At 37.8% G+C, this 72,089-nt stretch overlaps 1 long non-coding RNA gene across 1 annotated transcript; it reads right to left on the reverse strand.

Moving 5' to 3' along the window:
• Positions 1 to 22,069: 22,069 nt before the first annotated feature.
• Positions 22,070 to 43,381, reverse strand: LOC102156429. The gene is made up of 5 exons (XR_005383607.1): positions 43,303 to 43,381; positions 37,077 to 37,149; positions 23,984 to 24,094; positions 22,752 to 22,920; positions 22,070 to 22,568 (listed from the first exon to the last, which is right to left on the reverse strand). It is a non-coding gene; the product is annotated as an uncharacterized LOC102156429 (long non-coding RNA).
• Between the last annotated feature and the right edge of the window lie 28,708 nt (positions 43,382 to 72,089).

Here is a 72,089-nt window from a genome sequence, read left to right on the forward strand (position 1 = left end):
TAAGATCAGTTATTCATGAGGAAAATGGTTGAAAGCAAAAAGCTTCAATTGGCTACAAGTGGCATCTTTCAAACAAAGTAAGCCCGAGTCTTCAATAGCTCAAGGGACTTTTAGTCAATAAATTTAACAAGCTGCAACCAAGGCCAAGCTTCAGCGCAGTATGTAAATGAAAGTTCAGGAAGCCAACTTCTTCTCAACCCTAGGACAGAGTTAATAGAGGGGAAATGACAAAATGTGTAAGGAGGATTTGACAGAGTAAGCTTTTTTCTCTTTTCTTTTTTTCCCCTTTCCTATTTAACTTAAGGGCAAATAACCAGAGAATCTTTGTTTTGAGAAATAAGCCAAGCTGGAAGCATTGAAAAAAAAAAAAAAAAAAAGCTTCATATATGAAAATGATATTTCCAAAGCCAGGAGTTTAAATAGTTCACATTACAGATATAGATTTTTAGGAAAGTGCCATTGTAGATAGGGAAACACTAACTATCATGAAGTTATAACATATACTAACCATTTAGTTTATAAATTAATAGTTTGTGATGTGAAATGTGATGTCCCAAAACAGCACCAGAAATATCTATTGATCAAAGTTGTTGAACTTGTGGAAGAAAGAGAGACCATCACCTTTTACTAGTATCTCAAAACGTGGTGATGAGAAAGGATACGCATTGGGTCTGGGCCCTGGGGAATTTGAGGTGGATCATGAAAGACGGAGAATGATTGGAATGGGGCAAAGTTTACAATGAAAGAAGCTTTGGATTGGAGGGTACAGCAAAGTTGGGATCTTGAAACAGAGCTTGATGGTCAAACGATATAAGCTGGTTCACAGTTTTATCTTCCAGGAGAAAGTATTTCCTGGAACAAGTAACTAAGTTATTTTTTACTAGCCCCAGTATTATTTTGCACAGACAGTAGAAGGTATATTTGGTCCCAGAGTTTTTTTTTTAGCACACAGACACAAAACTAAGTTGGCTGCAGTTTTCACTCCCAAAAATGCATATATTTCATTTCTACAAAACTCCTCTAGTAAGACTAAGAATTATTTTGACCTTAGATGTGTCTGACTTTTCAGCTACATTGATGTTGTGCTTTAGATATTCCTAAAAAGCAGCCTGACTTCTCATTCATTGTTTTTCTTGCTAAAAACCTAATATATGAAGGCAATTATAGTCTTTAAGATGTAAAAATTGAAATAAATCATTGAAAATAAATCAGAACCCTTAATTCTCAGAATACTACTGCCTGTTGAATCATCCAAACAATTTTATACATAGTCCACCAAACAGAGTATTGAGTAATAAAGTTAGTTTGCTGAAACAGGGGAATTTTTATACTATAAATGATATGAAGATAGGATGCATGGTATAGTTCGCGGCTGGCCTGGCTTAGCCTATTAATTTGGGTTTTATTCTAGGATTAAAATTTGTAACTGAAAGGAAATTTGGAGAGTACCTAATTCAAACTCCTTAATTTTAAATACAAATAAATAAATAAATATGAGGAAATATTGCCATTTGCCTAAAGTCCTACAGCTACTTCTCTTCTTTTCAGCGTCATATTTTCAGAGGCTTCAATATCTGAGAATTCACTCCCCCTTCCACATGTTCACACTCTGCCTCAGTTTTTCTTTGTCTCCCAAGGACTCTGGTCTGAAGGAAAGAATATCTCTACTTTCTGGCATTATATCCCATCAGAGTCATTCTTTCCAGAAACTCTGGATCAGATCGTGAGTCATGGCTTTCCCCCTAGGTCAGTCTGCTGAAATGTCACAAATGAGCTTCTCCCCAGGTGCCCTTTCCAGGGAAGCATCATCCACTCTTAACTGAACAGTCAAGTCTCCGCCTCAGCTATTGGTTCATCATTGGGATTTTTCAGATATATTTCAGCATGGTTAGCCACAGGCAGGGCCCCCTGCCAGGTAGCTAGCCAATTGTGGGGTAGAAGATGATTCTAGAAAACAATATGGCCCAACAACAAGCCCGCAGTCGGTAAAGAAAATCATGGGCAGCCATGATCACCATAGACACATTTGAGACCCAGAGAGAATAAAAGCTAAAATAACTGTTTTTAACTAGCATATATGATGCTAAGTCCCATGAAGCTAAGAGGAACGTATGGGCAAGGTGATGAAAGACCTTTGCTTATTGGGTTACACAACCCCCCAAGTGACCCCCATAAGAAGAAGCCATGGTGCTGAGAGTGTGGAGTGTCCCCCTGGTGCCAGCACTCATGTTGAGTGTCAATAGTAAGGGCAGTAGAGCCTCATTAGGAGGCATCAGCAACAGGATGTATAAAAGCAGATGATTACACTGCCTAATAGCCAAGAGACCTTGGCCTACAGACAAACAAAAAGCTCACTGCATTAAGTGTTAGGAATCCTGGAGAGCTCACGAGAGCAAGTTAGACCGACGACACCTAGAACAGTGCTCTTGATTAGTGTCCCCGGGGCTCTGGACCTGAGGAAATATGCTACAGTCTGATTTCTTTCTCGTTGTTCTAGCTTGAACCCAAATCAATGCTTTTTAAGCTGTACAACTCATCTGTTCAGCACTTCCTTTGTCCTATTTTCTCTTTTCATTCCATTTACTTCTGATCAGCCACGCAATTAACATTTATTGTATTATGGAATGAGCACTTTTTAAACTATATTTAAGATACCCTTTGACTGATGCAAAGAAACTAAAGCGGACGTGCAGTTATAATACATATTATTTATAGCAAATGGTTAGTCACTAAATAGTCTACCATTTGTTAACACTCTCTGCTTCTCTTGAAATGACTGCTCAATTTCACAGATATTAGATATATGACTTAGGTTTATATTCGAGTGCCTGACCTGACAGATAAGTGAGGAAAATTATATTATTAGAAAAAAATAAATAGCTTTACTTTTTACTTCAAGAAATTCCTGAACCAATTTCCCTGAACAAGAAGTTTGCTCATCTGGGCAAAATCTCTCCTCTCAGGACAATAAATTGTTCACCCGGGCAAGTAGCTTACTCCAGAGATTATTTAACAAAACTTAACTCGGGACCTTCATCTCACTCAAACAATCCTAAACTATGTCACAATCCCAATCAATTCTTGTCCTGGAAAATCCCATCATCAATTCCTTGAGCATGGACCCTAAAGCCATATAAGCCTTATTATTTGATGGTCTGCAGTACATCTAATAAAATTAGCTTTGCTTGACTGACAGGATTTAACAGGCATTTGGGGGATGTGAGAAATGCCCCTGAGGTCCAGTTGAGACTACATCACCTCCACTGCTCTGCCCACTGCAGCTCAAGATCTTTGACTTGGAAACAGCATGCTCCCCTTCCAGCTGTGAAGGGGAAATAAGCAGAACTCTTCTTTTCTTTGAGTCTTCAACTTCTGAGTTGTTATCTCTTAGAAACGAGGAACCTTGTAGAGAAATCCTTTCATTGTCTTCTCAAATTGTAAAATACCTTTCTTAGGTAGAAAACTGCCTGGTTATTGATAACACTACTGTCTTTATCTGTCCTCAACACCTTTTATGGTAAGTCCATTTGGGGATGTTCATAAGGAAGAGAACAGATAAGGCCACCCCTCAAGCAGTCTTCAAAGATTCACCAGGTCAGAAGAACTCGTCACACTGGCATCTTTACAGGACCAACATTGCTTTGGGTCGCCTATCAATACCTTATAAAAACTTTTCCTATCTTGTCTCATTTTGTTCATTAGAGTGTTGTTCTGAAAAGGATCCCTTCAGTCCAACCTACAACAGTCCACCTACAAAGAAATGGCCGTTTGTCAATCCCTAATTGGAAACAGCCAACTATTGAGTTGGGCGTCCAAGACACAAAGTGCAAGAGCAACTTATCCTACCAGCCACTAGCAGACACTCGTGGGTTTATCTCAATGTAAGTTAATACCCACTCTGGGCCAGATTCCTGTTTCTTGGAAAGTTTTGCACTATAAATCTAATTCTAGCACTTCTGTTTATAAATGGCAAGAGATAATTAAGAACCATAGTAGATATTTGGGAGAATTTTAAATATTAACAAGCTCGTTCATACCAGAGGCACCTTAACAAAACAAGGAGTAAAATTGAAAATATCCATTGAGTGTATTCTTCTTGTTTGAGGAAACACCCCAAATAAATTCAGATTCCAAAACTGTTTCTCAAAAAGAGCTCTTAGCCAAGACACATGGAAAATATAAAACAAATGCATCTTTTAAACTTTCTATATCACAACTTGACCATAACAGCCTTTATACCACTTGTCCCTCTCCTGTGCTTTTTCCAGAACCATCCTTCTTTCCTCTCTTGATGATCCAATTCCTTTCCATTCCCAACAGCCATAAATCCCCAAAGCTCAACTGCCTCTTAAAATTAAATTCACTTTAAAACAGGGCAAATTCCTGTTCCAAAATTAGTACTCTTGTTAGACACCAACATGAACTGCTATACACATATCATTCTCACTCCTATTAAATTCTATAAATCAGGCAATACTTTTAAAGAACAATCTTTATGCATTTGTATGCTTAATTGCACTTTTTTCTACATTTTTGAACAAGGAGCCTCACATTTTCATTTTCTACTGGGCTCCACAAATTATGTAGTCAGACCTTATACTATATTTCAAAGTATAGCAGGATAAAATGTTAATAAATCCATAGGATTCCTCCCTTGTGATTTTCATAAAATTGTACCCAAAAAGTGGATCAAAATAGGCCACTTTAAAGAAAATGATAGTTTGTTGTTTTTAACTGGACATACGCACTACCATAGGAAAACAATAATGTACTTACCTCACTGTAGACCTCTCTGGTATAAAAAAACAAATAAGAAAGCAAACAAATAAGAAAATCAAATGAGATACTAGGTCATTTGGTTTATATCCCCACAGCGCTGTAAGCAATTTGAACTGGGGATGAGTTTTGTTCTTTCAATTTCATTGAACACTCTTAGCGTCTGGATTAGAAATAGACTATAAGCTCTCATCATAAATATCCTGTTAGTATTTGTCTTTATATAGTTCTCAAAGTCGACATCTTTAGAAGTTCACATGTCATTGTTTCACATTATGCTGTCCCATTAAATGATTCTGAAAATAATCATTGAATGGAAAAAAAAAAAAAAACCAACAACAGAAAACTTGATACTTACAGAGGCTGAAATAGTCACAGTCAGAAAGGTGGTACATGATAACCATACCTTAAACAGTGCTGTGGGTCTGTATTGATTACTTCTTCAACTCATGCTGATGCATGGTCCAGGGGAGTAGGAAGCAAAGGTTGAAAACTCACACCACCTACATCCACTTAAATTAACTATTAGGACCAAGAAACGAGGCCCACCTGTGTCAACATGACTTAACTATGTGTTCTAGGAAATTCTGGCCCAGGAACATTAGCCAGTAGGCCAGTAAATAATATAACTGTTTGCTTCAGAAAATCCTGCAACCAATTTGTCTGGGAAAGATAGTTTGCTCATCTGGGATAACAGCTCTCCTTTCAAGACAATATATTGCTCACCTGGCAAACAGCTTGCATAGCAAACAGTTCACTCATCTCACTTACCTTGGCACTCTCACCTCGCTACATCCACCAACCTTAAATTATTATGCCACAAAACTTGCTCAGTTCTGATCAGTTTCCTGCCCAGAAAAACCCTAAACCACTCAAGCCAGACCTTATAACTTTATAAATATCTTTTCCTTACATTCCTGTTTAAGACACTACTGAGACTCTATTAGGGAGGTGTTTGTTCTTACTTTCGTAGAACTAATAAACTGGGCTTCGCTCAACCAGTAGATTTTGGGGGATTCTTTTGAGGAGTTGTCAAACAATGGGCACATTCCTACCAATCAAAATAAGTAAAAACAGAGAGAAACAAGCAATAAACATCCAATATAGGTAGAAAATGACAAAACAAAAGATTTTCTCTATCACCCTAAAATTATTATTGGTCATACTACCCCCAAGATTTTATTTCTCCACAAATATTTTAATATTCAATATATTAAATGATTTTGGGTGGTAGAGCAGTAATCAAACAGAAAATGATACCTCACAAGTCCATATAATTAAAATTAAGATTTATATTCTGGACTTTTTGTCAGAAAAATCTGTGACCAAGATCTAGTTCTACAAATTATCTCTGTAATCTTGTAAAAGTCACTGACCCTTTATTTGTTTAGTTCTTCACTTCTAAAATAAGCCAAATGCATCTATCAGACAGTATAATTTTGACTTTCCACTCTGTATCAGGCAGTGTTCCAGGAAACGGAAATACATTTCAGTGGCCACACAAACATTAAATAATGTATGTAAGATAAATTTGTAGTAAAGTAGTAAATATGTAAAGTTTCCTTATTTTTGTTATCATCAACAATAATATCTAGATTCTCTAATATGCAGAGTCAATGGTTTTTAAAAAGTGAAATTATTAAAGTCTCTATGTGAGAATTTCTTTAAAGCCAGAGTCCATCAATATGAATGTTGTTTGGTTATTCTGAATTTATCAGGCTTATTTTCATTTGGCTACCATAAAATTTGAAATCATAAAAAATACTGATAAAAGTCCATCACTGACTCTTCCAAGACTCCTGCTTATACAAAGTAAATAGCAAAAAAGGTTGTTTTAGAAATATGCATTTTAGATGAAGTTGCATTTCTTTTTTTTTTTTTTTTGCGAACTCTAATAACTTAATATTTACCTGTTTTAATCATTTTTTTAAAAGAGTTTATTTATTTATTCATGAGAGACATGAAGAGAGAGGCAGAGACACAGGCAGAGGGAGAAGCAGGCTCCTTGTGGGGAGGACCCCAGGACCCAGGACCCCAGGATCATACCCAGAGCCAAAGGCAGATGCTCAAACGAGCCACCCAGGTGCCCCTATTTTAATCATTTTTAAGTCTATAGTTCTGTGGAATTCAGTACATCCACACTATTGTACAACCATCACCACTATTCTTCTCCAGAACTTTTTCATCTCCCCATGTGAAACTCTGGACCCATTAAAGACTAATTCCACCTTCTATTCCCTCTCTGGTCACTGGCAATCACCATTTTATTTTCTGTCTCTTTGAATTTGACCACTCTAGTTACTTTAAATAAGTGCAATCATTCAATATGCATCCTGGCATCTATCCCTCATCATAGTGTCCTCAAGGTTCATCTATTTCATAGCATACATCAGAATTCCCATCCTCTTTCAAAGCTTAATAATATTCCATCATATGTATATACCACATTTTGCTTATCCATTCATCTGTCAAAGGACACTTAGGTGGTTTCCATATTTCGGCTTTTACACATGCTGCTATGAACATGGGTGTTCAAATATGTCTATGAGACTCTGCTTTCAATTCTTTTGGGTGTGTGCCCAGAAGTGCAATTGGTGGATCATCTGGCAATTCTATTTTTATTTTTTTAAAGAATAACAATGCCACTTTCCACAGAGGCTGCACCATTTTACACATTCCTTCCAGGAAAGCACGAAGGTTCCAATTTCTCTACATTCTCTCCAATACTTGTTACTTTCTGTTTTTTTGATAATAGGAATCCTAATGCATAAGACATTGATTTTCAATGCGGTTTTTACTTGCATTTCCCTGATGTTGAACATCTTCACATGTGCCTATTGGTCATTTGTATATCTTTTTTTGGAAATGTTTATTCAAGAGCAGCCCGGGTGGCTCAGCGATTTAGCACTGCCTTCAGCCCAGGGCCTGATCCTGGAGACCTGGGATCGAGTCCCACGTCGGGCTCCCTGCATGGAGCCTGCTTCTCCCTCTGCCTCTCTCTCTCTCTCTGTCTCTCATTAATAAATAAATAAAATCTTTAAAAAATGTTTATTCAAGTCCTTTGCCTATTTTTTAATTGGGGTGTTTGTTTCATTTGTTGTTGAGTTGTAGGAGTTCTTTACATATTCTGGATATCAATCCCTTATCAGACTATGGTTTGCAGATAGTTTTCCCATTTTGTGGGCTTCCTTTCACTCTATTGATAGTGTCCTTTGATGCAAAGTAGCTTTTAATTTTCCTATTTTAATGATCTATTTTTGGATGTAATTGCATTTCATAACTCCTACCTGTGAAACACACAAGTGTGGCTTCATCTGCCCAAGAATTTGCACTGTAAAAATTGTATTGGAATTATACTTTTTATGAAACCCAGAATTCAATTGATCAAATGAGAATGTGTTCATTCACCACCGGGAAGAGAAAACAGATGGAGAACTCTGTTAAAATACAGGGAAGAATGATCCACTGAATTCTTCATTTAAAGAGAAGAAGAAGAAGAAGAAGAAGAAGAAGAAGAAGAAGAAGAAGAAGAAGAAGAAGAAGAAGAAGAAGAAGAAGAAGAAGAAGAAGAAGAAGAAAGAGGAGGAGGAGGAGAAAAAGAAATATACTGATGTACCTTATACTTAATGGGAAAAAAAGAGCTAAAAATAAAAAGCAGATAAATCTTTCCAGGTTGGAGCTGTGACATACTCACAGGTGGAAACCAAGATGTACCACAGAGCTGGGTCTTGTTTTGCCCAGCAGCATGATGGGCCTCCTGCTGTACTCTGCCAAGAGCCATTATTTTCTATGCAAAAAAAAAAAAAAAAAAAAAAGGATATTTCCATAGTAAGATAAGTAGCTTTACTTTTGTGAGTGAAGGAAGAAAAAAAATAAGGAATACAGGTTTGTTGTATACTATCAAGTACTGTCTAATACTTAGAAACTACAAAAAAAATCTATACTTAACAGCATGCAGAGCTCTTAAAAATAATATGGAGTAAAAATAACAAAGAAGGTTAAGTTTTTTTAAACAATGCCATTTATATAAATTTAAAACAAATATACATAAAAATTGATATTTTGCAAGATAAAAATTCAAAGATATTTATCAAACCCCAGAGAAGTAGTTGTTTTTAAGACAGAGAAAAATAAGAGTACCAGGGAAAAATCAAATGAATATACAATTAAATGAACATAGTAACAGTGTACCATGAAGTAAGGATTAGAATGAAGTCAACTCTCTGCACCTATAACCCTATGTTTTAAAAAGCAGGCATGATGTAGCCAAGGACATTCATGACCTTAAGTGGCCAGGAAGTCAAGCTAGGACCACTTAGAGATGTTAGTAATTTGAAGTTTATTCATAGAAAACAGGCAACTCTTCACTCTGCATCCTTTATGGAACGGCAAATGAAAATAAGGGCAGAAAGGCAGAGGGAAAGGGGAAATAAAGGCAGCCAAATGGGGTCTGAATTGTGAGCAAAAAGAGAGAACAAAGCCAAAAAGAATTCAGTAAGAAGCAGCAATAACAATAGCATAAGAAGCATTGGAAGAAGTAAGCTGAGAATATATCTGCATAAATAAAAGGCTGTTTGGAGTAAAAAGAATACAGGAGCAAGCTAATGTAGTTCTAAGAGAATTCCCAGTTAGGATGAGCAAACGATAATGCCCAGATGTTGATAAAGGCATTTAAGTACCCTCTGGTGGTCCCTCAAAAGATGCAATAGAATTTTAAAAATTTTGAAGGAAACCTGTATCTTGTTTCATTTTGTTTGATTGCTTGTTTTAATTCTGATCACAATTTACTTTTTTTAAAATATTTTATTTATTTATTTATTCATGAGAGACTCAGAGAGAGAGGCAGAGACACAGGCAGAGGGAGAAGCAGGCTCCATGCAGGGAGCCCGATGTGGGACTCGATCCTGGGTCTCCAGGATCAGGCCCTGGGCTGAAGGCTGCGCCACCCTGGCTGCCTCTGATCACAATTTAAAGAGGATGGGTGAGTCAGTGGTTTTCATATTTTCGTGTACATTCATCATCACCGGGAGCACTTGTTAAAGCACAGATTGCTGAGACCAGTCAGCAGGTCTGGCTATGCTCTGAAAATTTTTATTTGTAACAAGCCCCCAGAGATTAATGATATGTATGTTGCTGGCCAGGGACCACTCTTTGAGAACTACCGTCTCGGTGGGTATTTGTAAAATAATTAACTCACTGCATGGTGTTTTCCTGGGAAAGCTTTTCCAGAGAAAAAGCCTTTGTTTGGCAAATAACCAGAAGCCCAGTTTCTTCAAGATAAGGAATCTTCATGGCCAACTTATTTCTAGGAAACGGGTCAAGCCATCGTAAACAAAACAAAACAAAAAATTAAATTAAATAAAACAATAAAAGAAACGATAGGACTCGGGGAAGCCTTAGTTTTAAGGATAAGAAGGATTCTGAGAAGTGATCCAGAATTTGAAGCCAAAGCCTGAGATACAATGTCAGGAGCAATAAGGCTGCTGGGGGTATTGGTCATATCTACCCGGAAAGTCTTAGTACCGTGGAATGCGTGGTGGTTAGGACATATTCTCAAGGACCAGTGGACCAAAATTCAGGTCCTGGTTCCACCATTTTCTACTTGTTGTTCTGTGGGCAAGTGATCCTTCATTTTCCAGCTTGGTTTCCTTATTTTAAAAAGGGATGATAATACCCAACTGCATTAATCAGGCTGGGTAATCTGCTGTAACAAACAACCCCAAAATATCAGTGGCTTAGCACAGTAAGTGGATTTCTTGCTGACACAAATTTCAACCTAACTGTCCCTGACTGAGAAGATAAAGCAACTTGCTACCACTGACTCAAAGATAGGCTGGTTTAATCCTGGGATTCCACAGCTCTGTGGTTTGAGGTTGTCCTGATGCCATTCCTACAGCACATGAGGAGGAGGCAGGTGGAAGGAAGAGGAAATACAGAGCCTTGGGTATTTAACCCTCTAAGCCAAAGTGACACTCATCACTCTCATTGCAATTCCAGTGGTGAGAACTGGGCATTCTGGGCAAAAGGACCAGAAAAGGTAACTCTAAATCGGCAGCAACTTCCCAGCAAAAACTACCCTATGAAATGGAACCATGAATATTCCTGCCAACTAGCCACCTCTGCCGCACCAGCTCCCAGCATTTAAATATTAAACTACTAAATGGAAGTGCTTAGGACGTAGTGCTGGTGGCCATTATCCTGACTTGCTGGATTTTACCTCTCTTAATATTGCACCTCCCCCCCAAAAAAATTATATTAATTCCTTAGCGATGTCTAATACTCAGACTATGGACTTATGGACTCTTTACATTAAAAATATCCTTTTATATTTGGTTAATTTGCAATCAGTATTCAAACAAGTTCCCCACATTTCATTGGGTTGATATGATGACTCTTCAATCGCTTTTTACCCAGTTTTCATTTTAATGCCATTCATTTGTTGAAGAAAGTAGAATATCTGTCCCCAGAGAAGTCCCAATATTCTGGATTTGGGTGAATGTATCCATATTGTGTCATTTAACATGAAAGTTTATATCTTATATTTCATGTAAACCAGTCGATAGATTCTAGAGGTTTGATTAGATTTAAGTTTAATTCCTTTGGCAAGAATATCATTATGGGGCGGTTGCTCTGTGTCATTCCCAGCAGATCAGCTCGGAAGGTTTATACAGTGTCACCCCTTTGGTGATGTTAAGACTGATCAGTGGGTTCACTGATGTCAGCCCAATAATAAGACAGGTCTTATCAACCTGTCTTTCAATAATTAGTAGCCATTCACAATCAAAACCCAGAATCACTTGATAATGCTAATTTGATGATACTGTCTGTATTTAACAGTCGGAATTATTCTATAAAGAGCTTAAATTTTTATTTACTCTGAAGTACTATTCAAACAGATACCACTTTTTAGAATAATGAACCAGCACCTTAAATATCTTCAAAAGTCACAGTAAGTTTTTTTTTGCATTATTATGAATTCATGTATTTTATATAAGTGATCGGTTTTAAACCACTTTGAGTATTATTATTATTCCATGGCTAGAATTCTCTCAGTGTCAGTCAACATGAGCTCCAGCAAGATGGTTCCTATGTCCCTGGTATGGCTTTAGTTGTCTTTGATAGGTTCCTTGTTTTCTGGGATAACCTAATGCTTCTAGTCTGATCTTGAATATCTGACCCAGATCTGGAATCAATTACTTCTCCGATGTAACCTCATATAAAAAATTGTATTTAAGAGGTACCATATAGAGTTGAGAGTTTTGCATTGTTACTGGCTTGCCATTACATCTCGGAATTTTCTGTGGTGGGAGGTAGAAAAAAGTGTGTGTGTATGTGCACATATACACCCCAAACATTTATATATTCATGTATATATATACATTTTTTATTCATATATATATGAAAAAGTAAAATAAATCATGGTATTTCCTATTCAAATTTAAAAATACAGGGTTTTTACTTAAGTGTTTAAATTTTATCTTAGATTTCTTTTCCTTATGCTCATAACCTTGGTTCCTAATGGCATGAACTTAATTACTTATTTGCTTTATTCTGTTATATAATAGGATGGTTATATAACTCATAAAAATAACTTCATAGTAATCATATTAATACTACTACAAACAACAAATTTGCTGAATGCAGTCTAAGTTTTTGTTCGTATTTTTTCTTTAGAATATAATCCAGTAAGGATGTACAGTCAATACACTGTGCTGCAAAAAATGAATTCTTTTTCTCTTTGTGGCTATGCCACTTAGATTATTAATTTGTTTTTTAATTTGTTTGATTAATTTGCTTTTGTTTAATATTTTAAGAACGCTGTTTTTTGATACAAGTGTCTTAAAACATCTACATTTATACTGTTCAAATATCAAACAGACATGGTCCAGAATCAAAATTCCAAACGTTAGAAATTAGACATTCAGGGAGTCTGATTTTGAACTCTTTCCCTCCCTATAGTCTTTTGGGAGGGACTTTGGTTTATCCTTTTGGTTTATCATCATCTTTTGGTTTATCATCTTTTGGTTTATCCTTTATTGTATCTTTTTTAAAATATAAGCAAATGCCTATAAATACTATACTTTCCCCCCTTTTCATACGACAAATCTTGATGGTCCCTAATCATCAAGATGCTGGGTGATGTTTCCCATGATCCTTCTCCCAATGTGTTTCTTCTCAGAGAAGTAGCAGCCCTAACCAAGAACATTCAGAGTAATAGTAAACTCTGCAAACAGAATTTTTCCTTATACAGGTAAAATCAGGATCCCCCTGTTGATGTGCACCCTCATGGTCCAAAGGTACCATGCGGCCTCAGAATTGAAGCTGGCACTGGCCTTGTGGCATGTGCCAGGAATTTATCCTCAGGAGATCATATGATGAAGCAGACCCACAAAATTATAGCTACATTTTGAGAAATATATCTGATATTTTGGTTTGTCATACTGGAAGCATTCATATAACCAATCATAAAAAATGTCATCTCTTTCATTAATGTATTGTGGAAACATGAAAAAAGATGGTGCTTTTAGGAATTATTAAGTAAGTCTTGGAAAAGATACCTCTGAGTCCCAAATCATGCAAAAAAAAAAAAAAAATGATATCGAATGTTGTAAAGTGTGAAAATAGAAGTCAATTTTTTGGTCCGACCTCCTGCTTCTTTCCTAGCCCCATTCTTTAAGTGTTATCAACTCATAATTAATGCACTGGTAAGAAATATAACAAGTGGCTTATTCACTGGCCATATTATTCATATACAGCCGATCATTACCGGTCGTATGTATCCTACACAATTCACTATACCAGACACTGTAGACAGAAAGATGAATGATATTTGGTTCTACTCTTGTTCTTGGAAATAAAAATAACGAAGTAAATGATTTCAAATTAACATGGACAATGTATGATGAGAAGAATGGTGTGGGTCCAGCCTGCGTTGGCGGGGAGGGCGGCAATAGTGGACTGTAAGCAGTTCAGGTTAAAATGGTGACTCTCTGAGAGGAGCCTGGAGCGTCAGGGAGGTGATGGGAGAGGAAGACCCAGCATCCATGATTCTAAGAACACGGGGTGTCTACTACTCACCAGGAATTGCTATGGTTATAGAAAAAAAATTCACTGCCTTCACGGAGCATACCTTCCAGCGGAGCAAACACAAGACGAACACATAAAAAACAAATGCGCGCTGTGACCTCAACAGTGACAACTATTGAAGAAACATTAGCCAAAGGGAAAAAGGGTGAGAAGGGGGTGTGTTTATGTCTGGGGTCAGGAAGGCCCCTCTGAGGAAATGGCTTATGCCATTCTTGGATGCCATTCAATCCAGGGCCTGGATTGAAATGATGTGGAAGGTGATGGGAGTGTTGGGGAGAAAAGCTTTCCAAACCAAGGGAACGGAAACCTTGGATTATTGGCAGAACTGCGGGAGCTGGGGGAGCGGGACAAGGGCAGGCTGCTGCTGCTGCGGGGGGGATGCTGAGCTCAAGCTGCAGCCCAGGGCAGGAGTCAGCAAACCCGGCTCGAGGGCCTACTCTGGTCCACCACTTGTTTACGTAAATCAAGTGTTTTGGGAGCACAGCCAGACGTACTTGTTTGTTTGGAGACCGTCTGGCTGTGTGCTTGCCTCGGCCTGTTTGCAAAGCCTGAACGTGGCTGCCTCGCCCCTTACAGGAAAGGTCTGCTGACCCCGGCCCCCAGGCAGCCAGTTGCCTCAATGAGGAAAGCGCGGGGCAGGCCTGGATTAGAAAGGACACAGCCCAGAGCTGCCACCACAGTGCTTCGGGCCACAGCGGGGGCTTTTCTCATTACTAAGCTGAACCTACAAAATAGGTTTCCATTCATGACCTTGGAGTCATTTTTAATTTCTTTATTTTTCTCATCCCACATGCCCAGTGTGTCAGCGGTCCTGGCTTTCCCCGCTACGCCGGGGAGGTGGAACCGCACCTGTGTCCCACTCCTGGAAGTAGGGAGAGGCCCTCCCCTGCATCCAAGGACAGTCGCAGTCCTCCCAACCTCCCTTTCTGCTACCCTCCTTGGCCCTGTACATTCTATTTTCATCACGTAGCCGGGACAGTATATTAACTATTAAAAGCCAGATGATGTTATTCCTGTGTTCACACCCCATCCTCGCACGGTTCACCCAGTGAAGCAAATCCCTTACCACACCATCCAGCCCCTTTACCTCCCTGACCTCACCTTCTGCCGTCCTCCCCTTTGTTCACTCTTCTCCAGATACGATGGCCTTCCTGCTCTTTTACTGACCCTGGAAGCCCACCTCCACCCCAGCGGCGTTGCACTTACTGTTTTTTCTACCTGGAGTGCTCTTCTTCCAAAATTTACAAGGCTCATTCCTCCCATGGTTTGTCAAGTATCACCTTCTCAACAAAAACTCTCCTGACTCTAAATTTGCAACCCTACCTCACTCTCCCAGCATTACCTACCTTCATGCACTGTTTAATACTTCCCCATAATATTTAGTGATTTCTAAATATATTTTTTAAAGATTCATTTATTTTATTATTTTGTAAAGATTTTTATTTATTTGAGAAAGAGAGAGAGACAGATAGCAAGAGAGAGCATGAGCAAGGGAGACGGAGAGGGAGAACCAGACTCCCTACTGGCTGAGTGGGGAGTCTGATGCAGGGGCTCAATCCCAGGACCCCGTGATCATGACCCAAGCTGAAGGCAGACACTTAACCAACTGAGTCACTCAGGATTTATTTATTTTAGAGAGAGCATGGGGCTGGGGGAGAGGGAGAGAGAGAATCTCAAGCAGACTCCCTACCGAGAGTGGAACCCAAGTCTCAGCTCAATCTCATGACCCTGAGGTCACGAACTGACCCAAAGCCAAGAGTTGGATTCTTCACTGACTGAGCCACCCAGGCTCCCCTAGTGCTTTGTATCAATACATTAAATATAATTTTGTATTTGCTTTTACCCTCTTCCTTTATTAAGTGAAGGCAGGGATTTTTTCTGAAGTTTGTTCTTATTCATCACTGCATCCTCAACCACAAAAACAGTGCCTGGCACAGAGTAGGCCATCAGGATATATTTTATGACTGAATCAATTAGATCAATCCCTCTTTAATTCACAAACTGGATATTATAAGGGAGAATTAACAGTATCCTACATAAGTGGAAGTCTACATATTTTAGAGATACTCATCACCACGCAAAATAAGAGGGGGATGAACAAGGCGTAAAACCTAGTGAACTCTAAATTTGTACCCTTTGCAATGATGCTTAGGACTTGATTCCTTTCTAATTCAACCCCCCTGCATTCAGAGAACACAGCTGATATGATTTTATCCTTTTAACTTTATTGAAATTGGTTTTGTGACCTAACATAGTACCTGAGCTGAAGAATTCAACATGTGCACTTGAAAAGAATTCAACTGTTTATTGGCTGGAGCGTTTGGTAAATGTCAATAAGGTCAAGGTACTGAGTCGTGCTGTTCAAGTCCCTCTGTCTGTTTTCAGACTTTCTATCTAGCTTGTTTTATCAGTTTTTGAGAGTGAGATAATAGAAGTCTCTTATTGTTCAAATGTCTATTTCTGCTTTCATTTCTGTCATCTTTTGCTTTACATCTTTGTGGGGTCCTATCACCACATGTGACAACCTCTTCATCACTATGAAATAGTCTCCTTGTCTCTGGCAGTATATTTGTCTTAAATTCAATTTTGTCCGATATGAGTGTAGTTATTCCAGATCCTTAATGGTCACAATTTGCATATTATATCTTTTTTTCATCTCTTTACTTTCAATTTACTGAGTCTAAATCTACAGTGTGACTCTTGTGGAGATCATATAGTAAGATCTCATTTTTTTTATTGCAGTCTGATGATATCTGCATTTGATTTGGATGCTTAATTCACTCACATTTCATGTAATTAGTGGTATGGTTGGGTTCATGTTTGCCATTTTGCTATTTATTTTCAAAGGGATATAGCTACCTTGAATTAGCTACAATACCTTGAATTCCCATTTTCTTTGCCTGAGTATTAGTAGTTTTTCCACTTATCAAGGCTTCACAGTCTATTTTAAATCATTGTCAATTTCCAGGACTCTGAATGCTTGTTTTTGATAATATTCTCTAGTTTTATCATTGCCATTTGAGGAACAGAATACGGTGACCTCTTCATTGTACCATGTTGGGAATCCCCAATTATGAGAATTGTTGCAATAGTTCAGGAATAAAACAAAGATAGTAAGAACTAGGAATGAATAGTGACAAACATTGATAGAATGGATTTAATAAATATATATTTTTTAAAGTAGACAAAACTTGAAGAATGACTGCATTTGAGAAGGATAAATTCCAGGCCAATGGAACATGCTGGTTAAAATTGCGGGTTTAAATCTTAAGTCTGGCCCTTGAGGCTGGATGACCTTTCTAGGCCTCAGTTTCCCCACCTGAAAAATAGTGATAATATTCACTCTGGTGCAAGGACTTAATACAACAATGCATGTAAGATTGTTTACACAGTGCCTGGCATCCTGTGATTTCCTAAAAGTTGTAGCTATGACTTTTACCATTATTAGGCCATCCTTTGCTCCCATCAGCTCTTTGATAAAGACATTAATAGCACCATTGGAAACAGATTACAGCCATCTAGGGCCTATTCCATAAGAACTCAGGAAGAAATGAGGGTACTTCTACTTCTTGCTAATCACCAATAAGACAAATTTAAGCAACATTCTTAAGACAATTAAGAAACATGCCATTTCCTATACTAAAAGCTCTAAATATATTATGGCATAATTGTCATATGAGCAAGGAATATGTTGTTTTTAAGAGAAGCTGTCAATCGCCTTTAAAATAGCTGTCAAATTTTTCTCCCTATTTAATATATTCCAAAGGGGTTTTAAAAATAACGTTTATTTCCTCTCCAATTTTTCCTCATTCCTTCAGCAAACACTGATTATTTTCCCTAGTGTCTTGAATACAGATTGAAATCAATGTGGATTTGGGGTTTATTATTTGATTAGTGCACCTGAATCATTAATGACATGAGCTCAATTCTTAAAATAGTTTGAATAAAGAGCTGCTGTCACAGATTACGCAAAGGGAGACCAACAATGCAAGCCTTCATTTCTACACATTAATATTAACTACTAACTCATGCCCTCCACCTTCTTTCAGTAGAAAAATCAAATGAATTCTAATATACAGCATAAATGGTCATGTTTTTATTTATTTTTGGTTATTTATAATTTATATTTCCTACCCTTTCAAAATATATTTGAAGTTCCTCTCAATAAGCACGTAAGACCATAAAAGATACAGGCAAAGGAGATCAGAAAAGAGATGGTAAAAGGGGTAGAGATTATTCTGTCCACAATCTGGGGTCAGAAGGTCATTATGATTGAGCACTTCTTTTAGCTCTGACCTTCCTGGCAGCCAAGAGGAAGAGTGAAATAATGGATCACGTATCCTCACTAACTGATTAAAGGAAACGCAATAGTATTGCAGATGATAGAAAAATTTTTGCAATTAAATTCCTGGAGGAATTCAACTTGACAGAGTCTACACAAGGCATATTGTGTGACACATAAAACAAAAGTTTTCCTCCGCAATGTGCTGAGGAAATGTATTCCTCACACGGTCTTTGGAAACTCCATGATTGCTTAATCAAAACCAAGGAAACAATATTAAATATTAGCGCAGAGAATTGCTTTTAATGATGATGTCACCTGTCATCTGAATTTCCACACCTAATGGACTCTGCAGATCCCTCTCATGGATTACTCCATAGCAAAGTTTGCTCCTGTGACTCTTCTCTGTGGCTTCCTAAGGACCACTTCCTCCGGGTTACCTTCTTCTCCGATCCCTCCTGTCCTGGTGTAGCCCCAGAGCTCTGTCCCCGGCCTTGTCTTACTCCACACATCTATCCTGAACAATGTAATCCATACCCACGCCAAACACACCAGTGCCTCATGCATCCAAATGACTATCCCGGGGCTCTTGCTTAAAATCCAGGCCCTCACTTCCACTCCTGGGTGTTTGGAAGATATTTAAAACTTATTAGGTTCCTACCAAAACCTGTTCTCCTTCTATATCCTCTATCTTGGAAATTCACACCATTACCCAAACTTTACCAAAGCACACCTTATATATCTGATCTTTCTCATCCTCACTGTGACTGTTTTATTTCAAGCCCTTTGCATTTTAATTGGTGTGCACGTAAGCCTTGCTCGGCAGTGAGTTCTCTGCAGACAGGGTCCTGATTCATCTTTAAATTCAGTACCGAGGCCACATGGAAGCTAGAATGCTATTGGTTAAGTAAATACATATTTAATAAGTGAATGAAGAAATGATCACATGAGAAGGGAATGAAAAGTACTGAGCTACATTCTTCACACCATATTTCATCGAATCTATGAGGTGTAATTGTAAGATCTATCACTATTTTATGAGCCATTACAGAAGCAGAAAATAGTACTGATTGTTGTAAGATGCAACTGATTGTCAAGCACATTCTAGTTTCAGATATGAGAAAATCTGAATAAAAACAAATGTGTCTTAAAATTGGCAAAATGTGACATTTTTACCTAAGTTGCATGGTATCACTTCACACTGATCTCAAAAGAAAGTAAAGAGCTTTGAAGCATCAAAATAACTGGCTGATAGCAAGGACCCCCGAGAACCTCTCTTTTTGATTACTTTAGACACCCCTGTTTATCTTAGTTTGGATCCTAATGATGTCATACAATTTGTGTTGTTAATTAAAGCAAGATGTACCTTCTCCCAGGGCTTCCTTCTTTCACTTTCTCCCAGTTCAACCATACTGTTACCAAGCCCAGAGAGTCTTTTTTTTTTTTTTAATTGAACTGCAGTTAATATACAATATTATATCAGTTTCAGGAATATAACATAGTGACCCGACAATCACATACTTTGAGAAATGCTCGCCGCAATAAGCATGGTTTCCATCTGTCACCATAAAAAGTTATTAAAGTACTATCGACTATATTCCCTATGCTGCACTTTTTCATTCCTATAATTTGTTATTTTTTTATAACTGGAATTTTGAGCCTCTTGATCTCCTTCTCCTATTCCATCCATCCCCACACTCTCCTCCTCTCTGACAACTACCAGTCTGTTCTCCATATTTGTCAGTCTGTTTCCGGTTTTGCTTTGTTGTTTTGTTTTTTTGTTTGTTTGTTTTTTTAGATTCAGATACAAGTGAATTTATATGGTATTTGTCTTTCTCCATTAGCATAAATACCTCCAGGTTTGTCTACATTGTTGTGAATGGCAAGATTTCGGTCTTTTTGATGGCTGAATAATATTCCAGTGTGTGTGTGTGTGTGTGTGTGTGTGTGTGTGTGTGTGTGTCACAATTTCTTTATCCATTCATCCACTGATGGACACTTAGTATGTTTCTTGGCTTTTATACTCCAATAAACATAGGGGAACATATTTTTTGAATTAATGTTTTTGTTTTGTTTTGTTCAACTAAATACTCAGAAGTAGAATTACTAGATCATACGGTATTCTATTTTTAATTTTTCAAGAAAACTCCATACAAAGGCTGCACCAATTTACATTCTCACCAACAGTGCAGGAGGGTTCCATCCTAACCATCACTTGTTATTTCTTACCTTTTTTGATACTATCCATTCTGATTGGTAGGTAGTGATATCTCATTGTGGTTTTAATTTGCATTTCCCTGACGATCAGTGATGTTGAACACCTTTTCCATGTGTCTTTTGGCCATTTGTAAGTCCTCTGTGGAAAAATGTCTCTTCAGATGTTCTGCACATTTTTTAATCAGATTGCTTTTTTCAGTGTTGAGTTGTATGAGTTCTTTACATATTTTACATATTAACCCCTATTGGATATATCATTTTCAAATATCTTCCTCACTCAGTAGGTTGATTTTTTTTGTTGATGGTTTCCTTTCCCGTACAAGTTTTTTAGTTTGGCGTAGGCCCAATGGTTTAATTTTGCTTTTATTTCTCTTGCCAGAAAACACATATCTAGAAAAGTATTTCTACAGCCAATGTCAGAGATTATTGCCTATGTTTTCTTCTAAGAGTTTTACGGCTTCAAGTCTTACATTAGGTCTTTAATCCATTTTGAGTTTATTTTTGTGTATGATGTAAGAAAGTGGTCTGGTTCCATTCTTTTCCATGTACCTGTCCAGTTTCCCCAGCACCGCTTATTGAAGAGACTTCCCCCCATTGTATATCTTGCCTCCTTCGTCATAGACTAATTGACCATAGAAGTGTGAGTTTGTGAGCTCAAAGACAGCCTGTCTTAATCTGTCCATCTGCCATAACAAAACACCACAGAATGGGGGCAGGTGGCTTACACAACAGAAATCTATTTTCTCAGAGGTCTTGAGGCTGGCAGTCCAAGATCAGGGTGCCAGCAAGATCAGGTTCTGAGGGTAGTTCTCTCCCTGGCTTGCAGATGACTACCTTCTCCCTGAGCCCTCACATGCGGGCAAGAGGACTGGGAGCTAGCTCGGATTCCCCTTCCTACTCTTAAAGAGCTCTAATCTGTTTGTGGGGCCCCATTCTCATGACCTCATCGGAAACCTAATCACCTCTAAGAACCCATCTCCAAATACTATCACTCTGGTGGGAGGTGGGTAGGGCTTCAACATGAATTTTGAGGGAACAAAAATATTCAGTCCATAACAGAGTCCCAGTCACACAAAGTGCCTGGCTCAATTTCTGCTCCTTTCTGGGCTCCACTTTTATTCAAAAAGTTGCAACTACAGGAGTTAGAGGAAAATAATCTCCTTTCTTTGGTCAAGAGAAGAGAGCCATTAATCTTTTACCTGTCCTTTTAGGGATTGTATTTTGAGACTACAAATACATGGAGCGATTAAGTGGCCATTCACTGATGCTTCCAAAACTTGCTTCAGTTACCCTCAGACTCTCCAGAGAAGTGGTCAAACAGCAGTTGTTTCTAGAAACATACCGGGAAAAGCAATGTTATTGCGGGTAGGAGTGGAAAAGAGTCATTCATTTATCCAATATTGATAGCACACCTGTGATTTGCCAGGCATTGTGGTATATAGCCTTTGTCCATGTATCAACGTGGGTTTAAGTGGTGCATTACTCTACAAACTTTGCTTTAAATATTAGGAATTCTCTTCTGAGTATTTGAAATGTCTTAGAAATTTAATTCTATTTTAGAATTGCTTTGAGAACTCCAAACTGCCAGTCACTCTTGTGATTTGGGGAAGTAGCAAGATGAAGAGGCTTTTCTTGTATTTTCTGCTTTAAAATTGCAGATGATAATACTTTCACATGACCTTTAAAAAAAAAAAAGATTTTTTTAAACTATTCATGAGAGACACAGACCAAGAGAGAGGCAGAGACACAGACAGAGGGAGACACCGGATTCCTGGACCACGACCCGAGTCAAAGGCAGGCAACCCACCACTGAGCCACCCGGGCGTCCCTCACATGACCTTTTGACTTATCCACATAACATTAGGGTCAAGCAGGAACAAGGGCCTTTTTGGATCCAAATCCAGGCTAGAGCTGTCTGTTTAAGACTCGCTTTCCCTCTAAAGTAATAGCTAAGTAATAGCACTGTATATTCATTTTGTTTTTACTGTTGTTATTTCCCCCTGACTTTATCTACATAAAGATACTGAAGGAAAGAAGTAAGATGAAGAATAACATGATCCCAGACTTGTGTCAGTGATGGTTAGTCCTGTGCCAATTTTTGGTAAAAACTCATTCATTGCTTTTGGTAACTGGTACTTGCTTTTCTTCCACAGACTTCCTCAGATCATTAATTTACCCATTGCCACTGGTACAGTTGAAGATGATGCTGATGATGAAGAAGAAGATGATGAGAGGAGATAACTTTATATTGATTGCTATGTTACAAGTTCTAGGCTAAGAACTTCATTTTATTCCCAATAATAATCCCATGACGTATAATTACTATTAAGTTAATTTGAGAATTAGATTTAGTTTTCCAGAGGTAAATGATGTCCCTAGGGTTACCTACCTGGAAAATGGCAGAGCTGGGATGTGAAGGAAAGTCTGCTCATTCTGGAGCCCACATGCATAACTATGGTAGGTGTAGACAGCTTTGGAATTTCTCATCAGAAGGAACCTAGCTCCCACAGCTCATGGTGTGTTCTTAGGCAATTTGCAGAACTTTTAAGATTCAGTGCCTGTATTTATAGAAATTAGAATGATATGTTTTTCCTCTCAAGATTTGTTGTGATTATTTCTAAATACAATGAAAGAACATGGGTTTAAGGTAGTCATTGTAGGTTTCTTTCCTTTTAGAATGACCTATTGACAATTTCTGGTACACTTAACACTAAATTCGTGTTCTAATATTTAAAATTAAGATTTTTAAATTAATGAGCCCTTTTTTATAGAGCAGTTTCAGATTTACAGAAAAAATGAGCAGTGTAGAGAGTTTCCATATACCCTCCTCCCCCATACACAATCTCTCTTATTATTAATATTTTGCATTAGTATGGGACATGTGTTATAATTAATGAACCAATGTTGATGCATTATTATCAACTGAAGTCTATAGTGTAAGTTTTATTCTCTGTGTCATATAGTTCTATGGGTTTTGATAAATGCGTCATGTCATGTATCCAACATTGTAGCATACAGAATAGTTCCACTGCTCCAAAAAATCCCATGTGTGCCACCTTGTCATCCTTTTCTCTCATTTCTCTGGGTCCCTGCCAACCACACATTTTTTCTTTTTTTTTTTTTTTTCTACCGTGTTTATAGTTTTATCTTTGGTGGAATCTCATATAATTGGAATCAAGCAGTGTGTAGATTTTTAGTTTGGCTTCTTTCACTTAGCAATATGCATTTAAGTTTCCCTCATATCTTTCTATGGCTTGATAACCTATTTCTTTTTATTATTGAATAATACTCCATTGTATGCATGTTCCACAGCTTGTTTTCCCATTCACTTGTTGATGGACATCTTAGGTGATTCCAGTTTGAATAATTAGGAATAAAGCTATTAGAAGCATTTATGTGTATAGACCACATCTTCTTTAACCGTTCATCTGTCGATGGACACCGAGGCTCCTTCCACAGTTTGGCTATTGTGGACGTGGCTGCTACAAACATTGGGGTGCAGGTGTCCCAACGTCTCACTGCATCTGTATCTTTGCTTAGAAGGTATTCTTTCCACTTTTTTTTTTTTTTTCAAAAAAAAAAAAAAGCAATCTAGCTTTTTTCTCTTATTCCCTACATTACCTTTTGGCTCGTCTCCTGACAACAGTCTGCCGAGGTAGTAGAATTCACTCTTGTCTGGTGGATGTTTTAGCCACTTTTTTTCAGGCTGCTTCTTCAACTCTTTTCTTCTTCCTGTGAAACATAAATTCACAAAGTCAGCCAAAAGCTTTTCATACTTTCTTATGATACTACCAATAAAAAAAAAGATGCTGAAAGATTTCACCTCCTGAAAAACACAAATGTTTGCATTTTTTACAGAGTGGTACTCTTTCACCCAAAGAATATTCAGTTTCTTGGAGAATGTCAGAATGAGTTGACTAGATCAACCTGGGTGATAACGTATCACCAATCTGCCCCTGAATCCGTTTCTTTTGAAGTTGCCTTTTGGGGCAGGTGATACAATCATTACAAGAAGTCAGGATGCATTCAATAATATATAATAAAAACCATAACACAATGTTTTAACCAGGGAAGGGATTTATTTTCTCAAACAGTAAGAGGCCTCAGCTTGGAAATTCAGCACTGGTACAGCTGTTCACGCAAACGGTGTCTTTCAGGCTCCCTGCTTTACCATTCTTGGTGCGTCATTACAAAATGGCTTCTCCCTGCCTGGTCTTGGCAGCTGGATTTGAGACAGGAAAACAATGTGGTAGATTTATCAAGATAACAAAATCTTCCCAGAAATCCCAAGAGGCTCCCACTTATATCTCATTAGACAGATTTATGTCACATGGCCACCTGTAACTGCAAGAAATGCTGAGAAACTAAATGTTTTATTTTTAGCTGTGTGGATTGCAGCCTCATTATTTTTTTAATAATGAAGAAGGCAACAAAGGATGGAGGATCGGCTACTCATACTATCTGCAACACTGACTACATCTGTTCAACTACTCTGAAGCTTGACAGCACTAAGCTTTAGTTTAGTTAAGCAACCAAACTAAAAGGGGAAAAAAAAAAAGACTGAAACTATAATCAGGTTTTAGTTATAATTTACAAGTAATATGGTATGTAGGTCTGTAATTACTTTAAGAGTGAGGAGAATAGCTATATTTGATTTCCCCGTAGTTCAATGTTTTTAATCATACTATACCTTCTAAATATTTTTAAGATTCATTCCTTTATCTCCATCAATTTCATCACTCTCCTAAGGTAGGCCTGGATTATTAGCACAAAATTCAATAGGCTCCCACTCTTACAATTCCTACCCATTTCAAATTTATCTTCTAGATATCTTCTAGGATGCTTAAAAACACAAATATGACTATGTGCTAGTCAAAGTTATGCTACACATTTTTCTATATCTCCTCCTTCAGAAAACAAGCCCTGGCTCATTCACTAGATGAACCCAGGCTCTTCTTAACACTCCAGTCTGGATTCTTGCCTCCTCCTCCCTCATGTTTGACATTCATAAAATAACTTAATAGTAGTTCCACTTCATGGGATTTTTGCTCTGATTACATAAGGTGCACAGCCCAATATCCGGCACATATCATAACAATGAGCCATGTCTCTCATTTAATGTTCCTGTGACCAAATTTCCCTTTCATGTTCTCTTCCCTCCATCAGAGTAATTCCCTTTCATTAAACTATAACAAGCAAAATTAAGAGGGAAAAAAATTGCCTTTGTCTAGATACCACCCTTCAAAGATGCTTTTCCTGGGTTTCTTCTGTGCCCTCCTCAGTCTATCGTAGAGGCCGGCTCCTCCTCCTGAAATGATCTGTGCGGGTGTTTGTGTGTTAAGCTAGCCTGTTTCTTCGAACTGTATTGTCAGTTTTAGTAGATTAACTGGCACATGGTAGGTGCTTCATAAATGTTTGACAAAAGTAATGACATTTGGGTGGCTCAGCAGTTTAGTACCGCCTTCAGCCCAGGGCATGATCCTGGAGACCTGGGATCGAGTCCCACGTCAGGCTCCCTGCATGGAGCCTGCTTCTCCCTCTGCCTGTGTCTCTGCCTCTCTCACTCTCTCCCTCTCTCTCTCTCTCTCTCTGCCTCTGAATAAATAAAATCTTTTTAAAAAAAGTAATGACGTTATATATACAAGCTCTATAATTATGGAGAAGGCTATCTCATTTTGGTATTGTCAGAACTATTTCCTCTATGAATCATTTAAATTCAAATAGAAATTAACGGTACCAATGAAGCAAGTTTTATCTCTTATAACACACTAAGGAAATTGCAAAGCAAGAAAAACCAATTATTTAGAACTTCTCTAAAAATGCAACATATAACAATTTGTGGGAGAAATGACATTGAGAAGTAAATGTTAAAAAAAAAGCTCTAGATTGAAGTGAAATGGAATAGTGTTCTTGCTTCTTCTGCTGCTGCTTCTTCTTCTTTCTTCTTCTTTCTTCTTCTTCTTTCTTCTTCTTTCTTCTTTCTTCTTCTTCTTCTTCTTCTTCTTCTTCTTCTTCTTCTTCTTCTTCTTCTTTCTTCTTCTCTTTTCTTCTTCTTTATTCTTCTTCTTCTTCTTCTTCTTCTTCTTCTTCTTCTTCTTCTTCTTCTTCTTCTTCTTCTTCTCCAAGCTTATCCTCATGGTTACAAAATACAACATCTCCTTAGTTCTTATTTTGGTTCTGGCAGGGGCTAATGAATGTTTCCAGACTTATATCTAATTTTCATTGAACATCTATAATACAATAGGAGTATATAATTTTTATTAGGCTTCTATAAAATGTACCTTAATGTATTATATGCAAGGGTGAACCAAGGATGCCCACAATTCTCTACAAATCTTAAAATTGAGAGAACCTAGGTGCTACCCCTCCTGCCCCATTTAGCAGATACAGAAACCGAAGCTAAAAGTGTTAAGTCCCTTGCCCAAGATCACAAAGTACTAATGGCAGGGCAAGTAGTAGAACTACAACACAAGATGCAAAGTACGCTTTTTTGATAGGAATTCAGAAATGCATCCCAAATCCCACTGTGGGAGTTCTATTCCATTAATTTACCTAAACTGGAACTTCATTTCCCACAATTCCCTTCTTTGTTATTTTATAATATGAGTTGGCAAAAACAGAAGTGTGTAGAGATTTAGAAGGCAGAAGCAAAGCAGCTGTGCTTAGACTTTGAGCGTCGCCATGGTTTAATGTGTGAAGTGGAGATCCCCAGGGCCAGAGATTCTAAAGTGTCCTCACTTGCTATTACTCCATGTCTAATGAATTCCCTTTCCCATCTACTGATCTTGCTGACCAACACTGACCCCATACCACAAAAAAACAACCATAGACCTCTCTATCAACTCTTCCTTGTGGCTCCACTCTAATAACTGGGTGTCCTTGAGTTAAGAAGGCCTGATGGTGACTTTGATCCTCTAACCTTTCTTACAGACCTTCATTTCCCAGTGACTCTCCTACCACTGTGGGAACTAGTGTCCTACAATAAATTCCTCATTCCACAATGGTCACAGCACTTCTGCTTCCATGGCTAAACACTGACTGGCATACCCAGTTAATCCATGAACTCACATATCTTGCACATCATCTTTTAGAGAGAGAGAAAAAAAAAATTGCTAGGTCGACATCTAGAAGATAGCAATCACAAAGAAATTGTGACATAAATTATCATATAGATTTACATTTACAAATCAAGCTTTAGTCCTTAAAATATATTTATACAATGAACATACATTTCTTTGTTCCCAAGGAGTATTGATAAAGCACACAGAGATTACACCAGTTATTACATAAACACATTAATATATTAAAATATCTAAGAAGCTCTGCAACAAAGAAGTTTCTTTAATCTTGTATTTTCAAAACTTATTTGTGAAAGAAAAAAAAACCTTTCTTTTTCTCAAGTGTGGGGTATGGTATATACTTCTCAGTATTAAGCAACCCAGTTTCCTATAGCACACCTTACCAGTTTAGGGAAAATAGCATTTTTTAAAAATATTAAGATTTTAAATCACAATCTTAGGAGAATATTTATTCTATCCCTTGGCATGAATAATACAAAGGAATTCCACTGGATTTTAATTGCAAAATCACCAATAAGAAAGGCCTTGAAGGCATTACCCACCTCTTGCCCACATACACGTTTTTTAACTGACTCAATGAATAATGACCCATTGGTTGGCTGAATAATTAGAAGAGTGAAGAAAAAACATCTCTATCCTGCAATTATTAGTACAGTGCAAGATTATTGCTATTGAAAACGAGTCTGGTTCTCCTACTCCTTTCTATTATGTGCTGCCAATCCACACCCAGCCAAGCTGTTTCTGAAAAATGTTGGTATGAATACACCCTTCAATATTTCTTCCACACTGACTATAAATATAATCTAGGCATAAATCATCAAAAGTAAATACCAGTGAACACTTTAATCCTTTATAATAAATCAGAGAAATGGGGAGTCTATGCCTGATGATGAAGTTTTAGTGTAGGTCAAACCAGCGGTTTGCTGAGGAGGCAGCACTTGAGAAAACAGGGAGCATTTTGTTAAAGATTCAAAGTTCCACTATCAGGTAGGAATTCTTTTGCACGTATTTCTATCTCTCCTGGTTATTAAGCAGTTCTATTGTTTTATTTCAGCAAGCCCAATGAAATCAGAAAAAGTCTTTTTTTCTGAATGCCTACTACCTCAAGAAATGAAGTTAGATGCTGAATAAGATAGAAAATTGAATCATAAAAGTCTCTGGCCCTCAAATAATTTCTATTGAATAGGGTATAAAAGATACATATATCAACAATTTTAGTACAGGGTAGATTCTTGTTAATGTCACAGGTGAAGTACAGATTAAAGTTCTACAACGTTAAGGAAAGGAAGTGATTACTTCTAGATAAAGGGATCAAGGTCCAAGGCCGTAGCAACTCAGACACACTCATTCCACTCTTCTCAGGACCAGTTGTTTCTCCACGGAGCTTCAGGGGAGATTCCCAGAACTCAGGTTTCTCCTGATAGTGCCACACTGAGTGAGCCGAGGGTGAAGGACTATAGTCCCAAAACTCAAATGAAATGAGATAGATAAATCAAAGCTGAAGTTAAGCAATCTGATGGCCATCCCAGCAGAGCACAGTGCTCCCCAATGGAGAAAGGCTGCCACGGCTCCTGGTACAAACCATATAAGGTCAAAACCTCCCCCTTCCAACCTATGGGAGGAGTTCTCCAGGTGATTGGAAGCAGCCTCCATTGGAGACCACCTCACTGAACATCACATATATTCTCGGTCCAGAGACACAACAAATATCCAATCCCAAAACAACCTAGGGCTGGTTCCACCTCTGCGAACCTGCCTGCTCTGCTACCTTGAGCATACTTTCACTTCAATATACTGCTTTTTGCTTGCTAAAAAACATAAACAAACAAAACAAGCAATTGAAGTTGGTGGCATTTAAGCCAAATCTTGAAGAAAATATCAGACTGGAAGTTCTGAAAGATAGTTTAAAGAAACTAAGAGAGGCGAAGACATGGAGATAGTATTATCAGATAAAATCCAGTATCCCTAGATAAATTTAGATTTCAAATAAACAATAGCAGCAAAATGAATATAAGAATGGATCACAGGCTCTTTAGGACATACCTATACTGGAAATTATTTGTTGGTCATCTGAAATTCAAATTTAATTGAGCTTCCTGTATTTCCATATTAAATTTGGCAACTCTACCTGGAGGGAAAAATACATGGGATATACTAGAAAAAGAGTGTGGTTTAGTTGGTGGATTGAATTGTGCCCCCAAAGAGATATTGAAGTCCTAGCCCCCAGTATCTCAGAATGGAAATAGAGTCTTTACAGGATAATCAAATCAAAGTAAAGTCCTTAGAGTGGACCTCTAATCCAGTATGACTGATGTCCTTATTAAAAGCGAAAATTTAGACAAAGCAATGAACATATTTAGAGGAAAAATAATGTGAAGACTGAGGAAAAGGTTGAAATTATGCTGCCATGAGCTAAGGAATGTCTTGGACTACTAAAAGCTGGAAAGTCAAGTTAGAGCTTCTTGCACAGGTTTTTAAGTGATCATGGCCCTGCCAGCCCCTTGATTTTGGACTTCTAGCCTCCACAACTATAAGACAATAATTTCTGTTGTTCTAGGCTACCTAGTTTGTGATACTTTGTTATGGAAGTCCTAGAAAATTAATGCAGTTGGCTATAGCCAAAGGTAGTCTCCAAAGGATAAAGGCAGGAATTCTGTGAGCTAAGGAAGACTGTAGGGGTCCTGGAATCCTCAAGGAAAAAGTCCAAACTCCCTTTGCTTCCTGTGCATTCTAAAATGGAAAACAAACAAACAAAGACAAAACTTAATGCTGTTATCTGTAGCATGAGTCTAAAGAAAGTTAAGCAATGGCTCGAACATATTTTCCTAGGACATTCATTTTACTTTTGTCTGAAACAAAGCAACACAAAAGGATATATTATGAAGCAAAATGTGTAGAAATTTGTAGGACAAAATAAGACTATAAACTCTTGAAATAAATGTCAAGTTCTAGCCTCTGCTTCGATTTAGGCCCTCAAATCCTCAAAAATAATCTTTTTATTCCTTTTTAATCAGTAATACTTTGGTGAAAAGGTTTGCAAAATAATATTTAACTGGTGAAGAGCCACACAGATACTCGGAAAAAAAATAGGTATAAGGCAAAACAGTACAAAATGATATATCTCTGTACTCAAGGAGTTTGCAATCAAATTCTGTAAAATAATCACAAAAGGAAATGTAGAGTGAAGTAATTATCAATTTGAGAGAATAAAAGAAATGTTAAAGTAATGCACTATAAATTAACCAAATATTTTTTTTCTCTATAGTGTTCAAAAACACTATAATGATCAGAGGAAGAATCACAGGATACAGTTTTTAGCTAGGTCTAGAAAGGAAGAATAAATTCGGAAATGTGTAAAATTGTTTCATTATTATTTTGAATTAAGCTATATAAAATTTCACTCAATATTTTTTAAATCTGAAAGTATCTGTGAGTGCTTCAAAACAAGAAAACATATTTATAATGATTTATGTCATTTTGTTAATTCTAAGAATATGCTATTCTTTTCTTACTCCAAAGAGTTTATCGAATGTGCTCTCACCAAAGGATGATGTACAAAATTAGTTCAGTATACTTTTCAGCCTTGTATTCAAATACCACACTGTCTTGATGACCACAGCTTTGTAGTACAACCTGAAATCTGGCATTGCGATGCCCCCAGATATGGTTTTCTTTTTTAAAATTCCCCTGGCTATTCGGAGTCTTTTCTGATTCCACACAAATCTTAAAATAATTTGTTCTAACTCTCTGAAGAAAGTCCATGGTATTTTGATAGGGATTGCATTAAACGTGTATATTGCCCTGGGTAACATTGACATTTTCACAATATTAATTCTGCCAATCCATGAGCATGGAATATTTTTCCATCTCTTTGTGTCTTCCTCAATTTCTTTCAGAAGTGTTCTATAGTTTTGAGGGTATAGATCCTTTACATCTTTGGTGAGGTTTATTCCTAGGTATCTTATGCTTTTGGGTGCAATTGTAAATGGGATTGACTCCTTAATTTCTCTTTCTTCAGTCTCATTGTCAGTGTATAGAAATGCCACTGACTTCTGGGCATTGATTTTGTATCCTGCCACGCTACCAAATTGCTGTATGAGTTCTAGCAATCTTGGGGTGGAGACTTTTGGGTTTTCTATGTAGAGTATCATGTCATCGGCGAAGAGGGAGAGTTTGACTTCTTCTTTGCCAATTTGAATGCCTTTAATGTCTTTTTGTTGTCTGATTGCTGAGGCTAGGACTTCCAGTACTATGTTGAATAGCAGTGGTGAGAGTGGACATCCCTGTCTTGTTCCTGATCTTAGGGGAAAGGCTCCCAGTGCTTCCCCATTGAGAATGATATTTGCTGTGGGCTTTTCATAGATGGCTTTTAAGATGTCGAGGAATGTTCCCTCTATCCCTACACTCTGAAGAGTTTTGATCAGGAATGGATGCTGTATTTTGTCAAATGCTTTCTCTGCATCCAATGAGAGGATCATACGGTTCTTGGTTTTTCTCTTGCTGATATGATGAATCACATTGATTGTTTTACGGGTGTTGAACCAGCCTTGTGTCCCAGGGATAAATCCTACTTGGTCATGGTGAATAATTTTTTTAATGTACTGTTGGATCCTATTGGCCAGTATCTTGTTGAGAATTTTTGCATCCATGTTCATCAGGGATATTGGTCTGTAATTCTCCTTTTTGGTGGGGTCTTTGTCTGGTTTTGGAATTAAGGTGATGCTGGCCTCATAGAACGAATTTGGAAGTACTCCATCTCTTTCTATCTTTCCAAACAGCTTTAGGAGAATAGGTATGGTTTCTTCTTTAAACGTTTGATAAAATTCCCCTGGGAAGCCATCTGGCCCTGGACTCTTGTGTCTTGGGAGGTTTTTGATGACTGCTTCAATTTCCTCCCTGGTTATTGGCCTGTTCAGGTTTTCTATTTCTTCCTGTTCCAGTTTTGGTAGTTTGTGGCTTTCCAGGAATGCGTCCATTTCTTCTAGATTGCCTAATTTATTGGCGTATAGCTGTTCATAATATGTTTTTAAAATCGTTTGTATTTCCTTGGTGTTGGTAGTGATCTCTCCTTTCTCATTCATGATTTTATTAATTTGAGTCTTCTCTCTCTTCTTTTTAATAAGGCTGGCTAATGGTTTATCTATCTTATTAATTCTTTCAAAGAACCAACTCCTGGTTCTGTTGATCTGTTCCACAGTTCTTCTGGTCTCGATTTCGTTGAGTTCTGCTCGAATCTTTATTAACTCCCTTCTTCTCTTGGGTGTAGGATCTATTTGCTGTTTTTTCTCTAGCTCCTTTATGTGTAAGGTTAGCTTTTGTATTTGAGTTCTTTCCAGTTTTTGAATGGATGCTTGTATTGCGATGTATTTCCCCCTTAGGACTGCTTTTGCTGCATCCCAAAGATTTTGAACGGTTGTATCTTCATTCTCATTAGTTTCCATGAATCTTTTAAATTCTTCCTTAATTTCCTGGTTGACCCTTTTATCTTTTAGCAGGATGGTCCTTAACCTCCACGTGTTTGAGGTCCCTTGTATTCAAATAATTCTTAGTCATGGAGAAAACTATCCCTTGAGAAACAGTTTTCAAGGAATAATGATAACAGGTTGCTAAATGAGTATTTTTGCTATGAAGAGTAGAGGTTTTCTAACTTAGCTGTGTGTGAAATTACCCGTTTTGCAAGACCCTGTAAAGGTGACACTTAAATGAACCCCTCTACTCCCGTTCTCAAAATTGAAAAAGAAAAAGTAATAACTAGAGGAAAATTTGGTCATGGATCTACTGTGACTGAATAGATTTAATCATATACAAAAAAAAAAAAACTATTTCTCTGAAAAAGTTGTATTCTATTTTGTACCAAACTTAAATATGGAAGTGGCCCAACTGTCCATGGATTGATGAATGGATTAAAAAGATGTGAAAAAAAAAAAGATGTGAGATATATAAATATAAATATATACACACAATGGAATATTATCCAGTCACAAAAAAAGAATAAAATGTCTCCATTTGCAACAACATGGGTGGAGCTAGAGAGTATAATTCTAAGTAACATAAGTCAGAGAAAGACAAATACCATATGATTTCACTCATATGGGGAATTTAAGAAACAAAACAAACAAGTAAAGGCAAAAGAGAGAGAGAATGAGAGAGACAAATCAAGAAACAGAATCTGATTTATAAACGACAAACTGATGGTTACCAGAGGTGGGGGATGAGGAGATAAGCGAAATAAATGATGAGGATTAAGGAGTGCATTTGTGGTGATGAGCACCAGGTAAAAATATATATATATATAAAATTTCACTCAATATTTTTTAAATCTGCAAGTATCTTTGAGTGCTTCAAAACAAGAGAACATATTTATAATGATTTATGTCATTTTTTAATTTTAAGAATATGCTATACATATTTAAAAAATCTGTTTTATTCTGGGGCATCTTGGTGGCTAAGCTGGTTAAGCATCTGACTCTTGGTTTCAGCTCAGGTCATGATCTCAGGGTTGGAATTGAGCCCCTTGTCAGGCTCTATCCTCACATGGGATCTGCTTGAGGGTCTCTCTCTCTCTCTCTCTCTCTCTCTCATCTCTCTCAATTTCTCTCTCTCTCCTTTTGTCCCTTCCCCATTCCCGCTCTCTCTCTCTCTCTCTCTCTAATAAATATTTTTTAAACTCTATTTTATTTTATTTTCATTTTAAAAATCTGCATTTGTATACATTAATACAGACTGTCAGAATGAGAAATCAAGAAAATAATCCCACTTACAATTTCATCAAAAAGAATAAAATACCTAAGAATAAACTTAACCCAAGATGTGAAAGACCTGAACACTAAAAACTATAAGGTACTGATGAAAGAGATTGAAGACTGACACACATAAATGGAAAGATACACCATACTTATTGATTAAAATCATTAATATTGCTAAAATGCATAAACAATGCAAAGCAATCTACAGATTCAATCCAATCCCTCTCAAAATTCCAGTAGCATTTTCCATAAAAATATGTCTACAAACTAAAATTCGCATGGAACTACAAAATACCCTGAAGGGCCAAATAGTCCTGAGAGAGAAGAACAAGGCCATAAACATTACACTTCCTGATTTCAAACTATAATTGATACTTGAACAACACTGGTTTCAACTGTACAGGCCCACTTACGTAAGGATTTTTTTTTCAGTAAATACAGTACAGCAATGTAAATGTTATTTTATCTTTCTTATGATTTTTCTTAATAACATTTTATTTTCTCTAGCTTACTCTATTATAAGAATACCATATGGTGATCCCTGGGTGGCTCAGCAGTTTGGCACCTGCCTTCGGCCCAGGCATGATCCTGGAGTCCTGGGATCAAGTCCCACGTCGGGCTCCCTGCATGGAGCCTGCTTCTCCCTCTGCCTGTGTCTCTGCCTCTGTGTGTGTGTGTCTCTCATAAATAAATAAATAAAATCCTTAAATAAAATACTGTATATAATACAGGAAGCATACAAAATATATATTAATTAACTGTTTATGTTATAGGTAAGTCTTCTGGTCAATAGTTGGCTAATAGTAGAATTTTGGAGGAGTCAAAAGTTATACATGGATTTTCAACTGCCCAGGAGGTCAGCACCCTTAACCACCACATTGTTCAAGAGTCAACTGTATACTACAAAGCCACAGTAATCAAAACAGTATTCTATTATTAAAAAAAAAAAAAAAAAAGATATGTGTGGTGCCTGGGTAGCTCAGTTGGTTAAGCAATCTACTCTTGATTTTGGCTCAAGTCATGGTCTCAGGGTCCTGAGATTGAACCCTGCATCAGGTTCCACACTCAGTACATAGTGTGCTTCTCTCCCTCCCTCTGTCTCTCACCCTGCTCATACGCACACACTCTCATAAATAAATAAATAAATAAATAAATAAATAAATAAATAAATATTTTTTTTAAAGCGACTACATAGATCAATGGAACAGATTAGAAAGCTCAGAAATAAAGGCACACATGTATGGTCAACTAATCTATGACAAAGTAATTTATGGGACAAGGAAGATCTCTTTAACAAACGGTATTGGGAAAACTGGCTGGCTACATGCAAAAAAAGGAAACTGGACCACTAGCATACACCACATACAAAAATTAACTCAAAAGGGATTTGAGACTTGAGTGTTAAGACGGAAACTATAAATCCCCTAGAAGAAAACATAGGTGGTAAACTCCTTGACATGGGTCTGAATGATGTTTTCTTGGATCTGTCTCCAAAGGCAAGGAAAACAAAAGCAAAAATAAGTAAATGGGACTACATCAAACCAAAAAGCTTCTGCACAGTGAAAGAAACCGGCAATAAAACAAAAAGGCAACCTACTGAAAGGGAGAAGATATATGCAAATTACATACCCAATAAGCCAGTAAGAGTTTAACATCCAAAATACATAAACAATTCATACAACTAAATAACAACAACAACAACAACAAAAACCCAAACAGTCTGATGAAGAAATGGGCAGAGCATCTGAATAGACATTTTTCCAAAGAAGACATCCAGATGACCAACACGCACACGAAAAAATGCTCAACATCACTCATCATCAAGGAAATACAAAACAAAACCACAATGATATATTACCCTACACTCGTCAGAATGGCTATTATCAAAAAGACAAGTACCAACAAGGGGCGGTTACAGCGTGGAGATGTTTCTCTCCCTGTGTTCCACAAAGCCCTGGTCCCCTGTGATGCTTCCATGAGAGTAGGTTCTGATATCAAAAATATTTTTTGTTCAAAATTTCAAGTTTCTCTACAAGGAAGGGATTTCCCAATTGCTATGAAAAGAAATTCTCTAGCTTGCAGATAGAGGAGTATTTTATGAAGTAGCAGTCATTGACTGTTGGCCAAATGTAACCAGGCATCTCAGAACTGATCATCGGCATTTCAAAGCCAGGAAAAATTGGTGTGACTGATTCACAAGTTCCGAAGGGTATCTGTAAGGTTACATATCAAAAGTTACTAGCTGCCTTTGAAGAGAAGCTATTTAACTTCCAGCAATATGTAATTAAATTAAGGAGGAGAATGAAAGCAAAAGTGTACCGAAATTAAAAAAAAAAAAATGTAGCACAAAATCCAAGAATTCGTTGATGCAAGTCGGGACTCCATGGTTAGTCCTACAGAGGGCACAAATACGAGAAAAACAGCATGTCACCATGATATTATACATTAACTGGAAACCATACATGATTCAGAAGAAGGAACGTTAGATGCTGTGTGTGAGAAAAATCTTAGCCTCAAACCAACAAAAAAATGTGGCATGCAATGATCAATGTATGCTATAGTCGGTTTAAAAATATATATGCGTGTGTGTGTGTGTGTGTGTGTGTGCATTGAATGTAACAGACTTTTTTTTTTGGTTTTTCTTTTAAATCTCTTCTCCCAAAGCTATTTTAAAATTTATGATGTCTTAAAATGCACTGGCCTCCTGAACACTGGCATTCCCTTTGCCTCACCACTGCCTCCTGTCCCGGCCTTACTGTTTTTCATCGCACTTACCACCTCTGACTTTTACGTATTTGTTGTCTATCCCTTCCCACTAGAAATTAAGCAGAGATTTTTCTTTTCTGCTCGCTTTACTCCCGTATCTCGGATCCTTACGACAGTACTTACTATGTGCTTCTTGAGTTCGACAAATATTTGTTGAACAAATAAACAGATGAATGAATCTTGAGATCCATGATATCTGTGGGATGAGGCAATAAAACAGATTAGTCACCTAGAAATTCACAAGGTTCATCAGTAAATTAAGTTCTCCGAGGTACTGCTATTTTTAAAAAGCTATTTCATCTCGGTGAACGCTTTATTTCCCCAAATTCATCAATAGCGGTACCTTTTTCCCCACGTAACATTAAAATACAATAGAATTAATATTCCTAACATTCCGTGTAAAACATTTTAGGAAAGAGGAGCTTCTCCAAAAACCAATTAAATTCTGTAATTCGTTTTTTTTTCTTTTAATATCGTATCCTTTCAGTTCCTTATTGCTTTTGTTCCCCTCCTCCTCTCTCTTCTTATTTATTCTTTACATTATTTCTTCATGCTTCGTACAATACACTATTACTCGAAAACACAGGAGTCACAGAATCTGCTACTCAGGATACAAGTGTGAACAAATTTAAGCTGATTTTGAAAGTATGTAAAAAAAACTAAAAAGACTTACAATAACACTGATACAGAGAAAATTTCCATGCTAAGTGTATTTTATGCTAAATCTTATAATTTCGTCAAGCTCTACCAGGAAAATAGAAACCATTTCAGCGTTTTTGTAACAGAGAACATTTAAGGCAAGAAATTGGTTACACAGGTGATGGAAAGGCTGAGAAAGCAAACAAGAGGCAGTGAGGCGGCCTAGACTTGCGTGACAGCAAGAAGCCCTTGCAACACCCAGGCTGACGGGTGCAGGAGGAGAGAAAGCCCCAGAGCCCAGCAGCCAAGGACGCCCGGCAGGAGAGGGAAGCACCCAGAGGGGAGTCAGAGGCAGAGCCAGTGCCCAAAGAGATGACAGGTCAACAGTGCAGCTCCTTCCTCCTTCCCACACACGGAATTCCCACAGGTGCCCCCTACTAGTTGAACCTGTTGACCTGAGAGCCTGGGAAATGCCTCCTGTAAGAACCAGTCCCTCCGTGGTACAGAAACAGTGGCGAGGGGCAAACAGCCCAAGCACTGGTCCAGGTGACAAACATCATCTACTACACCAGCGTGCAGACGCTTGCCTTCATTTTCCATTACGACGCAAGTCTAGCCAAAGATTAAAAACACACAGAAAATCGTGCTGAATTCAACTCACGCCCAAAGTCATATTATCTGCCTTATTATCCAATCGTATGTCAGCACACCCTCGCAGTCAAGCAGATATGAATGATCAATTGCATTATGTGGAAACAATGATTAACAAAATTGTTTTCATCGCATATGACAACACAACTAATTTTTCACCACAACTATTTTTTAAAGATTTATTTATTTATTTGAGAGAGTGCAAGCACACGGGCACGAGAGCAGAGGGAAGAGCTGAGGGAGAGAGAATTTTCCAGCAGATTCCCTGCTGAGTGGGAAGACCGAAGCCCAACTGGGGCCTTGATCCCATGACCCTGAGATCATGACCTGAGTTGAAATCGAGTCAGACATTTAACCAACTAAGCCACCCAGGCGCCCCTTTACCACAAATATTAAATTTAATGTTCCATATACTTGTTTTCTTAAAGCTAGGATCCAACTGTCATAATAGACATCACTTTAATGAACTTGTTTCTTTCTGTAACAGATTATTACTTTCAATCTTTCTGGTGATATAACATATGAAATAATGTTTTTCTCTACTCCAGATTGGCTAAAAGTCCTTCTCATTGCACCCTCAAGAACCACATGTAACCCACTGCAACAGACCATGCAATACGCCATGAGCCTGCAACAGACTGCAGTGAAATTACTCAAATATAGTTAATTGAAAAAAATATGTTAAAGCAACAAACTGAAAAGCATTCTACTTAAAACTACTCTAGATATAGATAGTTTTATTAAAAAAAAAAAAAAGAAAAAGAAAAAGAAAAAGAAAAGACAACACCCTCTCTGAAAAATAGCAAGCAGTCCTCTTGCACATGGCAATAAAAGACTAAGGTGGCTTTCACGCTGTGGTTGTTGCCTTTACGGAAATTGTTGGGTAGCTTATGGGTAGTACCGCAAACCATCAAAGAATGATTATAATGATTATCTGGAGTGATCACCGTCTCATTGCATTCATGAAATTAAATCACATGTATTCCCAAAAGAGATTCAACGTGGAATACAATGCAGGTACCATATAGTAAAATTGAACCATCAGTCCAAAAGCAAAGATAGGTTAATAATAAAAGGATGAAAAAGAAAACTATTTCATAAAACTCTTGCTAAAGACAATAATATTTGAGCTTCCTAGGAGCTGAAATGAAGGAAAAATGTAGAGTTTTGTAGCTCTCGATGTCAAATAAAAGAAAATGTGTATGCCACAGGTGGAAAGGGCTGTGTGGTTGTGGTTTTAGCCTTTCTCAGGCTGAGCAGTGATAGTCACTTACAACCCTGATGGAGCAAAGTTGGCCTGATCCCATTCAAAGTGCTTAAGGGCCTATCAAGTAAATCCAAAGATATTGATCTGATCCCTTACTTAAAGATTCCGTGATTCTTGTCTAAGCATGCATCATCATGATCTTATCAAATTCCCATTTTAATTCATTCCCCGTGGCTTTTGTTAAATTTCTATTTGTATGTGTAGATTCTTTTTTTTTTTTTTTTCTTCTTTTCCAGAATTATGTTATTGCTTCTAGGAGAACAAAATGATTGTTTGGGGGTCTTCAGAAAGCTGTCATGACAACGCCTTTGGTAAAAAATCTGGCTGTACATGATTAGAAACAACTTAATAATTCAAGAATTCAAAATGGGTAATTTTGCATTGGAAAACAGGATTGGAAATCCCAATCATTTTGGTACTCAGTTTAATTTCGGTGGAATGAGAGCCTTTGTTAAGGTTAAACATGGAAACAGATCACTATTGCCATCTCCTGGCAAGTAAACCACATGACCACAAATTAAGTCTTTTTGAAGGGCCCTATATTGTGGGAAGGCAAAAAGATTACCCCATAAATAGGCAATAAAGTATCGAATATTCATTGTAAGACCATCATTGGATTTTTATTCTTTATTCCTATAAGACCTTTACAAAAATCCATTAGACTTGATAAATAGTAGCATTTGTTTTATGAGCTCTTTATGTCCAACAAAAATTCTGCTTGTTATGACTTTTTAAATTAAATGCATATGATGGATCTACCTGTGATTGAAACAAATATAAAAGCTGCTTTAAGAAGAAAACCTAGAAAACGTTTGTAATGCACTGGGGAAAAGGAGCCAGGATTGTACCACCGCATGCAGCCAAGAAAGTGACGGGGAGCTTTCCACCATATAATAAAGCTGATGGAATGGGTAACAGCTCCGACAGCATTAATCCATCTTTCTGCTGTGGGGGCTTTCAGAAGAGATGAATGACACTCCCCCCTCCAACTCGCCTTGTCATCTTGCTGTGTTTCTCTTTAATTTCTCTCTCTTGCTATTGTTCGCCTTTATAATCAGCTGTTGCTGATGCTTTGAACCCCCTTCCCTCCTCACATCTGGACATCAAATCATCAGCTGCATCTGAGCCTGGCTCATATACTCCCCGCCTGAGATGCCAGCTGAGCCAGTTATGAGCTCAATGTCACTGAAGTCTGCAAGCTGTGCTCCAGGGTGCCGTCCCATCCCGTAGATCCCAAAGTCTTGCCGTAGCTGAGTGAAAAAGGGGAATGAGATATGGCTCCAAGTCATTACCCTCCAGACCAGAATGCTACATTCCACATGGTCCTGAGGGCTTGACGTGTGGTCTTCTAAAACTAATCACCTCTTCGAAGATAAACATGATAACTAACTTCCCCAAGATGGGTGGAAAGCGCGGAGATAATTGACATTTTTATTTAAAAACAAAACAAAACTCCTCTGAAGTCAGTTCCTTGGAAGAAGAAAAGAAAATCCACTGTTGTTGTTTTATCACATTTTATTATAAATTTTATCCAATCTAAATTCCATTCCCTTCTGACCAGCTCAAAATCACTGAACGTTTACACCAAGGTAAAAGAGGAATGGATGTTTGAGAAATCAACTTGGATGTGAGTTTTGAAGCATGAAATCACTCCAGTTAAGTAGCTTGGTGGTCCTCTGTTAAAGTTTCACATTGCTAGCCTGTCACATCCCTCGCTAAGCCAATTTCCTGAAGAACAAAGCTGAGAGAACAAGAGGGGATGATCTTCTATTCCTATACTTGGATCATCTGATGAGGCCAGAGTATAAAGGGACGATGACCCCTGAGCGATGCTTCTGTTCCAGCTGACCACTAGCTCAGGGCACCCTCTCCTTTAAAGTGAATCTCAATAAATCTATACGAAGAAAATCCTCACAGATAAGAAAAGAATCTGGAAAGCAGTAAAAGGAAGTCAACGTAATGCTTGGAGTAAAAATAAGTCAAAATCATAAAATGAGAAAATCCAGACAGGCATTTAAATACATGTAGTCAAAGTAACAACAGCATTAAAAGTTCACATATACAGCACTTACCAAGTGCCAGAAACTGCTCTAGTCCTTTTATATAATATTAATCCATTCGGTCCTCACAATCATTTTATCATCTCCAAGTAAGAGAAAAGGAAATGGAGCACAACGATTTAGAAACAAACAAGTTCAGGAAACTTAGAGGAAGAGTGGGCCCAAGAGTCCCATCCAGGTGGTCTGGCTCTTAACGGCTCCTAAATTTATTTATATTCAGGTCTGCAAAACTCTCTCTCTCTCTCTCCATCCCCTCTCTTCCCTCCACCATCATATGTTTAACTGTTACAAGAAATGGAGTATGAACTAATTTCCCCATTTTACAGAATGGTCAACAAATGCTGTCTGAAGTCAGGGAACTGCAAATGGCGGCGCCGGGATGTAATTCCAAGTCCCACCTACTTCCCTCCACATCCCACTGTGTCCCAGGGCCAGAGGGCCATAAAAATGCACTGCTCAGACCTGCTGCTGCAGGGACATGGTTTCTGATGGCCGCGGCTCTCCTCTGGACCTACCCCCATGTGTGCACCAAGGTCAGGCTTCCTTTGGGCACAGGCCCATTCCTGCCCTGACAGGACTATTCTATGGGGAGAAATTGGTTGGGAGATGCCCCATCATCTTGGTTGCAATTTTCATAGAAAAGTCTCGGCACTTTTCCTACCCAGGCCTTCCCTCCTCGTCCTTTCCTTTTACAATGGTCAGATCCACATTATGGTCTGTTTCTCTCTTCCTACCCCTACTCCACTCCCCCCTGCCCTTTATCTTTCATAAGCCTTTTCCCTAATAAATCTCTTGTGGGTCTAATTCCATCTTGAGCTCTGCTTCTCTGAAAGTCCAAATTAACACACAGGCCAAAATAATATCTTCAGAAACTCATTTAGCTAGCTATACAAAGATAGATCTATATTTTCTATATGTTTATCTATGTGTTTTTAGACAGGATATGTCTATGTAACTACTTCGTGATTTTACTTATTTTGGATTCAATGAATCACACAGAGGAAGTAAAATGATAGAATGGAGCAAACACGATTAACAAAGCAACCGAAATAACTATGCCATGTCTATGAGAGATCAGTAGATCTGGAGCACACAGCTAGAGTTTCTCCATAATGGAAACAAACAGGAGGCCCTAATACAAGGGCTCACAACCGTAACAACCGGGCTATCTCAGAATGGAACTCCAGCTGAACTTTGCATATTCCTATCAACGTCTAAGTGATATCCTGAGACTTCAAAGGGTAGAAAATCCTTTCTCAGATGACAAAAAAAAAAAGAGTTCTCTACACTATACATCTCAGGATCCTGTAAACTGGCTTAAATTGCAACTAGTAACATTTTTTTCCTCATGTTTTCTCCTCTTTATTCTATGATTTATGATGATCTTGAGGTATTCAGTTGTTCCTATTTATGTCTCTCAAAGCCTGTTCTCTTTCCTGATGATCTATTCTCCTAAATCCCAAAGATCTCATCTTGAATTTTCTTTCAGGACTACATGATCTTGTGACCCTAGAGGCACAACACTCAGATACTTAGCACATGAGGATAAGGCCAATGCTATAAATATGTGCTTTGTGAGGTGGGACATTGGTTGAGGAGTCACACTGGGAGTCGTGGAAGAGGCTCTTGTGAGTTAAGCTTCAATAGCGCTCATCATGACCAATATACAAAGCACTTAAGATTGGTATGACATCTTTATTAATTGACACAATTGTACTTGAACAGGACTCACCTTTGACTAGATAGACACAATGATCTGGCTACATCCTTACAGCGGAACTATGCCTCCATGACAATGAAACGGAATGCTCTTAATACATTTGCATTCTGTTTCAGTGACCTAAACAGCGATAAATCATTGGCTAAGGAATTGCGAAACCAAATCACATGGTTCTAAAGAAAAATACATACACAAGGAAATAAAAAAATATATATTATTTTGTTGAAAAAAATTACTCTAATTCAGCCCACTAATGAATTCATCTCATACTTGTGTAATGATGTTACAAATAATGGGAATATGGTACAGAGAGATAAAGCACGGTAATGGTAGGGCGCGGCATGGGACAAGGTGGGACGCAAGGTACAGTACGGTGTAGGGCAGCATTTCTAGACTGTTGTTATACATCATAACAGTATGTCCAGAGGCCCTTAGAAAGTGCTTTGTATTTTTCAAGTTTTTAGCCAACAGGATTCAAATTTTTTGTCAGAATCAGCAAAGACAAAGAACTTTATCCAAGATAGAGATCAATAAGTGGTTTGCTATGTGGCCACTTTTTAAAGAAAGTCTTCTACAAAGTAGGTAGTAATATTGGCTTAATAGTTCAAGGAAAATTGAACTTATAATCCAATTTACTACTAGAAAATCTGAAATTTAATCAAATACAACTTTTTTTTTTAAATCAGCAATGTGAAGAATAAGTATAAAAGGTCTGTTTTCACAGTTATCATTTTATTTTATTTTATTTTTTATTTTATTTTAAGATTTTCTTTATTTATTCATGAGAGACACAGAGAGAGGCAGGGACACAGGCCGAGGGAGAAGGAGGCTCCATTCAGGGAGCCCGATGCAGGACTCAATCCCAGGACCCCGGGATCATGACCTGAGCCAAAGGCAGATGCTCAACCACTGAGCCACCCAGGTGTCCCTCACATAGTTTTTTTAAAATGAAGGGTTCCTCCACCAGTATGTACATATAGACATGTGTATAATTGATAAAGTAATTACCTTTCCAGTCACAAGACTTCAATTGATAAAGAGTTACATGCTCATTTGTACTTACTCCAAGTCAATTAAACCAAAAGGATAGAAATCCACTGCTGAAAACTAACAAAATATTTTCTGTAAACCTAAAACTGCCCTAAAAAATAGTCTATTCTTTAAATGATATATAGAAAAATAAACTGACAAAAATCATAAACATAATGGAACCTTTCTGCGTCTTTGATAATGTAATTACCAATGTGTACATAAACATTAAAAAATTGTCAAATTCATTGATTCAATCTGCATCTAAATTTTCTGAGAGACTGTAAAATACCAAAAAAAAAAAAAAAAAAAAAAAAAAAAAGGTTGTAAAATATCCATCACATTGTATATAGGTTTTTCCAAGGGAATTCCTGGATCTCATTTATCCTCAACAACCGCCCATGAGATAAGTGCTAGGGTACCCATTTCATGGACATGTGTAGTGGAGCATAAGAGAGCTTCCCCCAAGGGTACTCAGGTAGTACCTGGGAAGGCTGGTATCCACCTCCAGCTCTGATCTTGTCTCACCCCCGAACCACTGTGCTCTACCTCCCACTCTCCCAAACCACTGAATGCCTAAGGAAGCCTCAAAGGGGTTCCATCTACAGCTGCCTCATTCCTTCCGTGGACTTAATACCTCGGGGATGGTGTACCCTCCTAACAGTGAGCTTGGTGTTGCAGCGTGCAAGAAGGCTTCTAAAGAGGATGCAGAAATACTTCATGTATTGACCTTCGGTTGTTTAACGCTCGGAGACTTCCATCATTCAGGGTGACTCAGATAGATAATTGCAAATTATTTCTGGTGTCCTGCTGAAGACAATCTTAAGAACATATAATTATCATGGTCATCCTCCCCTCTACACATTTCCCACCCCTTTTCAAGAAAAGCATTCTATTTCCTCTTTACAGCAATCTGGGCCCTTCCCTTTTCCCTAATATTCTCAAAGATAATGGACACACTGATCTACTACACTTTTTAATTCCTTAAAAATTCCACAAGTATCAGTCCTCTGAGCTTGATCGAATCCACCCTGCTTTTCAAACTACACATAAACTATATTGTCAACTTTTCTTATTTGGCTCTTACCATCCCTTCATGGACTAACTACCTCCCCCTCCCCCCCCCCGTATGATTACAGTTGAACTTTTTTTCTTTTCTTTTCTTTTTTTTTTAAGACAGGAGTTTTATAAAAGCATAAAAAGTTTCAGCTGTTTCATATGTTTTTCCCCTTGGGTCCCTCCTACTGATGACCTATGCTCTGTGTTTGTGCGTGTGTGCATAATCTTTTAAATAAAATTCAACATCTTTATCATGCTGTATTTCCTTTGTAAGTGCTTTTTTAAGCACTGATATCCTAAAATTATCCCCTTCATAGCTATCCTTGAAATTCTTTCCTGTTTGTAGAAACCAGACATCTGCCTTAGTGATATTTCTTATTTTGCTTAAATCTCCTTCTTCTAACAACCTCTTAGGAGTGGTCCAGAAGTATTGCCAGTCACCAGGAGGAAGCTGGAGAGAGAGAGAAAAGGTTCAATAGAGGAAAGCCTTAGGAATGGGGTTTCAAGAGTTTACGGGCTAAATTTAAAAACATGTTAGACCCCTAGCTGTCCTTAACATTTCTTTCTGGCTTGTGGTTGTGTGTTTTTGTGATGACAATGCCAACACTGAAAAGAGAAAGAAGAAAGAAAAGAAAGAAAAGAAAGAAAAGAAAGAAAGAAATAAGAAGAAAGAAGAAGAAAAGAAAGAGAAGAAGAAAGAACGAAAAACAAGATAGAAAGCCTACAGAAAGAAAACAGGCTAAAGACACAAAAAAAAACAGACTCAATCCACGAATACAAACAAACGCACACTCCCTGACCTCCCCCCTACCCCTCCCCCCCCAAAAACCCGACCATAAAGAAATCAACATAACGAAAAAAGAAAGAAAGAAAGAAAGAAAGAGTATTTTCCCCCCTCCAGAATGTCATACTTCATTGTTCTTTTGTATACAAGTGATTCTCAAATAAAGGATATGGAGTGGGAAGCCCTGTGTGTATTATGTTTGTAATAATACCTTTATTGAATCATCACCCTGAAAATCTGCATCCATCTTTTTTGGATTCCACACCATGTACTGAGATTGTGGGTTGCCCTTTCTCAGCAAACCAGTTGTGTTACTTTTTCCACCCCCAGCACACTTGGATTGTTAAAGTCCTTTATTGACTCAAAATTCAAGGTTGCATCAAGACTAATATTGCTACACTTAGTTTTGGGGAAGGAATTTCAAGCTCAAAATGAATTTCAACACTTTTAATGGTTCCCTATTGACCAAAAAGAAAATCCAAACACTTTACTATGACATGCAAAGCCTCTGAGGCTCTTGATGGCTTTTAGCTTTATAGTGCCACTCAGTTGGTGGTTACAAGGAACCACACACAAACGATCCGGCCGCTCAAGAATACTTATTAGCTCCTTTCACTTCACATCTTTTGTTTATGCCCAAAATGCCTTTTTTGCTGTTTCTACTTGACTAATACCTAATCCACTTTTCCTTCCCAACTTGAATCATAAATTGCCTCCCTTCTGAGGGCTCCCTGACACTCTCCCAGAGTAATATTTGCTATCAATTTTGTAATGCTGTACATTTTGAAATTACCACCACATTCAGCTTTTATCACATTGCATTAGAACTGTTTGTACATTTCTCCTTCTCCCTCACAAGCTCATGCTCTTTTGCAAACACAAAAACTTGGCTGTAAGTGCCACCGTGGTAAATACCGTCTTGTACTCTGTTCTGCTGTCTCTTTGCTTTGCACAAAGCCTTAAAAATGGTAAAGTAAAATGAAGAAAGAAGAAGAAGAAGAAGAAGAAGAAGAAGAAGAAGAAGAAGAAGAAGAAGAAAGAGAGAGAGAGAAAAGAAAAGAAAAGAAAAAGAATAAAAAAGAAGGAAAAAAAGCTTTTAAATAAAATTATAGAGGAGTTATATTCAAGTTGGAAATTACTTTGCCCTCTACAACTATGTGCCAATGGGGACATAACTTTTTTAAATTTCACTTTTCTCACCTGTAAAAGGGAGAAAAGCACTTTATTTCATATGATTGCTGTGAATATTAAATATTTTGTATGGAACACATGGAGTCCTTTAAAATTTATTATGTGGACTATTATTAGTAGTAGTCTAATAAAAAAGATGCTGTAGTCTATGGCTTCTTTGAAATACTAGTGTGAATGAAAATAAAGGAGTCTTAATAATTAATCTATACAGAACAATCAAATTTGTTCCCAATAGACTTCTTATTTTGGAAACAGTAACAAAAAGAAAACTTTTAAAATATACTTAAAAATTCAACTTATAAAAAAAAAAAACTCAACTTATTTCAAGACACAATTGTATTTTTTCCAAAATAATGTAATGAGAAACATATTAGGTGTTGCAGTTATACTTCATCAGACGGTTTGTTTGTTCTCATCAAGTGTAGAATCTGACTACACCTACTTCATTAGCATCTTATATTTGCTTGGTTCACTTAATGTCATTCAAACACTCTATCTGAAACGAATCTCCTGAGATATACTTCTGCCCTTGAAGATGAACTTACTTTAATGTCTACACAGGGGCCCAAGTGTCGGCAGCGTAGATGGCTAATGGGCATGAAAACCTGCAAGAGGGCGTGAAGCAGAGAAGGAGCCTCTGCTTATGTAAATGCTTCCGTTGCACCCTCAGAAGCCGTGTGTAATGTGTTTCGTCAGGGACCCCCCCGCCATATCCATCGCCACACAGAACAGGCGTAACAATGGGGGAGGGCAGCCCCGTCAGGAAGCCAAACACCTCTGAGTCCACTTACTAATCAATTTACTGATTGTACCTAAGGAAAGAAGCTATAATTCAGAAATTCACGTTGCTTGCTGGAAACTCTACGTGTGAGCCTTTCATCTTGGAGTTGCATGGGCTGGGGAAGAACATGGCCATTTGCCCTGGACCTCCAACCACCAGGCAAGGGGGTGCCTGAGACTGACTAGCTAGATGGCTCCGGGTCAGCCCAACCCTATGCATCTAGTTGTGAGCATACTCGGTATCCTCTGAGGCAAAAAGATCTTGACCCATGCCCAATTTGGGGAAATAACTTCAAAGAAATTACGATTTCAAAGAAAACTTCATTCATTTCATTATTCAGGGGAATAGCTAGTATGTCAAAGGCCTTTCATTTCCCAGAAAGGAACAGTTTGGTATTGTCTTTGACTATGATAATTTACAGTCTGATGGGAGAGTGGGAGACTTCTCAGAAGAATCAGCTTCACCTTCTTCCAGGATTCCTACAGAGGGCGATGGTGCACGAGGTACACTGTATGGATCTGTGTGTGCTCCTCGGGGATTCTGTGGTTGTTTTAACACTGATCTTTGTTTCCTTCCATTACTGTACCATGCACTCATCAGATCAGCATTAGCCTTCCATAACCTAACCGTTGTCCTCCGAAATCAGGGTAACTCGGTGGTTTATAGAGTTGGCACTCCAAACTCTCACTACGTATAAAAATATCTATTTTCTACATCTTTCTCTATAAAAGTAGTCTTTCGGTTGCCTTTACTCAAAGTTGGATAAAACTAGTTCTTTTCTTCGTGAGTTTCATCCTCTTCTATACAGGAAAACATTGATTTTTCTCCCCCTCTCTATGGTTTTAATATAGTACAAGCCACCCTGGTTTTATTTATGTTGTGTTTTAGCTCAAATGCCATCAAATATGTCAACTGCCTATGGGAACATTGGTCGTTAGGGCTGCCTCCACTGTATAAGTAGTCAAAGAGTAGCAAACAATAAATAGTGTAAGTACAATGCAGACGTGAATCAAATCTCTTACATCAATTCCATTCTCCTCTGCCCAAATTACAAAGAGAAGTTAGATATATGGGACTTGATTTATTTAGGATTTTCTGCTTGGGTCAAAGCTTACCTATCTTGCTCCTCATAGACCAGACTGATTTCTTGGGACATGGGGGGTGCAGGTAGATGAGGGAACGTGATTTGCGCTAATGTCCTTTTTCAGTGGCTCAGAATTATGATTGACATACATTGAATAATTTCTCAATGAAGTACTCCATACTCTTGGAGAGGCTGGGTATTGGACAACATTTTTTAAAAAGGAAACTATTCAGATAGTTTGTTTATAAGACATTTTAAAAAAGAAAAATATTGATAAAGTTTATGTAGCTGAGTAGCAACAATAGTTTCAACACATACATTTACCATCACTAGCATTTTTAATGAAAGTGTCAGGTAGTGATAACTATTTGAAGGGATTTCACGATGAGAGAATCTTTATTGATAGAACAGTTTCCACTGTGCAGATCATGAGCATGAACAAAACAAGCCTTCACCAATTCGCAGCACTCAATTGTACTCAGATGCGTGTTGAATGATGTTTCTTTGGAAAGAAATGTAAATACTTTTTATTTCAAGTAGTAAAAAGATGGGAAATGAAATGATCTTCATTTGGAGCAAGTGAGTTTGTAGCATTACCATAATCAGCAATGTCTACCCTTCCACTATTCTTTGTGTTACATTGATGTTTCCATTATAAACTGATGTAGCTACTGAATTAAAATTCCTACACAGATGTTGTTGTGCATTGACTCTTAGCAAACAGGTTGCCTTTGATTTAAAAAAAAAAAAAAAAAAAAAAAAAAGAAGGCTTCCAAAATTCAGTAGGAGTGGTTCACTAAATTTCAAAGGAAAGAATAAATGTAAAGTAAATTAGGAAAAAATAAAAGTTGCCTTGAAGTTTTCAAAGTGTCTTTTTTAAAAAGCTACTCATAGAAAGTCTTTTCTGCTGTAAGTGCTAAATACAGAAAGTCAGATTGAAATAAATTTTTAAAAAGGCACCAATAATCTTTAAGAGAGGTATCATGGAAGGGTAAAAACAATGTATTTTATTTATTTATTTTTAAGATTTTATTTATTTATTCATGAGAGACACACACAGAGAGAGAGAGGCAGAGACACAGGCAGAGGGAGAAGCAGGCTCCATGCAGGGAGCCCAACGTGGGACTTGATCCTGGGCCTCCAGGATCATGCCCCGGGCGGAAGGCAGGCGCTAAACCGCTGATCCACCCAGGGATCCCAACAATGTATTTTAAAACAAATGTTTAGTTTTAATGTGATTTATTTCCAATACATTTATGCTTTTCATTTGACTTATATTAGAAAATTTATTTGTCATATCACCTTTCCTTTTTGCAATTGGTTTTCTTTTCTGGTTCTGTTTGCATGTTTCTTAATTTGCTGATCATTAGGTTTGTCCGTTTACAGGCTAAAACCAACAAAGAAAAAAAATACAACAAAGAATAACTTCACAACTCATTGAAATTGTACAAAACACCTCTTTGTTAGGTTTTATAAACTTTTAAAAGATATGTAAAATAGAGGATGGAAAAACAAATTCAAAGTCTTTGGAAAGCGGGTCATATTTTGTGGTTTTTAAATGTCATAGTTTTGGGTTTTTTTTTTACAAGAATAAAGTGAATGGTTATCTCCCAAATATGGAAAATAAAGTGAGATTATTACTTGAAGTGAATTGTTGACTACCTGTTATCTCTCTCTCTGTTCAAGGATAATTTGCAAAAGAGTTGACCAGCATTAGACAAATATAGTTTCATTAAGATAATTAAAGTTGTTTTCTTCTGCAAATAAGTTGCATGGATTTCAATATTGTATTATATGCCAGGTATAAATGCCAGTAAGTTCTTTTCTTACAAACGTGGGCTGTTAATAATTATGGTGCCATCGTATGAACAATCAGAGCTAACAATTATTCGGTATCATGATGTTTCTGGAACTGTTAGAAGTGTTTGGAATAGACGGACTCATTTCATCTCTACAACAATCCCACAGGGTAGGAACGGTTATCTCCAGTATCCAGATGAGGAAACTTAGACGAAGAGAATTTAAACAACTTGACGAAAAGTCACAATGTAACCGAGTAAGATGAGACCTGAGCAGGTCTAGCTCCAGAGACGTAGTTCTTAATTACTACTTTTACAAAACTGCCCCTTTCTACAGTGCATTTCTAGTGCATAATGTCGGGATTTCGCTTTCCACAATTCTCCCGATGGCAAATAAATGACAAGCGGAACTTAGAAATGTCTTAGTAATTAGCAAAAACACTAGCAGAGATTCTGTTAAAAGGGAAAATATCAGGTTCGTGAGCTAAGAAGCTGCTAAAACAGGAACTGTTTTGCCGATGGGCAACAGTCAAGTACCATCAAGCGCTGGCAAGATTCTAAAACAGTCTGGACACTTGAAGATAGTATGACAGCAGGTTAAAACGCCAGGCCGAAAGGAGTTAGGTCTAGTTATTATTTTCTACCTATTATTCTACTACAAACAGCAGGCAGTGACAAGCCAATTATCACCACGAGGAGCAAAAACGTACTGAGCACCAGAGAAAGAGAAGGCGAGCTTCCCTAAGTCATCCGCAGTCTTCCCCCTGCGGAGATAGAGTAGGTGCTCTCAGGACGGTACTAATTCTAGATACACCAGCAGGGAGCTAAAGGAAGGCAGCAACCTAAGGGACGGACGCCTTCCCTGAGAAGAAAAGCAATAATGTAATCAAAATGTCTTTCGTGAGCACCATCCAGGTGCCAGGCACTGTCCATGCCCTGGGGTTACAGTGAGGTCGAAATAAAACCCCTGGCCGGGGAGGGAGGGAGGCGGGCAGGATAGAGGGAGAGGGGGACAGCAAGATATGGCACAGCATCATAATGAAAGGATCGAGGATGACAAGGCGAGCTATTTTAGCGGAGGGGTCAGGTACGGCATCTCTGAAGCTGTGACCCTTGAAGTGGGACTTCAATAAAGGCAGGAACAAGCTGTTACAGTTTTTCAGTTCACAATGTCCAGACAGAAGGAAATAGGGAAAAATAAAGACTCAGAGGCAAGCAAGGTCCAGAATGAAGCCGAAGGGGTGGCCAGGTCAGATGACGCAAGGCCCTAGACTGCAGGGAGAGGCCTTTGATTTTCATCTAAGGGGACAGAAGGCTGGTGGGGACCCGGGAGCAGAGGGCTGTCAGGTACGCTGTCGGAGGCGTCCCGTGGCTTCTTGGTGGGGAACAGACAATCAGAGCACGAGTGGGCACAAGGACATGAGGGAAGCTAGTGGTTGCCTCCTGGGAGGGAGGGTGACGGTACTCACCAGGGTGTTGCCATGAAAATCATGGGGAGGCTGAAATACTCAAAATTGAATCTAGAGCCAACAGGATGTGCCGCTAAACTGGGGAGTTTGGGGCTGGAAAGAAAAAGAAAGGAAAACATATACAGCAGTGATTTTAGAAACCCCACAGCTGGTGCAAAACCATCAGGGCTCACACAGAGGAAATTGGCGTGAGAGACTTCGTGGCCACGGCCCGGCCTCGGGGTCCTGGGGCGTCTGGATGCCACACACAAGCTCACCTGGACACAAATCACAAGTAAACGTCTATATTTTACATATATAATAATTGCATATATTTAGCTACCAAGTACACCGTGTCTATTGTTTTGGATACTAACATTCCCTTTGCCTAACCTTAAAAAGCCAACAAAAAGAGTATAAAAAAATAATAATTAGAAAAAATAAAATGGGTATCATTGACACTGAAAATGTCATTAGGCCCAAAAGCATTAACCAGAAGCAATAAAAAAACACACGCCTCTCTTCTGATGGGCTACGTATCAGGTCGCTCTTTCACAGTTGATTCACCTTAAATCTTGGTCCAAAAACAAGCCACTTGGAAGAGGCAAGACACAGGGTGACACAGACGCAGCACACACGCACCCCTACACTGACAGCCTGCCCTTGGTCCCCGTGTTCACCGCGAGCCTCCTCTGCAGGGTCACGGCAGGTGGCAGGTGCGTGGGGATGGGCGAGCAGGCCCAGCCCCAGGTCCTGGGATCCGGGTGTCTGGGAGGAGGGCGCCCTTGAGGATGTCAGCCCAGCCTCGGCCGCGAGCAGGCCAGGCCGTGTCCAGGGACATGAGGTTCCACCACCAGGTGAGCTGGGCCCACGCAGGTCAGCAGGAGCCCCAGGGGGCTCGCTCAGGGGGCTGAGGGTTTCCTCCTGGGAGGAAGCCTCGCCGGTGACTTAAAGTCTCCACGTGGACACTAACCATTAGCTCCTTCCTCCATCTCCGGGCATGAGAAAGCATTACGCTACCTCTCACAGAGTTTGGGTTTGTGCTTCAGGTATTTTAACCCCGAGCACAGACCCTGTGACACAGCAGCACTCCAAAATGTTTACCGGAGAACAGAATGAATGAACGAGTCTGTCTGTATAGAGAAAAAAAAAAAGGAAAGATGGATAGAATTTCTGCAAAACAGAAAAAAAAGCTGAGAAACCCCATCAAAAGCAAGAAAACTTACGAGCTCCTTTTTGACCTTTCTACCTGTCGCACCCGTACCCTGTGCCTGCAGCCTCCATAAGTGACCCAGCGGTGCTTCCTATGATAGGACCACGAATCTAAAAACCAGAGGTGATGTCCTGCTGCTTCTTCACACTCCATAAATGTGCTTGGCTACAACCTACAACCAGGTCTTCAGATATTTATTTAGATGCTACATTTCTTTGCTTTCGATAAGACTCCCTTTTCTTTACATGCCCTGGTTTTAGAGCCTGGAAAGAGGAAACGTTAACAAAATCAGCAGTAAGAGAAAGTTGATTTTCTTACAAACACACTTGCTTTCCCAGGCCCCAGCCAATCTCCCAGATCTCCATGTTTCTTAGATGCCACAGTTTCAAAGAGCCCTTGCGGCAAGGTCAACGGCCACCGTGGAATTGTTTTCAAGGCCTAGCAAACAGCGGGCTTTCAAAGAGAACTGTGTCAAGGCCTTTGGTAGAGGAAATTATGTGCTTCTGAAGTTTATAAAGCATTTTTAATGTCTTTTTCCCATTAAATACAGAAAATTACAAGGTCTAACAGACCGTAACTACCATTCAGCTGGAGTAAACAGATTTTCATATTTTGCCATGTTTGCCTCAAATATTTTATTTATTGAAAAATTAAAACATTAACATATGAGATGGGAATTTCCGGTTTTTGTTTTTCTTTTTTTCCCATGGTCTTTACAACCTCAGTCCCACCCACCCCCTCCATCATTCTCCAAAGGAAAGACTTTGGTGTATTTCATTCTATTGCATATTTCTGGACTTTTGCTACATACACTTTAGACACGGTCTTTTTAAAATTATATGGTGGCCTCTTATTGTATCAGTCAGTAATTTGTTTCTCAACTCAACATCATATTTTTGAAATATATTCAGGTCAGTTCCTACAGATTCCTACTCATTTGTACTGCTAATTATACACCAACTTCTTGTATGTTTACTTCTTTTCTTTTCTTTTTTTTTTTTTTTTGGATTACCTATTCTCGTCCATGAATATACTTTCCTTTTCTGCAATTTTTCCAAGAGAAAAATGTGAATTGTGTGCAGGTTCTATATTACAGTATATTTTTTTTCTTTTCATCATTTTATAGATTTTCTCTCCAACACTGATAATGTTCTTTCCTCTTAAATTTTATTTTGTCTCATGTTTATATTGCTATACTAGGGGCATTTTGCTTACAATTTTATATTGTATTAATTTCTTTCATTTACAACTTTTCTGCACTACTTGAAGCATTGCTTAGAAGCTATGTTTGTCTGACTTTTATTTCATGATATTATCTAGTAGGCTTTATCTTTATAAATATGTTTAGTACATTAACATGTCTTATAATTACTGATCAGATGGACTTATTTATTCCATCTCATTTATTTAGCATTCTTTTTTATCTCTTTCTCTTCTTTTATCATCTCTTGGGTTAAATTTTACTTAGATACATCTATCTCACATTATATCACTTTCTCATTCTAAAAAAAAAAATGTTTTCATAACTTTCAGTGTTTCTTCTTAAATGTTTAGCATTAACACTGATTTCATACAATCCCAACAAAGTCTAAGGCTATTCAGTATATCTTTTTTCTTCCCAAGTAATAATTAATATGTGTTAGCTACCTTCCAACTACTCTGCAATCATCTTCTAAGATTAGAGTTGTATTTTTCTTATACTTAATAGCCTTACTAATATCATTTACCATTATTTTGGTTCATGAGGATTTACAACATCACACTCCTTTCCTTGAATTTTATTTATTTATTTAGCTGAAGAGCATCTTCTAGTAATGTTAGTAAGAATGTTTCAGTTATAAAGTCTCAGCTCTTTTGTTTCTGTAATAGCTTATTTCTTTCTCACTCTTAAACAACAATTTAGCTGGCTATATAATTTCTTCCAGAATAAATGTAAATAATTTAAAAATCCTTTGGGGAAAAAAATACTTTTAAATGGCTTTCAAAATCGTCAAAATGGTAAAAAGAAGAAAAAGAATCCATAAAGTAAGAACAGAAGTTGGAATCAAAAGCAGACAGATATGGATCAAAACCACATGAAGATTATTTTAAAATGTGTCTTATTAATTTTGGAAATGAAAATAACATTAAAAATAAATTATGGATGCATACTAATTTGAGCAAAGCCAGAGAAAAAAATGAAATAATTGAAACAATGTACTAAGAAATTGACCCAGTAGGGGCACCCAGATGGCTTAGTGGGTTAAGCATCAGCTCTTGGTTTCTGCTCAGGTCATGATCTCAGGGTCGTGAGATCAAGCCTCATGTTGGGTGCTGTGTTCGCTGGAGAATCTGTTAAAGATCCTCTCTCTCTGCCCTTCCCCCCACTCATTTTCACTCTCTCAAATAAATAAATCTTAAAAATAAAAGAAAAACTACAAAGGGATATAAATAGATGAAAATATGAAAGATAAGGGAAGCTCTAACATACACCTCATATACATTCAAGAAGTGCAGGGTATAGGGAATGAGAAAGAGATTATTTGAGGTGATAATGTCTGATCACTCTGCACGCAAGAAGAAAATATATATGTTGACTTTGTGACTACCTGTCATGGAGTTGACCTCTCGTGCTTGGAATTTTAATTTTCAGGCTCCCATTGACTGGGAATTTCTTGGAAAGTTTCATGCTGTTGTTGCCATATTTTTAAAGACTTTACTGATTTATTTGAGAGAGAGAGAGAGAGAGAGAGAGAGACAACCACAAGCAAGTGGAGAGGGAGAGGGAGAAACAGACTCACCACTGACCAGGTGCCCAGCGGAGGGCTCCATCCCAGGACCCCGAGATCATGTCCTGAGCCAAAGGCAGATGCTTAACCAACTGAGCCACCAGGTGCTCCATCATTTCTGGTTTTTATTTCCGTGTTTGTTTCTCTCACCTGGGTTCTGACCTGCATCTCTAGTTATACAGTTGTCTCTCTAATTGCTCACAGGTATGTACGTCAGAAACAAGTCTTATGAGAAACTCTTGAGCCTTTGTTTCCTGAGGTCACCACGATTATAGTTTCTGAATCGATAGGCACTTTGGCCTGGGTCCTGAGATGCCTCCCTTTCTCTTCCAACCCTTGCTCCAAGCAAGCAGCAACTCAATAACAGGTACACAGAGAATTAGCCCTCAAAACTCAAAACTTTTTTTTTTAACTTTTTAAATCACTGTAAGTGTATGTTGCCTCTGTGTAATGCCATTAATATGACTCCAGGACCTGTGTGAGCCAGTCTGGTCCTTGTTGAACCCAGCCACCTCTTCTGGTTCTAGAGCCTGGTCCCCGAGGTCTGTGGATTATGCCTCTATATGCTGAATTGTGTTTCTGTTCTGTGTGGAAATCACAAGATCATCTGGAGGTAATGTCAATTTTAATTTTCAAAGCTTTTCTAATACTCTAGACTATCCTCTTTCTGTTTTCCTCTGAAATGGGTAATTAAAACCAAAGAAACAGATTTTATATGTGGGTAAGCCAATGCAGAGGACCAAGGAAAAATAATTAAAAACCTAGAAGATCTGTTTATAAATGTCTTTAAAATCATATTCTAAAAAAGAAAAAAATAAAATCATGTTCCACTCTAGAGAGCAAAACCTATAAATTATAGGTTAAAATCTGCATTGTCTTGTGCTATAAAAAAAATCTAGTCAACCAATCTATGCTGTAAGAAAAAATTTTTTAATTCTACTTAAAAATATTACAAATGAATGTATATTTATATGTTTTAAGCTAAATCAAACATTTACTATGTGTTTTTGTTCATGATTCTCTGCTTTAGCCAATTTTTTGATTATCTAACTAGATACCCATTCCAATAGCTTTTATTATATTTCTGTTACCATCAGAAAAGTATTAGGAAGAAAATAAACTTGAGGACTCTGCTTCTTTATGAAAACGAATATGAGATGGAAATAATCTAATTTGTCAATAAAACCCTTTTTAACTTTTAATAAAATTCTTATTCTATTTCTATGTTCAACTATATCTATTGAGAGATGACAGACTGTCAGCAATGTGGTTCTCATGAAAATGTGTGTTTTGGGATTAGCCTTTGATAGGAATTATGTGACACAGGCCTACACAACATGGACTCAGAGAAGAGTAAATCACTCCAGGAATGCCTTGGTAGCTCAGTGGTTGAGCATCTGCCTTCAGCGTGACCCTGGGTCCCAAGATCGAGTCCCACATCCAGCTCCCTGCAGGGAGCCTGCTCCTCCCTCTGCCTGTGTCTCTGCCTCTCTCTGTCTCTCATGAATAAATAAATAAAAATCTTTAAAAAAAATCTATGCGGATTTGGTAAGATATGTAGTCCCTTGGACATTTCACACACAAAAAAAAGGAAGTAGGAGAAGAAAAAGAAAAAAAGCAGCAGGGAGACAAGCAGTATTTATTATTTATTTATTTATTTATTTATTTATTTATTTATTTATTTATTTATTTTAGATGGGACTATTATCTATACAAATTAAATAAACTTGTTAATTTTTGTTGTAACAAGTTGCCACATAAATGACTACTAAGCTTCAGAGATTTGTTTCTACCTGCAAAATGCCTGACTCTAAAGGTATAGAACAGAATTTAAAACTCTAAAATCCTTAGGCTTGTTCAACCATTTCACTGACACATAATGAAATAAGACCTTTTATGAAAACCAGGACCTGCTTTCCCTGTGTAAAAACTAATTCAGTATGTATTTTTTTTAACTTGAAAACAGAGATGCAGAAACACAGATGATGACCAGTGCTCCAAGGAGCCTCTCCTATTGGCTACCATGACCTACAAGGTGAAAGGGGAGGGAAAGAGGAAGCAGAGAGCAGGACAATCTCTAGTTTGGATTCCTTCATAGGCTGTGCAGATTGCCCCAAATTTAGGAGCTTTGATCCAGCAAGTCTTCTAAATAATAGATTAAACTTTCCTTGGGATTATAAGACTAAAGTAGCTGTTTAATGTATTTCTGGAGCTGATTTTAATTTCATTTTATGACCTCTCCAGTCAATGCATGAAGTTATCTTATACAATATCAAGAATAAACAAGAATGCAGAGAAACAATCTCCACTTTGCTGCTGGTGGGAACGTCAATTAATATAATCACTAATAAAAAGTCAAGCTGAAGATAGATATGCCCTTAATTCCAGGAACCCCACACGTAGGCACATGCCGTAGAGAAACTTTCTCATGTGACCTCAATGAGTCATTCACAAGAATGTTAATTACAGCATTTATACATTCATTAAAGAATGTGATCAACTTAAACATTTATTATCGAAAGCATAGATGAATGAATTCTGAACTATTCACAGTAGGGAATCAGATAGCAGCTAAAATGACTAAACTAGAAGTTGAAAAAGAGAATTTTCAATATGAGTAGTTTTTAGGAATGTTAAAAACATGCAACACACATGACTATTGTCTACACACATAACCCACTATATATGTATTACGAAATGTGTTAGAAATATACATTGAAATGTAGACTCTATAAATGTATATACATTTCTTCTATGTATGTACAGACTTACATAAAATATTATACACATTTAGGACAGTGATTATCCCAACAGAGGGAAAAAAGAAAGAGGGCTCAGGAATGAGTATACAAAGGTTGAAACTACATCTCTAAGGTTATACTGCTTCAAAAGAATAGAAGAAATGCTAAAATAAATCTAGTAAACTTGTATGATTACCAAGCTTATAATGGGTTCTCACATTTCACTATATCATTTCTCCACTTTTCTATATAGATTAAATACTTTGTGATTATGGAACACAAACCATTAAATATTTTTCCTAAATTCACAGCTCAGCCAACTCTTAGAAATACCTAAAGATACACAGAAACAATAAAAAAAAAAAAAAGTGACCATGAGTCATTGTGTTAAGTCTCCATTTCTCCATAGCTCATACGGCTTCTACTCCAGGAAGTAAGATCCACACTACTATTCTTTCTCTGATGGTGCATTTTTAATTTTAATACTTTTTGATATTCGAATCAGTATCAGGTGCATACTTCTAAGATTGACTGGTTGCTGAATCTTTTGATGAAGGGAAATACTCCAGAGTCAGGGCAAAGAAATTTACTTTTTTTTTTTTTTTTTTTTCACATGGAGACAAAAAATAACTGGAAACTTCCTTCCATTCACAGCCACCTTTGTTATATGGTAGATAGCTTCAAGACAACAACAACAACAACAACAACAAAAATCCATTTTAGAAGTTAGAAAAGGTGAAGGCAGTGAAATCAGGCTGTAAGTCTCCCCCAGCTTTTTCTTTCAGAAGAGCAGAGAGAAGGCACATACACCACTGAGACATTTTCTCAGTCTACAGGGAATATCGCAGGTTGTTTGGGTCATTTAGATTTATGACTAAAGAAAAAAAATTAAACTCAACTTAGAGGGACTTTTATCTGCTCTAGAGAATTGTGCAGAGTAAATGATATTTCCCAGGCAACGGTTGTTTTTCTCCTCGTTTCTCTAATATTATTTCTTTTTTATTTAGGAAAATTTTAATATCAACATTTCAATTAAACTTTAATACTCTCTTCATTAAACTAAATTGAGAGGATCTTGACAATGCTATTGAACATTTTATCTCCTTACTTTGGTGTAGAACAAGCTTACTTACATTTTTTTTTCTATTCATGTCTCAAATTTAACTGTAATCCACAAAGGCACAGATACAAATGCCTCCATAATACTTTATTTCTTCTACACATGATTTGAACTCTTTTCAAATGCTGTATTTACATAACGCCTGAGATTATTTTCACAAGAACAAAACCATTTTTAAAGCCCTGAAGATTCTGCTTTAATAGCTCAGGGTGGAGCATGTTTTCAAAAGTATCAACATGGAGCAGTTAATGGTAAATTATATACAGGGAATAAGACTGATTCCAGATATAAGATGACTAGCAAGCCTACACCTCCCTGATACAACACGTACCCTGATGCGTAGTCTGATGGGCAAGAGTTAAGTCTATTGAGATGACAGACTTGACCTGTACTTAGGTCTGTGGGACTTTCCATCCAGTCTGTCTTTCTGAGGTTGTAATGTCTCCTTGCTGGATCAAAAGAAGCTGAACTCAGCAATGAGGGGGCCGCTCTCCTGAGCATTTCAACTCTTTGACATAGAACAGTTGGATTCGAGAAGAGAAAATGATACAGGCTTAAGTTAGTTTTTGAACTTCCCTTCTGTTTCTCGTAAGGCTAAATTCTTTGCTAACTCTGAGACATAAAGGACACTGACTCCTCCCTTTTTTGCTGGGTTGTGCTTTCACATTTATTCTTGGTTCCCTGGAGTACATCAGTAGGAACTGAAGCAATATTGGAAGGTTCCACATAAGTACCTGCTTCCCTGTCATTTATGTCACTGCTACCCCTAAATCTATAAAACTGAAACTTTGTACAACTACTGAAGAATGGTATCTTTCTTCTTCTTTGGGGGAAAAAATGCTCACTTGGTCATTGCAGTCAAAAATGTGTGTTACAAAGCTAGATGGAGAGTCAAAGAAGTCAACTGGATATTTACTGTGTGTTGCATCACTCAATTTCCATGCAAATACTGTGAAATTTTACCATCTTTTTGTATGAAATCATATTAAATAACTTGGCTAAGTGACAAATTCTGTAATATGAGGCTTAGATTAAACATCCAACTATTTCCAATTACAACATATTATTTTTTTTCCATGCTATTATCCTTCTTGCAGCATTGGGGTTTTAGTAATTGAAAAGTGAAAGAATTGTATTCCCTTTGATACATTGATAAAATATGTAATATGCTTACTAATGTACTAGGCCTAAAATTTTTAAGACAGCATTCCATTAACCCTCAAAAAAAGCATACAGTCAAATTGAAATAAATAAGGGACAGCCACTACGATGTAGCACTGGTATGAGACTTACCCTTTGATTGAAAACAACTCTGAAGGTTGGATTGATTAAAAACTCTGATCTGAACCAATTGAGAGCAATATAGGCCCCCAAGAGTTGGAGAGCAGAGATTCCCCGGTTCCTAAGCCTCTGAGAAAAGAGCCCCATGTTCTATGTGGAGTTTCCCCTAGAGATATTTGCCAGTTCCTAGCTGCGCATATCCAGTAAAAGATGCCAAGACCATCCAGAAAGCAGTTGCTAACAGGCTATAAAAACAGGTAGAGATTTGTGTATTTTCACAGTTCTTAGAAGACAAACACTGTAATTCAAGGTTCACCAACGAGGAGGGCAATTGACTCCAGTCCTGGTTGTCTGTTAAGATCCCTGAAAGATTCTGGTATAGGAGAAAGCATAAACTGAAAAAAAACACAGAAAACTGACAAAATTAAGTGGAAAAGTAAAAAAAAAAAAAAAAAAAAAAAAGCCAAATCTCGACTGGCTGTCTCAGCAGTCCCCTCTCTGTAACTGATTAAACAGGTAGAAAAGAATATACACAAAGTATGTTTTCTGACTGCAATGAAGTTGATCAAGAAATAAATAACAAAAGGATAAAACAGGTCACTTAAAATGAAAAAAATATCAATATCACTTGGGTCAAAACAAATTTAAATAAATAATTAGAAAATATTTTGAAAATATGACTAATTTCTACTAACCGAATCCAATGCTCATTTAGCCTTAACCATATAAATTTTAAAAAGAAGGCTCAAAATCAATGATCTAAAGCTTCCATCTCAAGAAGCAAGAAAATACTTTTATTTTTATTTTTTAAATCTATCTTTTTAAGGAAATATTCTTTAAAAGAGCAGAGGTCAATGAAACAAAAACCTCATATACAATGGAAAAAATCAACAAATACAAAAATTGGTTGCTAAAAAGTAAGAAGAGGAATGAATCTTTAGCACACTGATGAAGAAAAAAGAAATAAAAATTACCAATATCAAGAATGAAGGAGGACAGTTTACCAGAGGTTCTCAAAAAATTAAAAAATGTAAGAAGAATATTTTAAGAATAACTTTATGCCCAAAATATATTGAGATTAAATAGACAAATTCCTTTAAAAAAATAACTTGCCAAATCTGCCACAAGGAAAAATAGGAAATCTGATTTGTTCTATACCTTATCATCGAATTTAATCTCTATTTTAGAAACTTTTCATGAAGATAAGTGCATGTAATATTACTGCAAATTCCTCCACCCATTTAAGGAAAAAAATGAGACCAATTTTATACAAAACATTCTAGTGACTAAAAAACAGAAAACCTTTCCAACTTATTCAAGGAGGTTATCCTAGCTTTAAACATAAGATGAGAAGATAAAAGAAAAGAAAAATTACAGACTGATGACATGAACATAGATACAAAATTGCTGAACAGATTATGACAAATTAAGTCCAATTTATGTAAAAGAAATAAGCCGAAAAAAGCTTATTCTAGAAATTTGGTTTAAAATTTGAAAATCAAGTTATGTTGTCACATTAACAGAATGAAGCTTAAAATATATGATAATCTCAATAAAAATAAATAAATATTAACAGTCTCCCAAGTTACAAACTTCTATCATGTTAGTAATAGGAACTTATGTTCTATTAAAGGATATCTATAAACATCTATAGCGAACATTAAACTTAGTATTAAATACTTTAAAATAACTTTTTTAAAAAGATTTTATTTATTTGAGAGAGAAAGTGTGTGTGAGCAGGGGGAGAGGGAGAGGGAGAGGGAGAAGCAGGGAGCCCTACACGGGGCTCGATCCCAGGACCCTGAGATCATGATGTAAGCCAAAGGCAGGCACCTAACCAACTGAGCTCCCCAGGTGGCCCTAAAATAGTTCTTAAGTTCTGGAATCAAACATAGACGTCTATGCTATCCCTACTTCTATTCAGCATGGTATCTGAGGCCCTAGATAGTACATTAAGGCAAAAAAAAAAAATTTAAAAAAAGGTAAAGGCATGGGGCTTTAAACAAAAACAGTAATATTGTCATTACACATAGATAAAAGGCTATATATGTAGAAAATTCAAGAAATCTTTAATTCAAGAGAATTTATAATTTAATATCTGCTAGAATTGAGAAGTAGATTTTAGCAAATTACTATTTATAAGGTTGATATTCTCAAATCAAGCTTATTTCTATATGCTAGTGACAATCAAGGAATATTCTTTAGGGCAGCCCAGGTGGCTCAGCGGTTTAGCGCTGCCTTCAGCCCAGGGCGTGATCCTAGAGACCCGGGATCGAGTCCCACATGGGGCTCCCTGCATGGAGCCTGCTTCTCCCTCTGCCTGTGTCTCTGCCTCGCTCTCATGAATAAATAAATAAAATCTTTAAAAAAAAAAAAAAGAAATATTTTTTAATCAACACTATTTTCAATCTTCAAAAAGTGCTAAATACATAGAAGTAGTCAGACATGGCATCACACAGATGCCATGGCCCCGCTCCTGATGGGAGGAGACCCATTTAGCATGCTATTAGCTGCAGGTTAGCTTCGATGCCTTTCATAATGTTGAGGAATGCTCCTCTACAACTTAGTTCACGGAGACATTTTACCAGCAATGTGTGGTAGATACCAGACGTCTCTTTCTGCCTCTATTCAGATGATCACATGAATTTTCATCTTCTGTTAATGTGGTGAATTCCATTTATTGATTTGTGAATACAAAAGCAATGTTATATTCCTGGAATAAAAGCTATTCAGTCACGATGCACTATCCTTTCTATGTATTGTTGGGTTCTATTTGCTAAAATTTCATTAAGAATCTTACATCTTTGTAAAGAATCTTTACATCTGTGGGTTTGGAGGTAATTCTCATGGGTTTTTCTGCATGTCTCTGGAGTTCCTCTCTCCTGCTCTCTCCTCCCATGTCTTTCACCTTGCAATCGCTGGCATCTTCAGCTCCCCCAGACTCCTAGCTCTGTCTCTTCAATTGAGAAAGATCATGAGGTTTTTCCTGAATCTCTTCTCCCTGTGCAGAAACTTGTAAACTCTCCAGACAGTAAGGGACAAGCACGAGGCCCACCTCTTTTGTTCCCAGTCTTTCAGGGAGGGGTCAATCTTTTATTGATTGATGATCAACCTTTGGAGGCATTGTTTCACGCATTTTTGTCTTTTTTTGTTTAGTTGTTTCAGGTGGGAGGGTAAATCCAGTTCCTGTCACCCAGGACTGAAGTGGAATTAGACTTTTTTTTTTTTTGAATTAGACTTTTTATACCACGTTTAACTTTATCTTACACTAGACCTCCCATGCTTCCTATCTCAGGAAAAAGCATCATTGCTCACAACAGAATCTCCATGTCATCCTTAATTCCTCCCATTTCCTCACTTGCACCATTTGTCAAATCCTACCAAGTGTTCTCCAAAATATACCACCAATATATGAATTTTTTTGGCACTAACATTGCCACATCCCTTAGCACAAGTTATAGGGACTCTTCTAAAACACAGAACAAATGTATGTGTTTCCACATTTATGCTGGTCTATATGGCAGTGAAAATAAATCATGAGAGGAAGAAAAAAAAGTAAGGAACCCAATTTTGGGGTTTTGAGGGTTTTTTTTTTAAGAACCCAATTTTTTATAGAAAGAGGGCAAGAGGAAAATTTCCCATTCTTTCTCCTCAGTGTATTATTAGACTCTGAACAGAATTATTCGCAAGTATCTATCTACCAAGAATATTAGCTCAAAAATACTCTCTTCCCCTTTATTCTCATGCCCATTCAATTAGGGAAAAATGGCTTGGGAAACAGAGGCAAGAATATTCCTGAACATTCATCTTGGGTATGGAAAAATCTTTCTGCTATGCATGGAACTGCTTGCTTACAGTTGTAAGGTCAAAGGGTACTTGCCAGTCACTCAACATGTCATTCATGCATTTATTCATTCAAAAATGTCTTTGGCTTTCCTCTATGTGCCAAGATCTTGAGTTCCAGGAAGATAATTACAATATAATAAGACACAGTCATTATTCTCAACTAGCTCATCTAATAATGAAAGTACATTTATGAACACAGAAACAAAATCACTTGAAAGTTAATTTTTAAGTGATAATACTTTTTAAAAAATTATACATAACCTCAATTTTCAAAATTTAAGGGTTCAGCACATGAGCAAGTATTTTGACCAAGATCATCTTTTACCACAAAAGAACTCTTATCTAAGAACAGCAGTTGGGCTACTTTACAATCAAAATGACTAAAGTGCCACTTATTACTGCTTTCGATGAAAAAGACAATCAGTAGAATATCTAACATCTTCTATTTAAGCTCTTAGGGGAAAAATAGCATAACTGAAAGATAAGAGGTGATGAAACATGGACATTTATATACTTTTCAAACTTCAAATTCACATACACACACACATATATATGCACATACAGATTGGCTTCTGTACAAGGCAAACAGATTTAGAAATACTGTATAAATTCATATAAAAGCGTATCACATTCTATCACTAGAAAAAGACACTTAAGATAGTAGAAAAGACATTTAGATGCACAGTGATTCCAATTAAATAAAAATTAAATGCTTAAAAGAAGTTACAAAGGGTTTTAGAGTCTCTACAAAGAAAATCATGTACTTTTTATTGAATTATGTAGATGTTTTAGTTTGACTAGTATAATTAGATAATAAATTATATTTAAGTACTCAAGGGAAGGCAAAGCCTCACCTGGCCCTTTGTTGTCAACTTGTGTACCTAGCTCACAGAATAGTTCTATTTAAAAGTATATTAAAGGACAGCCCAGGTGGCCCAGTGGTTTAGCGCCACCTTCAGCCCAGGGCGTGATCCTGGAGACCCGGGATCAAGTCCCATGTCGGGCTCCATACAGGGAGCCTCTCCCTCTGCCTGTGTCTCCCTCTGCCTGTGTCTCTGCCTCTCTCTCTCTCATTCTCTGTGTCTGTCATGAATAAATAAATAAAATCTATAAATAAATATAAATAAATAAATAAATAAATAAATAAATAAATAAATAAATAAATAAAAAATATTAACATTTATTTTGGGGGGTGCCTGGGTGGCTCAGTCAGTTAAGTGTCCTACTCTTAATTTCAGCTCAAGTCATAATCAGGATCACAGGATTGAGCCCTGTGTTGGTCTCCACACTCAACAGGGAGCTCCTGAGATTCTCTCTCTCTCTCTCTCTCCCTCTCTCTCCCCCTTTTCCTCTGTCCATCCCTCCCCCAGCCCCGCATTTGCATACATACACTCTCTTTTTCTCAAAACAAAAAAAAGTTATTTTTGTTAATATAAAGTATTCTAAAATTAATGCCTTTGTACTTTATGTCAATATCGTAATATATGACCACTTTCACTATACAGATAATAGAGCAAATGCTGAATTAGTACATTAAAAACCTGTATATAACTTATGTAGTTACATATATACAAAAATGTGTAACTATATATAACTGTATATAGGACGACCCAATTTTTCTAACATACTGAGTTGATGATTAAGTGCCACTTGTGGTATCAAACAGACCTGGGGACCCATCTGGTTTGGTCACTTATCAGGTCTTAGTTGCTCATCTATTAGATGTAACAAGAGTACCTAAACACTCAGGCTGCTGTGAGGACTGAATGAGGTAAATCCTTTAAACTATCAGGCATCCGGTCTCGTCTGCGTGCCTGTACTTGACAACTGCACTTCCCCTCACAAGTATACCCAGGTCACACTCACTTACTATGTTAATGAAAGGGTCTTGCTCACCCTCGGACTTGCATTACTTAGCACATTCACAGGGCAGAACTGGTACTCGATCCTATAGAACTGAGCTGGCACCAGGCACTCAGCTCAGAGCCCTTCTATAGGATTGGCACGTAAATATGGCAGCCTTTTCCTTCCAAGAGTGTTAGGGCAGCAGAAGGCTGACACAGCTCTTGGGCAGAAACCCAGAGAAGCCTGGAGACTCAAATCCAACATAAAGCAACTGTGTGGATCAATGAGGACAGAAGCCATCAGTAGGATCAAGTCCCCTAGCGGCTTCTTTACAAGTGACTTCATCCTGGAACATCTGTTCTAAATTTTTGGCATTGGTCCACGTCTTAGTAGGCAATTCAGACTTGTACAGAAATAACTAATTCTAGCCAACTAGTCTGGCAGATTTATTGCTCTGTAGCTAAGACTATCTACCCACTTTGTAGTCAGATGCAGGAATACCAATGCATTTACACTTGCTAGCAGTGATCTTGGGATCTTCAAGGTCAAGTTTTCTCATTTATTAAAAAGAACTCTGGGAAACCAACAAGGGGTAGTGGAAAGGGAGGTGGGCACAGGGATGGCGTGACTGGGTGACGGGCACTGAGGGGGGCACTTGACGGGATGAGCATTGGGTGTTATGCTATATGTTGGCAAATTGACTCCAATAAAAATATATACCAAAAAAAAAAAAAAAAAGGTGACTATTTCTACCAAATACATTATTGTAAAGACTAAAAGAAATCAAGGTAAAATCTCTATCTTTTACCTGGAAAATCAATCAATCAGTCAGTAGCTATTATTACAGTAATCAACAGCAAACTAGTAAAAATGGGAAAGACAGGGAGAAAGGGAACAGGCAACAGACAGAAGACTCTCAGGAAGAGGATTTCAAGCAGATGAAACCTCCAGGAAAGGAGCAGAGTGTTGGATATTCTGGAAGATGGGTGGATGACTGTGTATTACCAAGCGTATGATTGGAGCAGAAACAGAAGAAAGCTAGTAGGAGTTAAATTCAGAAAGATAGGGTCAAGGGCCAACCCATAAACCTCACTGAAGTGTAAGACCCATAAACCTATTAGGGTCATCATTCAAATACCAGGGATTCTACAGCAGGAGAAAATATAACCATAGCTGAACATATTTTGAGTATGAGATTAAAAATCAGCCTTTTGGGGGGCACCTGGGTGGCTCAGTGGTTGAGCACCTGCCTTTGGCTCAGGTCGGTGACCCTGGGGTCCTGGGATCGAGTCCTGCATTGGGCTCCCTGCATGGAGCCTGCTTCTTCCTCTGCCTGCGTCTTTGCTTCTCTCTCTGAGTCTCTCATTAATAAATAAATAAAAATCTTTAAAAATAATAGCCTTCTTCTTTTATGCTTCCACTGAATAGTTTACATCTTTATCCTCTAAGGTTTCCTCTTGGTGTCATAAAAATATCCTAAAATTAGACGATGGTAATGGTTAGCCAACCCTAAATGTACTAAAATCATTGAATTACACACTTTAAATGGGTGAACCTTTGGTATGTAAATTATATGTCAATAAAGCTGTTAAAACCTGGAATGAGGAAAATAACCTCTTGTTAATCGAGATTGCTGGGCACCAATCTACAAGAGCGGCAAATGAGAACTTTATAATCTGAGAAAGAAACCAGGACACATTCTCGCTAGCCATTTACAGCTGAGTGACACTTATCGCTGCCTGTCACTTAGAAGCTGAGACACTTGACAGTGGCAAGTTATTTGGCCATTCTGGTATTATTTCCCTCAACACTACAGTGCGGTGTTAATATCGTCCTTGCAGTCATGTTTGGATTGCATAAGAAAATAGGTGTAAAACCCCAGCATGGTCCCATGGCAGCTCCTCAGCAAACGACAGCCATAATTTTAATTGTATTATTATTTGTAAATTGCAGCTTTCTTATATATTAAGGCAAACGCAAAGTGGCATGATAAACTTCCGGGGTTCTGGGTGTGTGAACTAAAAACACAGAGCAAGTCAGCTCATGGTCTGGTGAGAGCTGGTGGGTGACCCTTGGGCCATTTTCTAGTTCTACCCACCAGCTCCTGTCACTCCTACTCAGAGCTGCAGATACAGAAAGCATAAAAAAAAAAAATCCTTTCTTGAATATTTCTTGAATATTTCAGCCAGGGGATGTGACACTGGACAAAACCTTGTTGATTTTCACTTCCCTCTACTGCAAACCTGAAATTTCTCACAGAAAATGTACCTGACAGACTTGCTTTCCAGTCAACAGAGACTTCCATACTCACGCAGACCATGCTGCCCTGCATTATTTATTTAAGGGAAGGTGAGGCAAACGAAAAGAAGCTAAATACAGAAACTGAAATTTCCCGTAAAGAACAAAAGGTTGCTCTAGGTTCACAGGACCTACGTGTAACAGAAAGCAAAACCGTTACCAATAAAACTTGAAGCAACGTCCAATATTGTGTGAAAAGTGAGCCTGAGATGTTGGTTAATTGCTACATCTCATTTTATTTTACACGTTCACCTCCTTTTCATAATAAGCATATAAAACCCATAATAAACATAGAAAATAAGCATATTTTGGTGCATATCATGTGCCAAAATCATTTAAAATTTAATTCTAACCACTCCTAAAAGTACATGACCATATTTTAGTATGGGTCTGGTCACATGTGTACAGGCATTCAAACTATAAATATGGAGCATTTCTAGCATATCTGCCATTTACACATATGTGCTCTACTCTACCCTTCGTAACTATCCAGTGAAGAAGTTATTGGTATTATTACTCATGTTTTCCTAACAAAGAATTAGGCCCAAAGAGGAAAAGTGACTTACCTGAAGTCATGCGGCTACTAAGTGACAGAGACTAGACTCCACCCCATACCTGATTTGGGCTAATTTCCCAGCACAACCGCTGGAGTACGGTACTTACCGAGACTTCACATAACTTGAACACCATATCTCTGTATATGGGACTATACCACTGAAAAATGAGGGGAAATCTGTGTTAAAACAGCAGAATAAACCTGAATAAGCAATCTCCCTTCTCATAACTAACAACAGCCACCGCCACCAGGAAGGAGATCCAAACAAGAAAGCAATTACGTGGCAGCAACCAAAGAAGGGAACATCGCCCATACCCTGAAACTTCAAAACTCCACATGGACAAAGTAGGAAAGGTAAGATTTCGAACAGAGGGAAGAGGCAACGTACAACACGTTCCTAAGACCTCTCAGTAAACAACTTCAATGAAAGGAAGGCAGGCCGAGCGGGGAGCATGTTGTTCGAATTTTGACTAATGAAAATCCGTGTTGGGGAAAACCTACGAATGCAGGGAGTGAACAATAGAGCTTATGGACAGAAATAAAGCCCCTGGGGCTGCACACTGACCTGGAACAATGGGCTGACATCTCAGTGCTCCTCTGTGGGCATGTGACTCCTACGTCCCCACCAAAAGGAGTGAAACATCATGCGATGCATTTCACGGACTTTCAGAGGAGTGTGGCCCAGGGAAATATGGGCCGATTCTCCTTCCACCCCTGACCATTCCCAGTGCTACAGAAACACAGAAAGCATACGGGAGACTCAGCCTTCAGACTGTTGTTGGAGAAGAGGCACAATTCTCAAATACAGTGAGACGCTACATCAGATCGACTAGACGGGGGCTTGGACGGGACCACTCAAGCGTAAACAAGATGTCAGAATTCACACAGCAACTAGGCAAAAGCACTGCAGTAAAAGAAAAAGAAAATCCTTTGCAAGGTAAATACCTAACCTAGAAGAAAACATATCCCCCCAACAAAAGAAGAAAAGTCAGTGTGCCATAGAACAATTTATCATGGCTATAAATTGTACCAGCAGGAACTCAAAGATGACCTGATGGAGCGATAGAATGAGATTTTTAAAAAGGTGGGAGTGAGAGGTTACTTATTGACAAGCTTGATGAATATGTTGAAAAATCGTGGGACAAAACAGATGTGTCTGGAAACCGATTTAACATCACAGAGGGAGAAACTTTTAGTGAAAGTAGATACGAAGCCCAAAAAGATGATGGACTTAATGAAAGGACGTCAATAGACACAAAGGACACACGAGTGTTAGCCAACCTAATAATATCTGGTATCTTGGAAATTAAGAATTCAACAAACGGAATAAAAAATAATAATGTGTATAATACCAAACAAAAAAGCAATATAATGAAATCCGTGACGTTTCAGGGAAGTGTGGTGTAGGATGCTCAACGTGGAGATGCATCCTGGTGAAGGATTTTAAGGGCAAATAAGAACAGTCTACGTATCCAAGGAGAAAAAGGAAGGGGAGAGATAACAGGTTGGCCTCAGACTTGTCTACTGTAATAGAGAACAACAGACCTTGTCTATAATAATATGAGTGGAGGAAACCGCGACCCACGGGTCCTGTGCTGAGCAGAGCTACCGTACAATACAAGGCCCACAGGAAGGAACCCAGAGAACCGATGCCCAGGAGCCTTTCCTTGAAGAACTACTTTTAGATGAAATACAGCCAAAATAAAGAGCAAGAAGTGCTCATGGGCCCCAAATACAATTAAATATAGAAATAATGGGAAGCTATTGTGTGGATATGCTTACAGGTCACAATATTACATCTGTATACCTGGAGCAGGTAAAATTACAAATAAAACAAATAACATTGGAAAAGTGAAAAGAACAGAAGAATCATGAGCATCTGTCTTTCCTAAAGGGGAGCCAAGTGATAAGAGGTAAATTGAAGCATAGTTTCAAAAAATTGATTCCAACCTCTGA

The sequence above is a fragment of the Canis lupus genome, chromosome 34 (genome assembly GCF_011100685.1).
Source record: "Canis lupus familiaris isolate Mischka breed German Shepherd chromosome 34, alternate assembly UU_Cfam_GSD_1.0, whole genome shotgun sequence".
In the NCBI taxonomy this organism is placed as follows: Eukaryota; Metazoa; Chordata; class Mammalia; order Carnivora; family Canidae; genus Canis; species Canis lupus.